The sequence below is a fragment of the Miniopterus schreibersii genome, assembly GCF_964146895.1.
Source record: "Miniopterus schreibersii genome assembly, chromosome: 1".
Classification (NCBI taxonomy): domain Eukaryota; kingdom Metazoa; phylum Chordata; class Mammalia; order Chiroptera; family Miniopteridae; genus Miniopterus; species Miniopterus schreibersii.
In genome coordinates, this window is record NC_138101.1 from 90,926,142 (window position 1) to 90,998,230 (window position 72,089).

Below are 72,089 nucleotides of genomic sequence, written 5' to 3' on the forward strand. Positions count from 1 at the left end.
TTTTCACCTGTGTGATTGTCAGTGCTAATGTGTCCTTTCCTGTCCAGCTGCTTAACGAGGGCTGCGAGGCATCATAGTCTCACATGACAGTGTATAAAGGCTGGAAGGACTGCTTTTCCCTATGCTTTTCTCCTTTCCTTTGAAATTTCTTGTTAAAAGTATAGTTGGCACACAATATATGACTTTCGGGTGTACAGCACGTTTCTTTGATATTTACATACCTCAGGATGTGATCGCCATGCTAAGTCTAGTCACCCTCTATGTCCCTGCAAAGTTTCTACGGTACTGTCACATCCCCTGTGCTGCACAGGACATCCAGGGGGCTCCCATATGCTATAGCTGCAAGGTTCACTTCCTATTCAAGTTCTTCTATGTCAAGCGTCTCCTCAACCCAGTAGCGTCTGGCAACCATGATTTTTTCCCCTGTAGCTATGGGATGTGTTTCTGTTTTGTTTGCTTTAGGTTCCACATGTAAGAGAGACATACTATATTTGTTTTTGTCTGTCTTATTTCACTTAGCTTAACAGCCTCTTGGTCCATCCACGTTCTCGTAAATGGCAAGACTTCCTTCTTTTCATGTCTGAGTGATATTTCATTATATACCATATAATTTTCTTTCTTTATCGATCAGAGGACACCTACATGGCTCCATATCTTGGCTATTGTAAGTAATGCTGCAGTGAACATAGGGGTGCAGATATCTTTTCAAATCTGTGTTCCTGCTTTTGTTGAAGAAATGCCCAGAAGTGGAATGGCGGTTTTATTTCTAATTTTCTGAGACATCTCCATGCTGTTTTCCATAGTGACTATACCAATTTACAATCCCAAGAGCAGGGCACGAGGCTTTCTCTTTTCTCCATATCATGGCCAACACTGTTTTTACTTATTTATTTATTTATTTATTTAGTTAGTTAGTTAGTTAGTTAGTTATATATGTATGTATGTATGTATTTATTTATTTATTAACACCTTGAGGAAAGTAATTCTGAGATGAGTGAGGTCATCGTGCATTATGGCTTTCATTTGCATTTCCCTGATTACTGATGCTGAGCTATATGTTTCTTTTAAATAAAGGAAGATAACTGAGAGGCTTGCAGTTGACTTCCACTAACAATTTTTAGGCTTGGGCTACATCACATGCTAACTCCTAAAGCACTTAGTGGTAAGCAAGGTACTGTGATTAGCTTAGTATAATCATTTCTCTTTTTGGAGCCGGGCAGATAGCACCTTATTTGTGTATCATGACAGTAAATATCCACATACAGCTGGGGTGTCCAGCAGGAAGGAAGACTAAGGTAGGGAGTCAGTGATATTTACTGCAGGGATTCATTGGAGAGAACTGTGCAAATATGTCATAAGAATACGTTTGTTGGGGACACTCTGGTTTTGATATGAAGGGAGGATCAGGAAACTTTTTCTCTAAAGGAGCTGATTTTAGGTCATGTGGTCTGTCATATCTCCTAATGTTTGCCATTGCAGTGTGAGAGCAGTCACAGACAATATATCCTTGAGAAGGCAGGACTGTGTTCCAGTGAGAGTTTATGTACAAAACCAGATAACAGGTTGTATTAGACCCCTTGGGCCCTAGTTTGTAGAGCACTCCTGTAGAGGACAGATTGAAGGAAACCACATAAAGGGAGTCAAAGGCAAAGGAATCTTTGCTTCCTTGGAATAACATCAGGCCATGGTGAAGGTTTCACCTATCAATGGCAAAATCAAGTCAGAAAGGTCAATTTATTCCATTTAAGTTGATTGTGTTTTTCTAACCTAATGTCTTTCTTGTTTGTTCTGCTTAAAAATTTTTATTTCTGAAGGAATGACAATGGTGTAATTTTTGTTCCTGTGAAAGCCAAGTATTTGACTTTAGCAGTTGACAGGAGCAAAATGAAGCAAAGAATAAAAAGAGGTCCAGTTCACAGGTTTTCATGACTATTAAGTGTAAAAAGTTAGTAGAGGGAGAGAAATCCAAGATGGTTCATTCATAAGTCTACAGTGTGGACTGAAGGTGGAGAATAGGACTTTATTAGATGAACAGGGAAGAGCAACAGCTCAACAGGAAAGACCAGTTTTTCCGCATACATGTTGAGTTTGTTGGGATATCCATGAGTAACACAGCCTACTTTTTGGATACAGTTTCTTTGACTTTTTACCTTGTCCTTTCAACAACTGCCTTTCACAGGAGATCCATGCTTTTAGTGTCATAAGATATTAAGAAAAAGTTTAGAAACAAAGAAATAGAACTCTGTAATCACTAGTACTCTATTGTACTATCTTTAGAGAATTATTGTTTTTCCTTCGCTACCAAACTTGCTTGTTTCATTCCAAACTATTGTAAAAAGGAATTAAAGTGTGCTTAGAGAAAATGGCCAGTGTGATGTTTCATTTCATTTATAGGCACTTGCACACAGTAGAGCAGGCTCTCTATCATTAGGATTCTGCATTTTCTATTTTGAGTAAATTGCCTTGTTTTATTGTTTCACATTGTTTTCTGACATCATCATTTCATTTATCTTGTTTTCCTCTATGGAAATAGATCTACTGCAACCTACAGAAGAAGCAGTAAGAAGACCCAGCTCCAAGAGAGGTATGCTCGAAATCACCCTCTGCCTCTAATCATGTGGAGCACACCATCCGGCAGCATAAAAAATGCCACATAATGCCATTCTGTAAGGGGTTCCTGAACACACACCTAGGTAGGCTAACTCACTAGGAAAATTCAGAGGACTCAACATGTAGTTTTACTCCAACCTATGATTCACTAGCGTAGAAGGATCATAGGACAATCAGGAAGTAGAAAATGTGTGTGTGACAAAGTGTGGAGGTCTCCAGGCACAACCTTGGAAGAGCTCTCTCCCTGTGGAGTTCCCAAGATGTGCTCATGTATTCCCCTGTCAAATTCTGACAAGACATGTGAAATGCCATCTACCAGTCCCAGAGCCTCTTTAGACTCAACGCCAAGGGCTTTATGGCACCCTAGTCGCATTGGCATCTTCCCCATAGTGCATGCCACAATTCTAGATGGCCAGATGGAAAGCAAGTGTTCAGAATGAATCCCATTGTTTGTACAAACTTCAGGATCACGCTGGACTGGCTCCTATAGTTTTTCCTAATTTCTTCCTTAATAGACTAGTATCCATTATTATTTAAACAGTTAACTGTAGGTGATTTAATATCTGGAACAATGTTGTTGGAGAAGAATTTCACTTATTTAGTCACTACTTGTAGTCTTCCCTCTGATATGTTTATATAAAATATTAAAAGGATTTTAAGTTAAGAGGTTGTATGTTTCCTCTATAATCACGTTATGACAAACAACTTGTTAAGAAAGGATGTTTTGTTTAGTTTTTATCGGAAATGGTTTACACTAAGTACACGAATAGCTGTTATTGCATATTGATTTGTTGCAGTACAAAGTTACCAAAACTAGGAACTGAACAATACTTTCCTGGAATCAGAAACCAATGGTTAAGGATGAAAAAGACACCACTTAGCCAGTGGGCCAGGATCCCAATGAGATTGGTTTTGTTCTTCTTAAAGAACCTTAATTTACAAAGGAAACTAATATTTCCTGTTATTTTCCCCACTGTGAAAGCCATGGTTAAGAGCCCTTGCTAGACTAGGCCGTTCGTTGACTGTAGCAAAGTAAGGAAGAGAAAGGAAAGAGGTCTGGTTCATATGATTTCATGGTAATTAAATGTAAATGTTATCATGGAGAAAGAAATCTAAGATGGTTCATTCAGAGGTCTCCAGTGTGCACAATGGCGAGTGAACTGGAGGTGGAGAATAGGACGTTGTTAGATGAACAGGGAAGAGCAACAGTTAACAGGAAATACCAGTGTTTCCACATACATATTGAGGTTATTGGGATCTCCATGACTAACTCAGCCTACATTTTGGATACAGTTTCTTTGACTTTTTACCTTGTCCTTTCAACAACTGCCTTTCATAGGAGAGCCATGTTTTTAGTGTCATAAGATATTAAGAAAAAGTTTAGAAACAAAGAAATAGAACTCTATAATCACTAGTACACTATTGTACTATCTTTAGGGAATTATTGTTTTTCTTTCGCTACCATACTTGCTTATTTCATTCCGAACTATTGTAAAAAGGAATTAAAGAGTGCTTAGAGAAAATGGCCAGTGTGACGTTTCATTTCATTTATAGGCACTTGCACACAGTAGAGCAGGCTCTCTATCATTAGGATTCTTCATTTTCTATTTTGAGTAAATTGCCTTGTTTTATTGTTTCACATTGTTTTCTGACATCATCATTTCATTTATCTTGTTTTCCTCTATGGAAATAGATCTACTGCAACCTACAGAGGAAGCAGTAAGAAGACCCAGCTCCAAGAGAGGTATGCTCGAAATCACCCTCTGCCTCTAATCATGTGGAGCACACCATCCGGCAGCATAAAAATGCCACATAATGCCATTCTGTTAGGGGTTGCTGAACACACACCTAGGTGGGCTTACTCGCTAGGAAAATTCAGAGGACTCAACATGTAGTTTTACTCCAACCTATGATTCACTAGCGTAGAAGGATCATAGGACAATCAGGAAGTAGAAAATGTGTGTGTGACAAAGTGTGGAGGTCTCCAGGCACAACCTTGGAAGAGCTCTCTTCCTGTGGAGTTCCCAAGATGTGCTCAAGTATTCCACAGTCAAATTCTGACAAGACGTGTGAAATGCCATGTACCAGTCTTAGAGCCCTTTTAGACTCAGTGCCAAGGGCTTTATGGCACCCAAGTCACATCAGCATCTTCCCCATAGTTCATGCCAAAATTCTAGATGGCCAGATGGAAAGCAAGTATTCAGAATGAACCCCGTTGGTTGTACAAACTCCAGGATCATGCTGGACCGGCTCCTATCCTGTTTCTTAATTTCTTCCTTAGTAGACTAGTATGCATTATTATTTAAACAGTTAACTGTAGGTGATTTAAAATCTGGAACAATGTTGTTGGAGAAAAAGTTCACTAAATTAGTCTCGACTTGTAATGTTCCCTATGATATGTTTATGTAAAAAATTAAGAGGATTTTTAGTTAAGAGGTTGTATGTTTCCTCTATAATCATATTATGACAAACTTAACTTGTTAAGAAAGGATCTTTTGTTTAGTTTGTATAGCAAATAGTTTACAATAAGTACATGAATACCTGTTATTCCATATTGATTTGTGGCACTAAAAAGTCACCAAAACTAGGAACTGAACAATACTTTCCTGGAATCAGAAACCAATGGTTAAGGATGAAAAAGACACCACTTAACCAGTGGGCAAGGATCCCAATGAGATTGGTTTTGTTCTTCTTAAAGAATCTTAATTTACAAAGGAAACTAATATTTCCTGTTATTTTCCCCACTGTGAAAGCCATCATTAAGAGCCCTTGCTAGACCAAGGACGTTGACTGTAGGAAAATAAAGAAGAGAAAGGAAAGAGGTCTGGTTCATATGATTTCATGATAATTAAATGTAAATGTTATCATGGAGAGAGAAATCTAAGATGGTTCATTCAGAGGTCTCCAGTGTGCACAATGGCTTGTGAACTGGAGGTGGAGAATAGGACTTTATTAGATGAACAGGAAAGAGCAACAGCTCAACAGGAAAGACCACTTTTTCCAGGTATGTGTTGAGGTTGTTGGGATATCCATGGGTAATTCAGCCTACATTTTGGATACAGTTTCTTTGACTTTTTACCTTGTCCTTTCAACAACTGCCTTTCATAGGAGAGCCATGTTTTTAGTGTCATAAGATATTAAGAAAAAGTTTAGAAACAAAGAAATAGAACTTTGTAATCACTAGAACACTATTGTACTATCTTTAGGGAATTATTGTTTTGCTTTCGCTACCCTAATTGCTTGATTCATTCAGAACTATTGTAAAATGGAATTAAAGTGTGCTTAGAGAAAAAGGTCAGTGTGATGTTTCGTTTCATTTATAGGCACTTGCACACAGTAGAGCAGGCTCTCTATCATTAGGATTCTGCATTTTCTATTTTGAGTAAATTGCCGGTTTTTGTTTCTCATTGTTTTCTCACATCATCATTTCATTTATCTTTTTTTCCTTTATTCAAATAGATCTACTGCAATCAACAGCAAAGGCAGTAAGAAGACCCAGTTCCAAGAGAGGTATGTTTGAAATCACCCTCTCCCTCTAATATTGTGGAACATATCATCCGGCAGCATGAAAACGCCTCGTAATGCCATTCTGTTAGGGGTTCCTGAACCCACAGTTAGGTGGGCTTACTCACGAGAAAAATTCATAGTACTCAACATGTAGTTTTACTTTTATCTACGAATTAGTAGTGTGGAAAGATCATAGGACAGTCAGGAAGGAGAAAATGGGTGTGTGACAAAGTGTGGAGGACACCAGGCACAAGGTTGGAAGAGCTCTCTCTCTGTGGAGTTCCCAGGATGTGCTCAGTGTTAAATTCTGAGAACACTTGTGAAATGTCAGTTAGCAATTTCAGAATCTTGTTAAACTGAGTGCCAAATGTTTTATGTCACCCCAGTCACATAAGCATCTTCCCCATAATGTATGCCAAAATTCTAGATTGCCACTTGGAAAGCACGTGTTCAGAATGAATCCCATTGGTTGTACAAAGTGTTTAGTCACAGTGAACCCCTCATAACCTGTTAAGAAATTGTGTAAACCCTCCCCAGATTCATCTTATCTGGCACCAACCCAGTGTTAGCCGTTTGAGTACTACTTTCTACGGAGAGCTGTTTTAGGCTTGCTGTGTAATATTTTTCCACACAGCAGTTACAGCGATGACTGAATTTTTGGGATTGACTTAAATTTAATTTTAAAAGCAGGTAATATGATTATATAACATTGTAGTGGTTTCAGTTGCATCATGCATAATTAATAGCAATGCCAGTCGCTCTTGTTACTCTTGGTGAGTATTCAACAGGTATTTGTATATAAATGACTTGGGCAATATTAGGCATTTATAATCTTTTTATTCGCATAATGTTTCAAGATCATTTTTGGATAAAATCAGCATGATGATTTCTGATTTAAAATTTGAATAAAAATTGTCTTTTTATTATAAGGATGATTTAGTTTTGATTTATATTGCACTTATTCCCTCTTCATAATTATAAAGAAGATAGTCAATCATATTTATCAGTGTTTTTCTTACCTTACCTAGTATACAATTCAAGTCATTTGCTTGTTCATATTTTTGCATCTGCTTCATTCAATTGAGGGGATAATATCCATATTCTGATACTTGGATCTTTCTCTTATCTATTTATTTATTTTAATTTATCTTTATTGTTGAAAGTATTACAGGTGTCCCATTTCCCCCCCCCCCCCAATTGATCCTGTCCACATCGCTCCCACCTCCTCCCCAGGACTTTACCCCGTTATTGACTGTGTCCATGGGTTATGCATATATACATATAACTTCTTTGGTTAATCTCTTCCCACACTCCATCCCCCTTCCCTCTTTCCTCTGAAATATGATCATCTGTTGCATGCGTCAGTGCCTCTGGATCTATTTAGTTTGTCAGATTCTTTTGTTCATTAGCTTTTTCTTAAAGAAGACCCTTCAACATTTCCTGTAGTTCTGGTTTGGTGGTGATGAACTTCTTTAGTTTTTTCTTATCTGTGAAGCTCTTTATCTGACCTTAATTCTAAATGATAGCTTTGCTAGAGAGATCAATCTTGGTTGTAGTTCCTTGTTTTTCATCACTTTGAATTTTCTTGCCACTCCCTTCTGGCCTGCAAAGTTTCTGTTGAGAAATCAACTGACAGTCGTATGGTCGCGCCTTTGTAGGTAACTAACTCTCTTGCTGCTTTTCTCTTGCTATTTTTCTCTTGCTGCTTTTAAGGTTCTCTCTTTGTCTTTAACCTTTGGCAGTTTAATTATGATGTGTCTTGCTGTGGGCCTCTTTGGCTTCCTCTTGTTTGAGACCCTCTGTTCTTACTGGACTTGTAAGTCTATCTCTTTCCCCAGGTACTGGAAGTTTTCTATAATTATATTTTTAAATAGGTTTTCAATTTCTTGGTCTCTTTCTTCCCCTTCTGACACCTAAATAATACAAATGTTGGGCCTCTTGAAGTTGTCCCAGAGGCTCCTTACACTATCTTCATATTTCTGGATTCTTTTTTCTTTTTTTTCATCTGGTTGGGTGCTTTTTGTTTCCTCATGTTCTAAATTGCTGATTTGATTCTCAGTGTCCTCTACTCTACTGTTGATTCCCTGTAAATTATTCTTCATTTCAGTTCATGTAACCTTCATTTCAAATTGTTATGTCATTGATGGTCTCACTTGTTTTCGTAATACTCTTACTAATATGCATGAGCATCCTTAAAAACAAGATTCTGAACTCTGTATCTGTTAACTTGCTTGGTTCTCTTTCATTTAGTTCCTTTTCTGGAGATTTCTTTTGTTCTTTCCTTTGTGACATGTTTCTTTGCCTCCACATTTTGGCTGTTTCCAAGTGTTTGTTACTATGTATTAGGTAGAGCTGCTGTGTCTCCTGGATTTTGTAGAGTGGCTTTGTGTAGTAGGTGTCCTGTAGGGTCCAGTGGCTCAGCCTTTCCAGTCACCTGAGCTGGGCCTTCTAGGTGCTCCCCTGTGTGGGCTGTGTGCTCTGATTTGTTGTAGTTGAGCCTTGGTTGCTGTTGGCATCACTGGGAGGAATTGACCCCCAGGCCAATTGGCTAGGAGGACCAGCTGCAACTACAGCCAAAGAGCTAGTGTGCTGGAGACACCCCTATGGAGCAGGATTTACTTAAGTGGAGCTTTGGTGTGCACCAATTGTGCCCCTTGAGTGTGTCACTTGTGGATGTAGTAGGGTTGTAATCCAGTGTGGTCAAGTCTGACCACCAGGTGCACTGTCTCTGGGGCCTCCTGGGAGGTGCAAAGTCAGCCTCTGCCAGTGCCATGCCCAGGGTCACCCAGCATGAGCTACACAGCAAACCGTAGTTGGCCGCTACTTGTGCTGGGCTTGGAGGTGTCCAGGAGAGGCCAAGCTATGCAGGCTGCCACTAGTGCCAGGCCTGTGGCCACTTACTGCTTGTTTGAGAGATTTTAGGAAAGTCCTAAACAAATGATTTGAGAGGCCACTTGCATAGAAAAGCCACTGGAAATTGCTGGGATGAGCTGGCAAGTTGGGAGGGGCGGGTCTCCTGGAATCACCAGGGCAAGGCCAAAGGTCGGAGTCAGTTGGTGGAGATTCAAATATGGCGCCTGCCTGCTGGCTCTGTGGAGGGAGGGCTTAACAAAGGAGCAATGGCCTCTGCTAGCTCTTCTCCCTGGGAGAAAGCTGCCCCTCTACTTCTCGCCCTGATTTCAGACAAGTTAGTTCCTCCCCAAATGTCCCAGATCCTTTCAAGTTGCTGCCCAGAGCTGGGGCTCAGAGGGACCGTGTCTGAGTGAGCTCATGTGCAGGCCCTTTAAGAAGAGGTGCCTGGGACTCCCACAGCCTCAGCATCCCTCGGCCACAGTCCCCACTGGTTTCACAGCCCGAAGTTGCGGGGACTTCTCTTCCCATTCCTGGAGCCCTGGGCTGGGGGCCTGATATGAGGCTGAGACCCGTCGCTCCTCTGGGAAACCTCCACCGCCAAGATGTCCCTCCTGGGTTTATCCTGCGGCACCAGGTAATCACCTCTGGGTGATTTGGCCCCAATCTGCTCACCTCTCCGCCCTTCCTGCTGGTCTCGGTGCTCCTTCAGTTCCGTCCTTGTAGGGCTCCTGTTCAGCCAGATTTCAGGAGGTTCTGAGTGATGGTGGTTCTGTATTTTCGTTGTAATTTTGATGTGGTTGAGGGAGGCGGCAGATACAGATGTTACCTATGCTGCCATCTTCTTTTCTCACTGGATCTTTATCTTAATTTTTAACCTGCCTGTGTCTTGAAAATAGCGTTAATAAGTTGCTCTATGTTAATAGCAGGTTTAGCAGATATTTTTAAAGAAATAATTAGTAAGCATTATTTTTTAAAACACTTTTAGATTCACAGCAAAATTGAGTGGGAAGTACAAGAGTTCCCATAAACCCCACCTCCCCATACACACAGCCTCCCTCAGTTTTGACATCCTGCACCAGAGAGGTGCATTTATTACAACGGATGTACCTGCACTGACTCATCATTATCAACCAAAGTCCATAGTTTACATTAAGGTTCACTCGTGGTGTTGTACATTCAGTGGGTTTTGACAAATGTATGATGATATGTGTGGACCATTAGGCATCATAGAGAATTGTTCCACTGCCTTAAAAGTCCTCTGTGCTCTGCTTCTTCATCCCTCTCTGCTCCATAAGCTCTGGAACCCACTGCTCTCTTTACTGTCTCCATAGTTTTGCCTTTTCCTGACTGTTGAATAGTTGGAGCCATATAGTGGGTATCTTTTTGAATGCTTAAAAAATTAAAACCCTAAGGTACTTGAATGTAGTTACCCAAGATGTTCTTTGTCCTTTGTGGTTTGTTCTTGTTCATCAGCATAGGATCTGATGACATATGCCACACAAGCCAAAAAAGCATGATTTCTATACGCATTTGCCACTAATGGGGAGGGTTGAGAAAAATGACCTCATGCACTGCTGCAGAGCACTAACTGTTTGAACCACACTGCTCTATGTGGTGGGTCCAGATAGACTCTAGCAATGGAAGGAGACAGTCTCAAGGGGTTATACTTTATACTACTGGAATCGAAGTCTTTCTTACTTATCTCGCAGTTGGGTATAGGAAGAGAAAGGGCCTGTTCCCTTTGTTTTGCTGTGCTGCCAAGTGCAGTGCCTAGTGACCAAATTTCCTTGTGATAGAGCGTTTCATCCGAAACCAGCTCATCTTCACTGAAGAGCTGGAGAAGTGGTAATTGTGTTACAGCAAAATAAGTACACCCTCTTCTAACTGCTCTTCTTGGCAGGAGTCCAGAAAACTCATGCTATTTAAGTTTGATATTGTTCGTTTATGATACTGCTTCTCCTAACCATACCGTTTTCTGTCAGCCTGATGGGGTTTGGGTAGGGTTATGTTCATTGTAAATAGCAGTTCATATGTAGGTATCACATTTTGATGGAGCCCACTCTTTTCTTTTCTCTTGCATTTGATATATTTAAAAAGGGAAAGTAAAAGTTCTTAATGTATTAATGGCCTAGCCATTATATCATTAATATTCACTCTAGTATAGTCTTCAGGTGTGTTCCCAAAGGAATCCTTCCTAACAAAGCATTAGTCTGGTACTTTTAAAGTCCTGTATTTTTCTATTGTTGCTTTAAAGTGTATTTTACTATTTCTTTAATAGGGGATGAGAGCTCTGAAGAAGACTCTTTAAGGAGGTAGGATTTTAAAAAATTTTGTTAACTAAGAAATGCATTTCTAGAGTGTTCTACTGTGGGGTAGGCCCAATATTATGTAATTAACATGTGCTACATCACAATAGCTTTGCAAAGTAGCTATGCTATTATAGCTTACTTTTTATTAATTAGGCAACTGTGATTCAGAGAGGTTGATTAATTGACCCATGACTTGACTGTCAACCTACTTGGCTCCCAAATCTATTCTGTGGTCCTTCAACATACACTGATAAGTCCCTGTATAGCACTGGCATCGAGATAGGGATACAAATCATATCAACTCAGAAAGTCAAATCTAATTGTGTTTTAACTCTGATTTAGAGTTTTTCTAAGAGGCCCAGTTAGTCCAAGCATTTGTCTTACTATACTTGACAATTGCAGTGGTAACTAGTACCTCATTTTCCCATTAAAGGCTTTAGGGCACTTCACAGTTAGCTATGGCCACAGAACCAAAGGTTTTCTCCAAGCAAGGCCTAATCAGGCAAGTGTTTCTAGGTATAATGATATCTCTTCTTCTTGAAATGAATTCCTTATCTGTAAGTAACAAATATCTATGTGTAGACCATGTTATGTTAATTAAATTCAACATCTATTTAGAGGATATTTCTAATTGACTACTCTATTTACTGACTTCCCAGTCTGGTTTTCCCCTCAGGCTAGCACCTTTGACTAGTTGTATTTTCTTTTTTTCCTAGAGTCTTTTTTTCCTCTTCCATGACTTCTCTTGATTTTTTACTTCTGCTGTTTTTTTCCACTTCTGCCAGTGGTGGTGTTCTCCATTTTTTATAGACAGAATCAAAGGCACATAGAATTTCAGGAGTTTAAGGAATTTTAGCAATTAATTCATGAGAACACCTTCTAGCACTTCCACCTGTGTTTCATAACCTGGTCAAGTGGTTGTTCACATGGAGAATTTAAAATTCAAAGAGATTAAAGTGACTATTTGGAACATAGTAAGTGGTGGAAATGAAATGTAAATTCAAGTTTCTAAGTGTTATAATCTTCCTTCTTTATCATCCTGTAGGTTAGTGTTTTAATAATAGAAATATGGGGAATGGGTCTAGTGAACACAGTGGATAGAGGTTAAGAGTGGAATTAGCAGGGGAATCCGGTTTCAAGATGAACAACACTGGGTTGGTATAGGAATTAGAGTTTTAGAAAAGAGATGAGAACATGGGGGTTTATGACAAGTTAATGATTAATTATAAGAAGGAAGCCACAGGATGTTGGGAGTTGTCTAGAAAGGCACATTAAAAGAAGGGGCTCAGGAAAATCCTGATGAGGTTGCTGCTGTTTTGTTTGTTTAATTGGAGGAACTAGGACAATTACAGAAAGATATTAAAATACTTTGAGCCACTGGAAAGATTCTTTTGATCACAAACAGGACTGTGGTATTATCTACCTGAACTCTGACTTACAGAGTGGGACTTAGGTCCCATTGAGTCTTAGGGGACTGGAGATTGCTGAACGACATAGATCTATGGCCCAAGGCAGGTGTCTCCTCACCTCTACCTCTTCTCCCAATGAGCTGATGTGCTTCCCATGTACATGGAGGGTTGGGCAGGGGCAGGACTAGCTGTCAAATCAGTAATGAGGTTGGATAGTTGATAACACGCCTATGTTATGAGTGAATCACTGAGACTCCATTTAGTTTGTTTTCCAGGAGCAGGGAAATAGAGAGCTCCCAGTCTTGGTAATTGGAGCCCAGCCTTGTATCAGGAGTCTGTGCCTTCATAGGTTGAAGATTTAAAGGTTGAAGACTGTCATTGAGTCTGCAGAAGGGTGATCTGGGAGTGGGAAGGCTAAGAACACATAAATTTGTTCATTGACATTTGGACATTTAACTTTTAACCATTTCAGGGAACTTCCTGTACAGTTTTAGGGTAAAAGGAAGGAATGGGTTCTCCTTAATAAGTGGTTTCCATGCTCAAGAATCAAGAGTGCCATTTTTTACTGATGTAGATTAGTCTTTGAACCAGGGACGGATGATGGGGAAGGGACAGTGTATCTTTCTACCTTGGTTTAAGTCATCAGATTTGTTCCAGTTCAGGTAACAAATTTATGTTAGCCATTAAGTGGTAAAAACAAATTAATCTCAAGCAGAGTGTGTCTTCATTAAATAGTTCATAGGTTGGGAGAGGTGGCAGCAGAAATAGATAACTAAAAGCTTTTTTAAAACCAGGGCCTGATGTTAATTATATCAAGAATCTTCATTTGATACATAGATAGCTGATTTTTCGCTTAAAATTTTTGTTGCTTTTTTTTAAAGAAATGAACTCACTCTTTTTGTTTGTTTGTATATTTTACTGTAAAGACTTTCCAGCAAACCTGGCATTAATGATTCATGGCCTATATCCCACCATGAAGATTTCAAGGTAATGTGCTCTCTTGTGAAATGAATTTTCCTGCCCTCAATTTAATTTTGCGTGGCACTTACTCTTAAAATTTTATAGTGGACTACCTTTAGGTTTGTAACAGAAAATTAGGCTTTTTATTTTTAAATCCTCAACCAAGGGTATATATATATTTTTAATTGATTTTAGAGCGAGAGGAAGGGTTAGAAAGAAAAATCAAGAGACTCTCACCCTACTGTACCTCAACTGGGATTGAACTGGCAACCTGGGTATGTGCCCTGACTGCGAATTGAACCCATGACCCTTCGGTGCATGGGATGATGGTCCAATTAACCGAGCCACACCAGCCAAAGAAGAAGATTTTTCTGTTTTATTGCGTGATTCCTTTTACATGCAATTTCTACAATAAGTGATGCTATGGAGACAGAAATCAGACAAGTGGTTGCCAGAGACAGCAATAGGGGGGATGGGGAGCTATTGTTTCATGGGAATGGGGTTTCCTTGTGGACTGATGAAAAGTTTTGAAACTAGACAGAGGTGATCATTGTACAACATTGTAAATGTACCAAGTGCTACTACATTTTTCACCTTAAAATTGTTAATTTTATATTTGGTGAACTTGACTCACTAAAGATAGAATACTGTCATAACAACAATCAATCAGTCGATCAAATTAAGGCCACGTCACACATTTTAAAACAATCTGATGGGCTCATTTAAAACATGTCTTCCGGTGAAAGTTTACATTGTTAATTTGAGGTTTCTTGTTTCTAGAGGTAAACCTGTATTGGTATGAATTTCTCTTAGGACTGCTTTCACTGTGTCCCATAGATTTTGGGTGGTCTGTTATCATTTCATTTGTCTCAAGGTATCTTTTGATTTCTTCCTTGATCTCATCGTTAACCCATTCATTGTTTAGTAACATGTTATTTAGCATTTATGTGTTTCGGTGGTGTTTTGTTTTTGTTTTGTTTGCCATTGATTTCTAGTTTCATACCATCGTGGTTGTAGAAGATGTGTGAAATGATTTCAATCTTTTTAAATGTATTGAGGCTTGTTTTATGCTCTAACATGTGGTCTATTCTGGAAAATGTTTTATGTGCACTTGAAAAAAATGTATACCCTGCAGTTTTGATTGTTATTATTATTATTATTATTATTTGGAAGATCTCACTGTTGATGTCAATGGGGTATTAAACTCCCCTACTATGATTCTATCAATATTTGCTTTATATATTTAGGTGCTCCTATGGTGGGTGCATATATGTTTACAAGGGTTATTTCTTATTTTTGGATTGATCCCATTATCATTATGTAATGACCTTCTTTGTCTCTTGTTGTAGCCTTAGTTTTAAATGCTATTTTGTCTAAGTATTGCTATCCCAGCTTTTTTTGTTTGCATTTGAAAATTTTTTAAATTAATGTTTTAATTTATTGACTTGAGGGAGAGAAAGAGAGAGGAAGGGAGAGAGAAAGAGAAACATTGATTTGTTGTTCCACTCATTTATGCATTCATTGGTTGCTTCTTGTATGTGTCCTGATGAGAGACTGAACCCACACACTTGGCGTATCAGGACGGCCAACTGAGCTTCTTGGACAGGGCCCTTTTTGTTTGCATTTTCAGGACATATCTCTTTCCATCCCTTTATTTTCAGTCTGTGTGTATCTTTCGCTGAGGTGGGTGTATTGTAGACAGCAAAGGTAGGGATCTTTTTTCTTTTTAAAAAATATATCTTTATTGATTTCAGAGAGGAAGGGAGAGGGAGAGAGACAGATAGAAACATCAGTGATTAGAGAGTCATTGAATGGCTGCCTCCTGCACACCCCCGACTGGGGATTGAGCCCACAACCTGGGCATGTGCCCTGACCAGGAATTGAACCATGATCTCCTGGATCCTAGGTCGATGCTCAACCACTGAGCCAAGCCCAGCGGCACCAGATCTTGTTTTCTTATCCATTCATCTACTCCATGTCTTTTGATTGGAGCATTGAAGCCATTTACATTTAAAGTGATAATTGATAGGTACACCCTTATTCCTATTTTATTCTTTATAATTATGTCCCCTTCATTTTTCATATTCTTTGTATAAAAGTCCCTTTAATATTTCCTCTAATATTGGTTTGTTGGTGATGAGCTCCTTTAGCTTACCTGGGAAGCTCTTTTTCTCTCCTTCAATTTTAAATGATAGCCTTGCTGGGTAGAGTAGTCTTAGTTGTATGTCCTTGTTTTTCATTACTTTGAATATTTTGTGCCAATACCTAACAACCTGAAATGTTTCTATTGAGAAAGGATCAGACAGTCTTATGTGGGCTCCCTTGTAGGTAGCTATCTGTTTTCCTCTTGCTACTTTTAAGATTCTCTCTTTGTCTTTAAACTTAGCCATTTTAATTTTGAAGTGTCTTAGTGTGAGCCTTTTTGTGTTCATCTGGCTTGGGACTCTGTTTGCATCCTTCACTTGTGTGTCTTTCTTCCTCACCAGGTCAGAAAAGTTTTCAGTCATTATTTATTCATATAGGGTCTCAATTGTTTGCTCTCTCTTTTCTCCTTCTGACAGCCCTACAATGTGGATATTGCTATGCTTTGTGTTGTCCCAGAAGTCTGTTAAACTAGCCTCATTAAAAAAATTGTTTTTAATTATTTATTTATTATTATTTTTTTAAAATTTATTTTGCTGCTCTAATTGGGCGTTTCCTGCTACCTTGTTTTCTAAATTAATGATTCTATTTCCTTTTTCATCTAATTTTCTGTTGATTCCTTCTAGTGTATTCTTCATTTCTGACTGCTTCTTTTATATGATGTCTTTGTCCTTTTTTATACTTGCTCTCTCTCTCTCTTTTTAAACATGTCTCTATTTCAGAAAGAGGAAGAGAGAGAGAAAGAGAGAGAAACATCAATGATGAGAGAATCATTGATCTGCTGCCTCCTGCATGATCCCCACTGAGGATCGAGCTTGCAAGCTGGGAATGTGCCTGACTGGGAACTTAACCACAATCTCCTGAACCATAGGTCGATGCTCAACCTCTGAACCACACTGGCCAGGCTATACTTGCTATTTCTTTATTGAAGTTCTCACTATGTTCCTTGAGTATCTTTGTAACCATGTTCTTGAACTCTGTATCTGGTGCATATCTTGCCTCCGTTTCATTTAGTTCTTTTTTGGTGGATTTTTCTTGTTCTTTCATTTGGGGCATGTTTCTTGGTTTCTCCATTTTGGCTGCCTCTCCAAATTTGTTTCTGTGTAGTGGGTAAATCTGCTATGGCCCCCAGTCTTGGTATAATAACCTTATGTATTAGGTGTCTTGTGAGGCTCAGTGGCACAATCTTTCTGATCACCTGAGCTAGGTGCTCCAGGAAAGTCACTTGTGTGTGTTATGTGAGCCCTCCTTTGGTAGAGCCTTGATTGTTAATGGCCGATTCATGGATGGGGTTGATCCTCAGGCTGGTTGACCACGGTATGTACTGTGTTGCAGTGTGAAAGCTGATGCCATGTTGAGTAATTCACGCCAGCATGGTCTGGTGCCTGCAGAAATCTTTGGGTGTCGTTCTCATGGAGCTAATTGGATCATGCTCTGAAGACCCCCACCACGTGTATTGGTACTTGGCCCTCTTGGGAGGGACTCTGGTGCAAGTCAGGTTCTGCCAGTGATTTCCCTTGGGCTACCTGTGTGGAGTTACAAAGCAATCAGCATTTGTGACTGCCTCGGCTGTGCCTGGGTGTGCCTAGGAGGGGCCAAGCTGCACACCAAGGCCTCCTTCCACCAGTACCAAGCCCGTGGGCCAGGTGGGCAAAAAGCCCAAGTCACCCTGAGATCCACCTCTGCCTACCAGCTTTCTGTTGGGGTCAGTCACTGAAAGAGCTCCTGTTGGTATGTGAGTTGCATGAGGTAAGTGAGTCATCAGGTAAGTGAGAGTGGTGTTCACCAGACTGATACAGATTCAAAGTCAGCTTCATTACTGGGTGTGAGGCTATTCAGCAAAAGTTCCAGGATACACCAATGCCAGCTACCACCCACGGGGTATCCGTGGACCTTTGTGATTGGGTTGGGTGGGGCCTCAGGGAATCATTAGAGTAAAAGCCAGCAGAATTCATCAGGCCCCAGAAGGCCAAGATTTGGCTGTGTGAATGGAGGGCTCTTCATTGGAATGGTGGCCTTAGTTAGACCTGCAAGGGATTTTAAAAAATGGCCCCCACCCCAAAGCCACACAACTTAGTCTCTGACACCCCTTCAGTCCATCAGACCACCTCAAGAGGCCTCCATGAAGTCTACACAGTAGGCGCAGTCAGCTGACTCCTTTGAAGTGTGTTGCTCCGTAGGGTAGAGAACAGGGAGTCAGGACAGTGGGGCTAGTAGATTCCCCAGGTTCATGCTGTAATGAAGGGAGTGCTTAACCCAGGAATGATGGCATCTGTGGGCATTGTGGGAGAGAGGCTCAGTCAGCACAGGAAAGGGACGGAGAGGTCATACCTTCAGCTCTCTTCCCAGAGACATTCAAAGCAGTTTCTCCTTGCATGATTCCATTCCACTCTGAGACACCCTTTCTTCATAGTCCCAGAGTGAGTGTTTGGAATAAGACTTGTGTGCTGGCCCTTTAAGAGGGCTCCTGTCTTTCCAGCAGACTCCCATTTTTTCCTGGAGAACAGAATCCTTGCTGCCTTTCAGAGCCAGATATTATGTGGGCTCTTCTTCCCACCTCTGGTGCCCAAGGCTGGGGACCCGGGTGTGCGTTGAGACCCCATGCTCCTCAGGGGGGAACTTTGCAGCTGAGATACCCCTCAGCATTCTCAACCACCACAAGTGGGTGCGGGGCCTGCCCTTTTTGAATCTCTGCCCTTGCTACCAGTCTAGCTGAGGGTTCTTCTGTAGTTCTTGGTTACCAGAGTAATGTTCAGCTAGTCTTCAGTTGCTTATTCAGGTTGCTAGTTATGTACCTTAGTAGTAATTCCAGTTTGGTACAGAAAGGAGGTGAGTGTAACTCTCAGCTCCTTTGGCTCCATCTTAGATCAGCTCTAATAAAATTCTGAAATGCGGTGTAGGGGCTCACTATTGAGGATATGGTTAGGTGAAATGTGGTGCAGGGGCTCACTGGTGAGGTTATGGGGGGGTGAAATATTTTAAGTGAGGAAGCCTTTAAGCATTAAAATTCGCTACTAAGTTATGTTTGATAGATTTAACATCTAATGAATTGTGACAAAATTAAGTTTGAGGGTTCATGTTTTTCTTTTAATTTAGACCAAGGCCAGTAATTGTTTTACCTCACAGTTATAATCTAGTGATTTGGGAGTAGCTAACTATAGATTAAGAATTCTAAAAGTTAAATTTTAATTATATTCTAATTTTCCTTTGTCCATACTTGATTACTTAAGGGTGAAGTTATTTCAAAAATGTGTGCTCCTACAGCAAAGACAGCAGAAAACCAAAGCAAGCAAATTCACCTTCCAACTTTGCATCTGGAAAAAATGTCTCAAGACTCAGAAATAAATAGGGCATGTGACAGAGAGTATACATTTGCATATTCAGGACATCCTTCTGTGCAAAAGGATGAGGAAATGTGTGTTAAACATGGGAAATTCAAACAGAGGAAGAATTTACAACTTACCAGTGATGAGTTAAAGCAGAAGCGTCATGAATTTTGTGAAAAAGACACTAGTGAGTGTCCTGAGGAAGGGCCCCTCCATAACTCTAAAAAAGGAGGAAGTGTAAAACAAATGCCTTCTAATCTGACAAATAAAGTACTTGATTGTGGGGGAAAAGATGCATTTGGAATGCCTCTCTCTGAAGTATTCCAGACATTTCCTGGGGGAGAACCCACCCTCAAAAATGTGTTTCCATCTCATTCACGCCTTGGGCCCCCAGAGGACTCTTCCTGGTCATCTTCTTCTGAGCTTTGTTTAAGCAAAAAGGAGTTACACTCTGAAAATGATCACAAACCTGACACTGAACATGTTTTAAACAAAAATGAAGAGCGTTTTTGTAGTGATACAGAAAATATCAAAGTAAGGAACCCAGTAGTTACATCCAAAGTGAAAGAAGACCAAGAGTTTGATATGCAGATGACAAAAAATATGAACCCAAATACCACTAATAGGAAATTAGGCGTCAGACATACACCTCAGTCTAGTGGTCTAAAAAGTCATCTTGATTTGCAGATTGCCAGCCACAGTGAAAAAAAACACATGATTCAAATAAAAAAGCACAATACTTATGCTGCTACAAATACTTATAAGGAAACAAAGCCAAATCAAGACTTCTTGCAGAAGCCATTATATGCAGATCATTGCAGTGCTAGTAACTATAAAAGCATGGAATCTGAAATAGAATGGAGTTCCTCTGACCCCTATAGTGTCGGAACACCTACAGGATGTGTAAATGAAGCATTACAGCAAGATGTACAAAGGCTTAACATGGACACATCGAAAGCAGAGCTCCTGGCTTTAAGAAACAGAGGTAGAAGTTCACCTGATAACTTATTGGTAAGTATTTTATTCCTAGTAAAGTAGTTTAGTGTACTTCCCCCCATTTTACATTTATTACTACTTTAAACATCATGAACAAGAAATAAAAGTTATTGTAACAATAAAAAATTTCAGCCTTTTCTAAGAAGAGCTCTATAAATTTTATCCTATTCACCATTTGTACTTTGATAGATGAGGCTTCTTTAGTGTTTTTGTATTCACACTAGAGAAGAACTGTGGGCAGTGCCAGAGCACAAACTGTGGAGTCTGCACACCTGGGGAAGAACCTGAACTTGCTTATCTTTTTCACCTCTCCATTCTAGATTGTGATAACTTAATGAGTTCACTGATGGATGCAGAAGTGCTTAGGACAAAGCCTAGGTTATCAGTTATTAGTAGAGGGAGTTTTTATAGCTGACTTTGAAAGTACTAGAAAAGTAGAATATCTATGGGATATTTTGGGGGGAAAAAAGAATTTTAGGAAATTTAGTCTATCTTAATATGTGCAGGATGAACACTCTTACTGTGGAGTAGCCATATGTTTAGACTGTAAACTCAAATTTTAAGTGTAGAGTTATTAATCTTTTATATAATACATTCTCATTCTGTGGTGACTCAGACAAAGCCCTTTCCAATTCTGAGAGTCTTAAAAATTCTCTTGTGATTTCTTTTTCACTTTAAAAAATTCATCATCTTATTAAATTTTTGAACTTTGGAGTATTTATGCTTGTCTCAAGTTTGAGGTTGGATCCAACTCTATTTTTTTTCCAGAGGGATAGTCACTTATTTCAGGCTTATTTTATATAAACATATAGGTTATTCTTTAATTTCAGAGGCTATCATGATATGTCATTTCAATGAGTGTTAGCTACAAGTCTCCTTTGTTTTACTTAGGTTTCTGATAGGTATGAAAGAGAAGAAAGCCTGTTGCCTGAAAGTCACAAGTTGCAGGATGAAATTGCTGCTCTAAGAATGGAAATAGATGCAGTAAAAAATCAGAACCGGGAAATGGAAAAGAAATGTTTGAAGGACATTGCAATTGCCAAAGAAAAGAATGACCATCTTCAGAAGACAATAAAACTGAATGAGGAAACATTAACAAAAACAATATTTCAATATAATGGACAGCTTGAGGCTCTGACAGCTCAGAATGCAATGCTCAACTCTGAACTGGAGAATGAAAAACAAAACAGAGAAAGACTGGAAGCAGAAGTTGAATCATACCGACCTAGACTGGCTACTGCTCTACAGGATCGTGAACAATGTCAGACATCAAAGAAAGACCTACAACTTGCTTTCCAGAGAATAAGAGATGAATGGTTTTGTTTCCAGGACAAAATGAATTTTGACATGTCTGACCTTAAGAAAAGCAATGAGATTCTTTCTCAACAACTTTCTAAAGCTGAAAGTAAGTTCAGTAGCCTAGAAATTGAGCTTCATCACACAAGAGATGCTCTCAGAGAAAGGACCTTGATTTTAGAAGGCGCAGAAAGAGACCTAAGAAAAATAAAGGGCCAAAAGACGGAAATTGAACACATGTATCAAAGCGAACAATGTAAAGTGAATAAATACATTGCAGAGCAGGAATCCTTAAGGGAGAAGTTATGTCAACTACAAAGTGAAAATATGTTGCTTCGACAGCAGCTGGATGATGCTCACAGCAAAATTGACAGTGAAGAAAAGACAGTTGTTAATATCCTAGATCAGCTTCAGGAGATGAGAAAAATATTTCATGCTGAACAGGACCGAAAGAAGGAGTTAACCAATGAATGGCATCATTTAAAAGAAAGAATATTTAAGTTTGAAAATGATAAAGCAGAAAAAGATGTAAGTATCCAGACAGATAAATAGTTTTCCAATTTCCTAAAAAAAAATTCAGAGTAATATTTGATGATGGTTAAATGTGAATCTAGTTGAATATTAAAAATATATAGATTATAAATGTGTTTGCTCCATCAGCTTAAAAGACATTGTATCCAGCAACTGAGCATTAGGTCTGAGAGGTGCTTTGTTTTGAGTAAAGACTTTCTGTTGCCTATGAAATTTTAAGAGGTTAAGCCATAGATTGTTAATAGATATAGACTGATATTAAAATTTAGTCTTATACTGATACAATAATAATTTTAATCTTTCTGTCACCACATCTTAATTCCTTTAGGAAGCAGATAAATGGAAATGTTCATACCTAAAATGAGTATTTTGAAATTAAGATTCAATTAAGTGGATTATCTTGACACTATTTCAGATTTTCCAGATGAACTGAAGTGAAGATGCTGTATATCTCATAGTACCTTTTCTTCAGTGGCTTCTTGTACATTTTAGTTGGTATAATGTTATTTTGAATTTGAATTAAATTTGGAAATATTTCAGTCTCAAGTAATATATTCATGAGACCCCTCAGCTCTTTTAAAGGCATCTACTTTTCATTAAATCGTAATTTGGGACAAATGTGATGAGTTTTAGCAAATTTATACTTTCCACTACTATTTATAATTTTCTTTGAATATTTTTACAAGTGATTGGATCGTGTTTCTCATGGCAAGGCCTAATTACTATCGTTTGGAGATGTTTGTCCAATACAGAGAGAATTGTAACTCTCTGTGATTTCTTAATTTGACATTGGATCTCCATTTCAGACTAGTGACAGGTGGCAGGATTTATGTGTAGCAGGGAGAGAGGGCAAGGCCGGGTTACCCTCGAAGGCCATTGGAATGACTTCACTTTCTATTATGATAGGAATCTATTGGAAGAATTTGAGCAAGGGATTGAATGTATGAGGAGCTCTGAAGTTCATTGAAGCCTCTGGTTAAAAAAATAAAATAAAAAGAGAAAAATGTTCCACAATGTTGAACTTACTACCACTTGATCCACCTACATACCCATTTCTCTTTGGGACGTCAGTAGATTGTAAAGCTTTGAGATTCATGAAGAGGGTCAGGGCTTGAGAGAGGGGCTGAATCAGCTGTCTAAGTAACCTAATACTGATTAGGCAGGAGGATTGCATTTCTGTGTCTTTAACCTGATTAAGCAAACAGGAATCTGTCCATTATGAGGAAAAGAAGGCGAATTGATGTATGTGGTGATATTTCCCAGTTACATATTATGTTAATAATATGTGACTCTAAGTACATCCAGCGTGGGCAGAAGTAGGTTTACAGTTGTTCCTATGGAGAGTAATGCAGTAATTAGTAAATAACAATACAAAAGTAAACTGTGTTTCATGTACTCACAGCTGTAACCTTTAGCCCTATCCTGTATGTGAAGTTATAATTATTAACATAATTTAATTAAAATGTGATTTCTAAAACCAGTAACGGAAATATCTTACTAGGCAATTGTGAGACAACTTCAACAAGACCTGGCTGATACCAAAAATAAACTATCCACGTTAGAGGCTTTGCAGAAGGTTGAATCACCCTCTCGTATGAATTTAGAAGACGAGAAAAAGAAGTTAAAGCAAGAATTAGATGAAAGCAGAAGTCAAGTATGTACGAAATTTAACATGTCATCAGTTCATCTACAGCTGGTTAAACAATATAAAGTGTTTTAGGGTACTACTTTTCATGGTTAGCTTTCTTTTCTATTTTTATTGTAATTAATTTATTATAATTTTATTATCTTTATAGTGCACTTATTTCTTAAACCCTGGCTTTTATCCTGCCATTTGTATTTTATGGTTTTTCTTATAATATTTAGCCTTAGGAAAGTTGAGAATTATGCAGTGTTCTTCATAAAAGTCAAGAGGCTTTTTTTTTTCTTTTTTTTAACTAAAAAATATTTTTAGTGATATCTCCATTATCATGATGAGGCAGCCAGATAAAATCAAAGGATAATGCTTAATGGAATGTTCCAGAAAATTGTTTTAGTTCTTACCTTCATTTTGGTGAATAGATATAGAATCTGTATTTATTTTACAGATTTTGAAATAACTTGTACGGGACGGTCATTATACAAACTGGTTGAAGTAGGCATATCCTTCACTTCCTCTCAGAATATTATGAAAGCATGGAAATCGTCAGACAATTAAGAAAATTAAATCTAGATCAACCATTGGATTTTTTTTGACAAAAGCTGTATTGATATAATTTACATATCATATAATTTGCCCATTTAAATGGTACAAATCAATACTTTTAAACATATTCAGAGAGTTGTGCATCTATCATCTCAATCAATTATAGAATATTTTTATCACTCCAAAAACAAACTCCACATCTCTTAGCTGTCTACCAGCTTCTCATCTCACCCTGCACCAGGCTACCACCAGGCTACTTTTTCTCTGTTGACTTGTCTATTCTGGATATTTCATGTATATGCAAGCACACAAGTTGCAGTCCTTTGTGATGGGCTTCTTTCACTTAATGTAATGTTTTAAAGGTTCACCCACATTATAGCACATATCAATATTTTATTTCTTTTTATTGCTGAACAATACTTCATTGTGTAGCTCAACCATTTATCCATTCATCAGTTGATGGCACTTTGTGTTGTTTTCACTTTTTGGCTGTTAATAATTCTACTGTGAAGATTAGTGTACAAGTCATTGTGTGAACATGTTTTTATTTCCTTGCCATTGGACTTTATCCTCTGAGATAACTGGGCTGATGTCAGCATCTTTCTGCTGTTACTCATGCTGTCCATTCTGACTTTTCAGTTTCTGTTCCTCTTGCTTATTCCTACATCTATCTGGACCTGGCTCCCAATCTCTCCTTGTCCATGAAGTGATCTCTGACTGTTCGAACTCTCACTGACCTCATCCTTTTAAGCACTTGTCATCTCTTCTGTACAAGAGAATTTAGGCCTTAATTTTACATTGTTTTAATTTTTCTCATAAGAGATAATCTTGTCTTTCTAAGTATAAATTTGTCCGTGACATATATTATATGATATAAGTATATGATATTATATGATATAGTCATATAAGTTGGAAATATTTGAGCTTAACTATTGTTAGAATAAAATTAAATACTTTATATCACTGATGGACTTGGGATTGAAACCCAGATATTTGATCAACACAGTGTTGAGGTGAAGAGTCTGAATTGGCAAGAAGATAGCTCTAGCTTTCTCAGGCCTTCAAAGAATATAGTTGAGTATGTATGTGAAAGGCACGTCAGAAGTCTTCCCTAGGTCCGGTCTCTATGGAATAGGAAATTATTATTATTTTTTAAAGGCAAATAATTGATAATCTGATGCTCATGAAAAACACTTGCATTATGAGAAAAAGCAAGACAGAGAATGCTGGTTAACGAAAGTGCCCCCAAGATCAGAACAGAACACTAGCACACTCAAAGTAACACCAATAAGAATCAACATAAAATGTACAAGATTAGCTATCTACATAGGTGACCTATCACATCATGGTTTATGAGTGTGTGGTTGAGGGTATTGTCTATGAGGAGCTAGAAGGGAGGAAGAGAAGTACAGATGAACTCAGCAAAGGGGTCAGGGCTGGAAATGTTGAGGGAATCTGGTCTGAAGTGTTGAGATTTAAGGAACTCTGAATTTTAGGAAAGGAATAGACTGATCTCTATCTATAAGTCTGTCTCTGTTTTGCTTGGTAGTTCAGTTCATTAAATTCCAGCTATGAGTGAAATCATATGGTACTTGTCTACTGATGGTGTTGGTGGTATTGGAGGGGGGTGTAGGGATGGAGCGGAAAAGAAAAAAGCTAGAGAAAACTCATGGACAGGGACAACAGGGTGGCAATTGCAGGGCTGTGAGGGGATTGGGGGAGGTGGAAGGGGGCATAGATGGGATACGTGGTGATGGAAAGAAAAAAAAGAAGTGAGGTAGAAAAAACAAAAAGTAATAAAAAAGAAAAGTGTGAAGCTGGGTGATGAACCTCTGGAGGGTAAATATAATATTCTATCTTCTTTTGTTTGTGTTAGAAATTTTCTATAAAAAAAGGTTAAATAAAAACAGATTGTCTTAGGTGAGCACTGTCTATCCGCTGCTTGACTGAGCTCCCCCAGTTCCTCCTTCAGAGCCCTCCTCTTGTGCATGTGTCTGCGATTCGAGCCTATCAGCTTTGAGCCTGTCAGCTTTCTGTCTCTTAGGAATTCCTCATAATTTCTGTTGTATTGATTATATACTGATTTTCATGTGCTAAGTATACAGTCTCTAGCCCATATCTTTAGTTTAATGTGTTGCTATAAACAAAGACCATTGAATTATAAAACCAGGTATTGAGTTTCTTAAACTTGTTACATCTCCCCTCAACTTCAGTGTAGCTCTAGCTCATGGCATTCAACAGGGTGAAGACAAATAAACATGCTACCACTTTGTTCCAAACAAACAAAAAATAAATAAAGAGTAAAACTAAACTAAAAAGGAATAGAAAGAGTCGAGGACTGTCCATCATGTAGAAATGAATTGGGGTTGGAGGCCCAGAGGGTGGGGTGTGGTCCTTGTTCCCAGTAGCTGTGGGAAGTAAAGCAGCACAGGGCCTAAAGGAGCCTCAGGAAGTGCTTGGGGCAGTTACAGGGCTGGAGTGGATTCTCCTATAAAAGGAGAGGCGTGGTGAGAGCAGGAGCCTGGGGGTGAGCCTGTGTTAAAGATGCTAGCGTTGAGTGGAAGTGGGGAGCAGGATGATGGGAAAAGCTACAAGGATCAAGTAAAAGCTATGATTTTATTCAATATAGAGAAGACAAACTTTGTTTAAAGAGAAAAGTGTTTAACAGAGAAGGAGAGATTGAAACTTACGGCAGAAGCTTACAGAGAACGAGAGCATCTCATCCTAAAATCAGATTTGCATGGGAAGTTTTCAAAGATTATCCTTGTAAGATTCGATTTAATAAAACCTGGAATATGTTGAATTATTAATGGAATGTTTCTAGGACAGTTTTAGAAACTAAAATGTCAATATAGCCATTCTCTTAAAGTTTTGGTTTTTTTTAAAGACTTGGTATTTTATATGTCAAAACCTCTGTTTTAGCAAATTTTCGCAATTTAAATTCCAGACAAAAAATGGTGAAACTTTAAAGTCAATTTAAGCTGCTGTAAGAGGTTATTAGTTTTCAAATCTGTCCTTATGAGCACCAGGTTTATAAACTAGATTTTATAAACCTGTCTACTACGTTTTATAAACCTGTTTACACATATTATTCATGAACTCATGAGAAATCATATTTTTAAGAAAGAAGAGTGAATGTTTAGATTTTTAAAAATAATTCACTTTAAAAGTGTTTTTCACAGATTCAGCATGAAAAGAAACAGATAAGGGAATGGGCTGAGTTAAAATTCTTCCTGCAGTCTTGCCTGCATGAAGGATTAAAGAAGATGGGTGAACTGGAGAAAGAGTTCACTAGGTAAGGTTTTAATATTTCAGACCATTTCCACCTTCAGTTAAGATTTAACTGCCACTTACTTTATTAAAACCAAAATTGAAATTCATTTCCTATGTGTAACTTTCATAATTAAACAAATTTTCCTATTTAAAAATTTACTTCAGAAACTCACAGCACAATCTGAAACTGCTTTGAGGGCCGAAATACTACTTTTTTTTTTCTTTAAATACATGTTTATTGATTTCAGAGAGAGGAAGGGAGGGGGAGAGAGAGAGACAGAAACGTCTATGATGAGAGAGTCATTGGTCCGCTGCCTCCTGCACGCCCCTGACTGGGGATCGAGCCCGCAGTCTGGGCATGTGCCCTGACTGGGAATCGAACCCTGATCTCCTGGATCCTAGGTCGATGCTCAACCGCTGAGCCACGCCTGGCCAGGCTCTACTTACTCTTTAGTGGTTCCTAAAACAATAATGAGGATGCATTTTGCATATCCTGTCAACTGCACTTTTCATGTCTACCTTGAATTTTTACTTCTGCAAGATGTCTTTGCTCTCTGGTGACCTTTCCTAATTTCAGTCGTGAGTGTGCTTCCCTTCAGCATTCAAATAGTTTAATATCTAAAAGCCTCCCTGTGTCATTGTTTAACAACATCAAAAATTCTCTTGATTTGGCTTATGTTTCTTTCTCCTTTTTTAGTTATAAAATATATCACACATACAAAACTGTCTGTATGACTTAAAGAAGTTGTATAATCGTGTTTTTACCACTAGTGAAAAATAATGGGATTTTCCCCAATGTCTGGGAATCCCCACATGGCTTCCTGTCTGTTTATTTGCCGAGCACTTAAGTTTGTTCTCTGATCCTCACCAGTGTTTTCCCCTCATTTCACTGTCTTTCTCTACATTGCTTTGTATCCCTTTCATTTTGTTAACGTTGTGCGAGCAAAGATATCTTCTTAAACTGCCTCGAAGAGACTGCTACACATGCTCTCTCTGACTTCCCTTCTTCTAAAGCCCTGCCCCTTTCTAATTCTGCCTTCAAGTCAGACTTCAAAGATGTTTCTCTCCTGCTTCTCTTTCTATTTCGAATGAGCTCCTTGATGTTTTTGTTGGGACCTTTCTTCTTGTAGACTGTCGTCAGGAGGTACCAAAAGGTATTTTTGTGTCTCTTCAAAACATTCACTTGTAATTATGCTTTTCTTCTTCACTTTGGATACTGATCTCTGGTTTATAGTTGATATTTAATAATAGGTTCATGTTTTATATTGACATACTAACATGAATATTAATAATAACTTAATTATAAGAACTCTGCATAGTTTCAATATTAACTCTGTATCACATATGCCATAAATTTTTTTCACCTTATATTTATAATTTAGATAGTATGCTTTCAAACAGTATTAGATTGGTACAAATGAGAGGATCATAATTTATAGATTTATTTATTTTTTATGATAGAACATAGTATCTGTTCAAATAATTATCAAATATTTACTCTTAAAGAATTGAACTTACTCATTTTGTACATTTCTGCAGATTTAAGGAACTCTTAAACATTACACAAAGGAAGTTAAATGAACATGAAAATGAGGATCTTAGTTTTCCTGAAGATTTAAAACCAAGTCTAATTGAAATGGAAATTCAGACTAATATGTTAAAAGAGAAGGTAATTGTAAATTAGTTTTCGGACCCCAAAATCACCCACTTTGGGGAAATACATATCATTCAATTCTTTGAGCAGTGAAATACAGATTTTTCTATTAATTGTATAGACTTGGTATCAGTGAACAAGACAGCCTTTTTTCTTTGTCACTTTTCTATAAAAAGGGCATACTGTTAATTCTTCTGTGCCTTGAACCCTGGCAAGAAGCATACCATTACTGGACCCCAGGCACCAGCACGAAATTAAAATCTTTTTTGGCAATGACTTTATTGAGATATAATGAACATACCATGCAGTTCACTCATTTAAAGTGTACAATTCAGTGGTTTTTCCTATATTCCAAGAGTTATACAGTCATCATCACAATCCATTTTAGAACATTTGCATCACCGTAAAAAGTAACCCTGTGCCCTTTAGCAACCACCCTGTGCCCGTTTCCACTTCCGCACCCTTCCTAGCCCTAGGAACCACTACTGTCCGCTCAGTCTCTCCAGTTTTGTCTATTCTGCACATTTCATATCAGTGGAATCACACAATATGTGGTCCTCTGTGACTGCCCTTTATATTTAGCATGATGTTTTCAAGGAACATCTATTTTGTGACATGTATCACCAGTACTGCGTTTCTGTTTATTGCTGAATAACATTTCATTGCATGGAGCAACTACATTTTTTTATCTGTTCATCATTTGATGGCCCTTTAGGGTTGTTTCCACTTTTTGGTTTTGTTAATAATGCTGCTATGAGCATTCATATCCAAGTTTTCATTCTTTTGGGAATATATTTATAAATGGGACTGCTGGATCATATATTTAACTTTTGAGAAACTGCCAGACTTTTTTCCAAAGTGCTTACACCATTTTGCATTTTCATTCACAATGTATGAGGGTTCCTGTTTCTCTGCATTCTTGCCAACATTTGCCATTGGCTGTCTTTTGACTGTCGCCATCCTGGTGGGTGTGAAGTGGCATCTTATTGTGGTTTTGATTTGCGATTTTCTAATGACTAGTGATGTCCACCGTCTTTTCACATGCTGACTATCCATCTGTGTATCTTCTTGGAAAACCTGCCTCTTCAATCCCTTCACCCATTTTCAATTGGATTGTGTTTTTATTATTGAATTGTAAGAGTTCTGTATATATCCTAGATACAAACCCCTTATTAGATAAAGGATTTTCAAATATTTCTTCCATTCAGTAGCTCCCCTTTTCACTTTCTTGATGGTGCCTTTTAAAGCACAGAAGTTTTTGATTTTGACCAAGTCCAGTTAGTCTAATTTTGTCTTTTGGTTTCATATCTAAAAAAAATACCCAAATCCTGTCATGAAGACATACACCTATGTTTTCTTCTAAGAGTTTTATAGTTTTAGCTTTTACATTTTGAGTTAATTTTTATGTATGGTAGGAGGTACAGATCTAATTTTACTCTTTTGCATGTGGAAATCCAGTTGTCCCAGCACAATTTGTTAAAAAAGACTATTCATGTCTGATTTAACTGTTTGGCTCCCTCGTCAAAAAGCACTTGGCCATAATGTGCGGGTTAATTTTTGGATTCTCCCTTCTAATTCATTGATTGATAAGTCTGTCCTTCTGCTAGCCCAAATCAAATTTTATGAGTGCTCTTTCCCAGTCATCTTGCATATTACCAGGTGTTTTATGTAATAATAAAAAGTCAGTGTAGTGGAATGTTTTTAACTCTCCTTTCGTGGAGATATTTTGCTTCCTGATAAAGCCCGTGGCCAGCTTGTGTTTGCTGACTCTGACAGGAGGGGAAAGTAGGCTCACAAAGATAACACCCATTCCTTTTACTCTCCAACCTTTAGTCTCTAACCCAGCGCCTCCCGCTTCGCTTCATTTCCATTAAACCCTGTAACAGATCTGCTGCCTTGGCATCTACTTCATGTGATTAACTCATAATTCATAGACTCACCGGCAGGTTTCACTGCCCAGGGAGGAGAAGGGTCACACCTGGCTTGTCCCCTCTCCTCTTTGGAAATGTCTCAATTTGAAATCTCAAAAATGTAAAGCCTATTTGTTTTCATGGAGAAACATTGTGGTGTGACATGAAGATGAGTCGGTCTTACCTTCCCTTTCAAACAAGCTTGAGGTAAGGTAGAAGGAAATTGTATGTAAATGGTGCTGAAGGACACTGCATTGGTTTTACTACTGAGATTTAAAGCGATTTCATAATGTTCTCTATTTCCTCACTGAGGAGAGGAAGACTTGTCCTAACCATGCACTGCTTCTCCAGGGCCCTTGGCTCTTCTCCCTGAGCCCTTTTCATAAGAGGTGACCTGTGCTTACAGCTCTTTTCTCAGCCCGCCTCCTCCCTGTAGAAGGTCTAAGGCCCACAAGCCTCTTTTTATTGTGCACTGTCTTGTTCTCCTTTAGTCCAAGTGAGCAAGCAGAGGTTTTGCTACTACAGTTCTCTTAGAAGCTTTGAGTTTCCTGTGAATTTTATTTGCATTCATACCATTAGAAAAGCCGCCCTCGCACACTGTTTTAAGGTAAGCTCTTCACCTTGGGCTTCCTGGAGGTGTTGTAGGACAGTGCCTTGAAAACTCTCACATTCTGGAAATCCTTAAAGGCATCTGAGGCACCACATAAGTCTTTCTGAGGTCTTAAGGGTTTTATAAGTCTTGGCTTCATCCTTAGACCATGCTTTCCTGGAACACCCTGGATTTGATGTTACCCAGAAGCCATGTGTGTATTTTAGCATTATTTGACCATTGGACATGTGGGAGAAGCTCTAAATGGGAAATGGATATTGGAACCCGGTAAGTTCTGGTTCTCTGCCATTTAATAGTCTTCCTTTAGCTCATCTTTCTAGTGCATTTCACTTTCAGGGCTTCCTAGGGAGAATCCCGTCATCCTTGTTTCAGTGTCATTTTGCTCACTTGCCCAGAAGCGCTTGCTGTCAGCCGCCTCAGGGCTATGAGGCCTCCACTCACTATTTCTTGGAGGCCCTTTTGGTTTTCATTGTCACACCTCTATACATTATCTCTGGATCCACCTACCTCCTGTTCAAAGGCACTCCCCCACATGTGTGTGTGAGCACTCCATTTTTAATATCAGTATCTGTGCCAGTTATTTATTGGTGCTTAATAAGCCACCCCTAAAGCCTGTGTCTTAAAACAGCATTTACTTTGTTGGCAAATCTGCAGTGAGGCCGGCTCATTTCTTTTCCACTTGCCATCAGCTGGGGTGACTTGAAGCTGGGAACTAGACTCATGTAAAGGCTATTCATTCACCTGTTTGTCAGTGGCAGGCTTTTGGCTGGGACATTAGCTGGGGCAGACTCAGCTGCCACCAAGACGAGGACTGACTACGCGGCCTGGGCTGCTTCATCCTTCACAACAGGGTGGCCGGGTCTCAGGGTGAACTTCCCGAGAGAGTGAGATGGGAGCTGTGTCACCAGACACAGAAGTCACACAGCAGGTCCACCACATTCTATTCACTAGAAACCAGTGACTAAGGCCAGCACTGCTTCATGGAGAAGTGCAAAGGAGTTGTAGACATGTTTCAGTAACTGCCTCACTCGCCTTGTCTTAGCAAACAATCATCATCTCTAAGGAGGTTCTTCCTCCCACGCCCTTATCACTGACATTCCAGCAGGTTTGTTGTTGATGGTGCTGTTCTTTTTGTTTAGTATGGTCCCTTATTTTGTGGGAAGTAACAAAGAAGTTCAATATTTCACTATTGATTTAAGCCCTACTTTTTTAGGGCTCATCTCGCTTAAACTTTTACAGTGAGAGATGTGATTTCTCCGCAACCCATGGGATCATTTTTTCTTGGAATGCAATTCAAATGAGCATCAACCATTTGTAGTTCAATACAAGACTTATGGCGTTAGAATCCATAGTTAGAAGATTCATTAATTAGAGTCTCATTTTGAAAGTCTTATTTTGGGATGCATTTGTTGACTCAGTCCTAAATACCTCAAAATGATATCCCTGCACTTCTTCAAAAATTATGAAGAGTTAAGATGGGGGAAGAGGTAAGAGGCTTTCTCCTAAGAGGTGCCATAGAGTCATTTTGTGGAGGAAAGACATGAAACAGTCAGAGAAAAAAAGAGTATAAAATCAACTGCAGACTCTGTGTGGCAAATATGATGACAGCAAATATATGTTTGTGACTCCTGGTTGTTTTAACTTTGGTCTTGATTCTGAGTAATCCAAGGTTCCACATTCTAAGACTGTACTACAGTACGGATAACATTTTACTGCAACTGAATTCATTTCAAAATGTCACAATTAACTGGTGTTGAATTAAGACTATTCTCAGTCCACAGCTTCATAACCAAACTATATTATTTCATTCACGCAGACTGATGATTTCATAGCAATAGAGGAACCTGCATCTTCAGCATGTGCACATCTGGATGAAGAAAATACACGTCAACAGACATTATCATCAGTGAAAGCAATTCAAAAGAAATGTGAAAAACTAGAGGATAAAAAACAGAAGTGGAAACAAAAAGCAAAAATGCTCAGAAAAAAAATGGAACTGAAGATGTCAGAAACAGAACAGCATGAACAGACGATTGGGGAGAAAACAGTAGAGCATTTAAATGAAAAATTAAAACAAGCCCATCTGTTGTTACAGGTTAATTTCTTGATCTTTAATGTGCTTTATTTCATTTCACTGCAAATTTTACTTTGGACATAGACATTGTATGTGTTTTCTCCACTTCCCTTAATAGCAATTTGTTCTGTAGATTTCAGGAAGGAAGGTGGCATATTTCTCATTTCAGTATTTTAATTTCCATCATTATTATCACTAAATTGACCATTCAGAACGATTCTTACTAGAGGATCATTTTATTTTTAAGACCAATTGATGTAAAACAAGACTATAAGGAAGAAAAGTAAAAATGTTGATTTAAAAATTATACTATTATAAGTTCTATTGTTCGATTTTTAAAAATGTAAATTGATTCTATTATTTTTTGAGTTATCAGAATGCATGAGTACTAATAAAAGAAAGATTTTAGGCTAGGTGACATGAGGAAGTCAGAGAAAGACAAATGCCATATGACGCTACTAATAAGTGGAATCTAATGAACAAAATAAACTGACGAACAAAATAGAACCAGAGGCGTGGATACATGGACCAGACTGACAGATGTCAGAGGGGAGGGGGTTCGGAGGGCCTGGAGAAAGGAAGGTTAAGGGATTAGCTAAAGAACATCTATGCATAGACCATGGACACAGACAACACTGTGGTGATGGCCAAGGCGGGAGGGGGGTGGGGGCTGGTTAGAGGCGGCAAAGGGGCAGAAAACGGGGGACATCTACAATAGTGTTAACAATATAAAATTTAAATAATAAAGAAAGATTTAACTTTCTTTTTATAATTTAGATTTAATTTAGTTAACCTAATATTTCAAACCAGCTTACTTTCATGTTAAAAGCTGCTCTGTGAATTATTGACTCAAAATTAAAGGAAACAAATATAATTATTCAAATTATGCTTTTTTAAAAATGTATCTTTCTTATTTGCTTCAGATGCAATCATTACCTCAAGAAAATCTACAGCAGTTAAGAGAGAATACTAAAGCTTCATTAATAAGGGAGCTAGAACTCATAATGAAAGATCTGGAATCTGAACTTTCCAAATTCGAAAAATATGACCAACTTCACCAGAGAGAAAACCAATGTACAAAGTCACTGTCACGTCAACTACTCGAGTAAGTCAAAACACAAAATCAGAGAAAATAAATTTACCTCATAATTAGTTTCTAAAGCATAATTTTTATCAAGCCAGGTTCATGAGATTAGTAGGGATGGAAGCTAACTAAGTAGTATAAGTTTGGAAAATTATGTTAGTAAATGAACTTGTCTATCAAATGTTTGTCCAGGACAGTTTGCATATCTTCCCCATTTTATTTTTTCCCCCTTAATATTTTCCTAAGTTAACCTACATGATGTACTAGTCTTTAAGCTGTTTTTGAAGCTTTATAATTTAGACAGCGATATTTTTATAAAGTTGCATGTTGTAATTACCCTAAATAGAAATATTAATGAGTTTAACTACTTTTGGAAAATAACTTTAACTGAAAGGGTTAAGTGCTGGGCACATTCTGGCGCTGGGTAAATTTACTTTCTTCACTGTGACCTTTGTTATTATCACTAGAGGGCACCTGGAGACAAACTATCCTTTATAGTTTTTCTGCTCAAAGGCCTGCAGGGTAAATGGGGAAAGATGAGCAGGGGTGAAGGGCGGTATGATTGACACAGTTGCTAAAAAGAATGTGGTGGAGCCCCGAGGGGGGGCGGGGAGACAGAAAGGGCGGCTCCCAGCTCCGGTGCCTTGGGAACAGTGTTACAAGCTGATGGCCTCTGGAGCTGTTTTCGTTCATTTTGATCCCCAGCGAGGCTGTCTTGTTCCCATAGAGGTTGTTGCTCTAAATTATGCGTCCATGGGAAATGTTTAAAATCTCCAAGGTAATGAGTGTATTGTACAGGGGTGGTGAAAGCAAATGCTTGAACAGTGTCTTTGAGGGATTATTTAAGAAAACCTCTCAAGTGGTTCACTAGATATGCCCAAGGGCATCCTCCAGAATCTTGTAGGTACAGTCCTTCCAGGAGGCAGCAAGTGTCACCTGAGAAGCGCCCACATCACAGCCATTTCTCTCCCCTCCCTGCTTTGGATTACTTGTTAGTGAGGAACCCCCTCCCCTCTCCCTAGAAACATAGTGCTTCTCTAGAACAATTTAGAACCTATACTTGAATATAGAAGGCCTGCTCCAACACATTTTCATTGTTAAAAAGGGAAATTCTGTTTACTATTGTGGCTACTTAAAAAAATGCAGGTCACTTAGGGAAAAATAAAATACTAAGCATTTGTTGTTTACAATCTTCACAGGACTAAGGAGAGGATGGCAGAGGTCAAAAATGAACTTCTCAGACAGAAGCAACAGGAGAGATCTTTACACAGCACTCCTGGCACGATGCCAGTCCAGGAGACACTTTTTGTTCAGAATGCTAATAATAGTTTTGTACCCTCTAGAAATTCTACTACAAGATACAACTTGGGGACTCCTGCCTCAAGAACCCTTTTTATGAATTAAATACGCTTGTAATACTAAAAGGATTAATTTCTGTTTTTAAGTGAACATTTTTTGTCATCATCTTATGTGAGAGAATGTTCTTAATTGCTACTTTACTTACAGCATTTTTATAAAATGTCTTGCAGAGCAGTTGTACATTTTCTAAATAGTTAAATTAAGGAGATATATGAATTTTTAATTAATTTTTAAATTTATCTTCATCATTGAAAGTATTACAGATGTCCTTTCTGCCCCCCCCCCCCCCCCCGCTGATCCCCTCCACCCAGCATCGGCCCCCTCTGGCCCACCCACCCCAGGCCTTCTCTACACTGTTGAGTGTGTCCATGGATTATGCATATATGCATATAAGTTCTTCAATTAATCTCTCCCTTCTCCCCACTACCCGACCCCCAACCTCCCTCTGATATTCATCAGTCTGTTCTATACTTCTATGTCTCTGGATCTATTTTGTTTATCAGTTTATTTTGTTCATTAGATTCCACATATGAGTGAGATCATGTGATACTTGTCTTCCTAGAAGTGGGATCACTGGGTCAAAAGGCAGTTCCATATTTAATTTTTTGAGGAAATTCCGTACTTTTTCTGTAGTGGCTGCTCCAGTCTACATTCTAGCAACAGTGTACTAAGATTCCCTATTCTCCACATCTTCACCGACACTTGTCATTTGATGATTTGTTGATGACAGCCATTCTGATCAGTGTGAGGCACTTTTAACTTATATATATATTTACTGACTTCAGGGAGAGGAAGAGTAGAAGGAGAGAGAGAGATAGAAACATCAATGATGAGAGAGTCACTGATCAGCTGCCTCCTGCATGCCCCCCACTGGCAATCAAGCCCACAACCTGGGCATGTGCCCTGACTGGGAATCGAACTGCGATCTCCTGGGTCATAGGTTGATGCGCAACCTCTGAGCTCCGCTGGCTCGATGTGAGGCATTTTTATACACCAATAGTGAACTCTTAGAAAGGGAAATTTAAAAAGCAATTCCATTTACCATTGCAACAAAAATTTAAGATACTTCAGAGTAAACAACCTAGGAGGCAAAAGACCTGTACTCAGAAAAGTATAGGACGATAAAAAAAAAATAGAGGCCTGGCTGGACATGGCTCAGCACTTGAGCATTGACCTATGATCCAGGAGATCTCAGTTCGATTCCCAGTCAGGGCACACGCCTGGGTTGTGGGCTCAATCCCCAGTAGGGGGTGTGAGGGAGGCAGTTGATCAATGATAACTGTCTCATCATTGATGTTTCTATTTCTCCCTCTTCCTCTCCCTTCCTCTCTCTGAAATCAATAAAGATATATTTAAAATGAGAGAAAGAGATAAAGAAAAATATAAACAACTGGAAGAATATACTGTGTTCATGGGTTGGCAGAATTAACATCATTAAAATGTCCATACTACCCAAAGCAATCCATAAATTCAGTGCAATCCCTGTTAAAATACCAGTGGCATATTTCACAGATCTAGAACAAACTCTCCAAAAATTTATATGGAACCCAAAAGGACCCTAAATAGCCACGGCAAACTTGAGAAAGAGGAACAAAGTTGGAGGGATCACAATACTAGATACCAAGTTATACTACAAAGCCACTGTAATCAAAACAGCCTGGTTCTGGCACAAAAACGGGCATATAGATCAGTGGACCAGAACAGAGAATCCAGAAATGGACCCAAGCCTTTATGCTCAATTAATATTTGACAAAGGAGGCAAGAGCATACAATGGACAGTCTCTTTAATAAATGGTGCTGGGAAAATTGGACAGGGACAGGCAAAGAAAGAAGCTAGACCACCAACTCACACCATACACAAGAATAAACTCAAAATGGATAAAAGACTTAAGTTGTGAAACCATGAAAATCCTTAAAGAAAACGTAGGCAGCAAAATCTCAGACATCTCTCTCAGCAGTATGTTTGCCGATATATTTGAATTTTTAAAATGAGGGTCACTTATGTCTGTATATCTTGCCAGCACTTGAATGACTGGTGACTAAGATGGCAATGGTAGGGAGTCTTGAAATAGCAACTAGGCTTCATTGTGTATCATGGTTATTAATATATCCATTCTTCATCTCCTTTATGGAGTTCTTTAAGCTCCAGAATTTGTTTGGTTCTTTCCATAGTTCTCTTCTGTTTGGTAAAGTACTCCTTCTGTTCATTCATTTTATTTCTGAGCTCATTGAACTGCCTTTTGAGTTTTCTTTTGTCTTGTTGAGTTTCTTCATGACTGCTATTTTGATTTCTCTCTCATTTGTATCACAACCAGCCGTTATTTTGAGTTTCTTTCTGGAGAACTGTCATTTTCTTTCTTTGTTAGCGTTACCTTGGTGGTACATGCTGCTTAATGGGTTGTTTCTCTGCTGGTGCATTTGAAGTAGTGAACACTTTTCTTATTTAGGGACATTTGGTTTCCACAATTCAGCAGGTTGATAACTTGGGGTCTTTCTTTAGTTTTCCAGTAGGTGGTGGTGTAGCACAGGATTTGTTTTCTCTCACTGTGCTACTTAAGCTTGGGGAGGGGGTGCAGTGATTCAAGGTGTGGGAGGCTTAGCCTTGGACATGGGAGTGGTGGCAGCAGGCTGACCAGGGTGGTGGGTGCTGGTGCTGGATCCGGGTTGCCTGGGTCTCAGGGCACCACCAGCGTGGCAGGCAGGGGGATGTGGCCAGTTGAGGGGAGCTAGTTTGTGAGCCCACTGAGCTGCGGCCTCATTCCCCGTGGCCACTGGCAGCACAGTGCTGCGGCCAGGAGGCTGGAGACTTGACTCTGCTGCTGCTACTGGTCTGCTGCAACTGGGCAGGGACCTGGATTTTGGGGTGGGGCTAGGAATGCTGCTGGACTGTTGCCCTCTGCTGGTCTGCAGTGTGGGGGCTGCACCCTAACCCATCCGCAACTACTGGGTTTGCTGGGGCTGTGGGTTCAGCCTGCTGCAGCTATGGGCCTGTCCCTGTTCTCCCTCCACCCTGCCTCTCCTGCGCGTTCCAGTAAGCCCACCTTTGAGGGCCTGGTGTGTGGACCATTTAGTGTGTCGAGCAGGGGAGCCTTTGTTGGGTTCTGGACAATGCACATTAAGTAGAAGTCGGGGAAGAAGAAAACCTTTCTGTGAGGGTTGTGGAGTCACCTTTCTTGGAGCTGTGGCGGGAAGGTGGCAAGTGACACCCGCTTCCCCTCTGAGATGAGAGCAGGGGCTGCGGGCAGACAGCCGCCCTCCCGCTGGGTTCCCCAGCATCGCCTGAGGCTGCTCAGCGGGAGGTGCGGGGACCCACTGCTGGCCCTTGGGCGACACAGCTTCTCCAGGAAGAGCCCCAAGCAGGCAAGTGACCTCAGTTCCTTCTCTCGGACTCGCCCACCAGGCAAACCCCTGCTCTAGGGGCGGGTGGAGAGAGCCCAGGTCCTCCTGTGAGAGGAAGGCAGGGAGGCGGGCCCTGCCCTTTCTGATGGTTAAATCACCCTGGGAATTAGCGCGTGTCTGTCGTTCACACCGACTGAGGATGAGAAAGTGGGACAGCAGCGTGCTAGGTGCTACAGAGACCTGCTGCGGGTTTTAAATTCTGCTATAGGGGACCCACAACATATAGGGGACTCACGTCTTGATGGGTTTGGTAAACCAGGTTTTTGGGGGGAAGGAATCGTTCTTTTAAGGAAGAATTTCCTCCATTTCAGCTTGTTCGGTTTAACTGAAGACTTTCTCCTTCGTTTCTTGTCCTGCGCTTTATAAACCGAGTGTCCCGGACGCTCCTAAGAGGAGACGTGATGCTAATTTCCATCCCTTGATTTTTATTCATGACATTTTAACGTACAGTTTAGTTAGAAAGCTGGTATTTTGCGTCCCCTGCCGAAACATTGTTGAGCCACACGGCAAAGTTCCCGCATTGGTTTCCTCTGAGTTCTGCTTAAAGCCCGTGTGTCTCTCCTGAGTGTGAGGAAGCAGCTGCCACGGAGCCCGAGGCTCAGGAGGGAGACGCAGAGCCCGCTTCTGCCTGCAGCTGGTTGGCTTCGTGACCTTGGGCGATCGACCTATAATCTCTCTGAGCCTTTGTTGACTCTGATGTGAAATTGGGGACTTGGACTAAATCAGTGATTTTCACACCTTCAACAATTTTCTTTCAAGGACTAGAACTTTAAAAAATTTTTTTCTTCATGAAACTGTATTATATAAAACAGAGACTTAGAGCTGTCTAGCTAAAGGAGGGATGGAGACTCAGGCTCTGCAGTCCTAACTTGTCCCCGGTGGAAACTCAGATTCCTATTAGATATAGTTTGAGAACTACCAGTAGTGAGAAAAATCCTTCCAGTTATAAATCCTTTGAATTTAAAGTTGCCGATGCATTGTTTTTCTGTGCATAAGTTCCTCGCCTTTCTATATTTTTGGTAAATGGGAAAATATAAATAAAATTGCAGATGTGTTCTCCTTATGAATGTTGGACTTCAAGCTCCTTCCACCATCTGAACAGAATCCTCACTTAGAAATAAGCATAAATGTCACAGAAGTAAATATTTAGGAAAAGTGCTTTTTGGGAAAAAGATAGTTACATTAGTGGTTTCTTAATTCAAGTTGTGTAAAAATGTGCTTTACATTGCACATATTGTTTATTAATGGTAACATAAAATTGATTCAGTAAAGGCCTCTCTCTGTGAGGTGCTGAGTTAGTACCACAAGGCCTGTCGAGCAACGTTGCTGCCACCCTCTCCGTGTAATAAGGCCTGTCTCTCATGCTCTTGTAAAGTGTGACGGAGAACAGCCTCTGAAAATACTGGGGAACATCTCAGGCAACAAATTTGTCTTCACGCCTAAAATTTGGAAAGGCATTGGGTATCACATTATCATGATCGCCACAGTGTTTATGTTTAGCAGAGTATTTTAAACCCTGTTTCAGGCATTTAGGGAGAAGATACCTTTTACATGAAAGGTTTAAGTTAAGAATACTCTAGATTGGGATATGTAATACCATTTGCAATATCCCCACACATTTTATAGTGAAGAAGACTATAATTATAATTAGTTGAATGTTTCCAAATTTATCCCTAATTTCTAGAAAGAAATGTTTCAGTCATAGAACAGACAGCAAAGTAGCTTTATTTATTTATTTATTTTTGCTGGTAGAATTTTCACATGACCTATGACAGTACCACTTTTGTCATTTTAGGTTGAAAAATTAATGGCATAGAACATAGTTTGAGATTTTAATTTTCTAAAAGTATAAGAATAGAAAAGTCACTTTAAGGAAAACTTCATTAAAATGGAAAACAAGCCCCAAAACTTTTAAAAAGGGCAGTTTTTCTAAGACTTGCAAAGTAATGCACTCAGTGGGAAATATGACTTGACTCGTTTGAACTTCTTTGAACCAATGGGATGAAACATCACTTTTCTGAAGTTATGTTTATTCAGTAGACCAAGATTAATTATGCTTTTTATCAGGTTAATCTCAATAGCATTACATATACATGCTTTCTGTTATCTAAAATTAAAATAATAGAAATTGAGTTTATTTTATTTATGTGATTATTTTTCTGTTTACGCAACCCCCAAGTTAGGTCTAGTCTCTAAAAGCATTATTTAAAGGACGCATTTCATAAGCTCTTTCTCATTCCTATAATAATGTCTCTTATTAAACTGAAATCGTATAAATATATTTGACTTCCTGCAGATGCAGCAGGAGCTTGAAAAATCTAAGTAGAAAACTAAAAGAAGGTATGTTGCCAAAATTTGCTAATTAAATTGAAACATCATTGATTTCTGAAACACACTGTAAGTGGGGAAGGGCATTTTCCATGTCCGGGTGACAGGCACTGACTGCACCACGTTTTCTTGTCCAAAGCGAGTGAACAGTGAAAGCGCAGCGTGAGGAAGATCCGCTTATTCTGCATCTGCTCATCGCGTCCCGTAGCTTTTAGAAACCTCAACAGTCCGTGTATCTCTCTCTTTTTTCAATCCTCCCCCGAGGAGATGTTTTTACTGATTTTAGAGAGAGAGGGAGGGAGGGAGAGAGCTAGATAGAGAGAGAAGCATTGATGTGAAAGATAAACATCGATTGATTACCTCCCGTTCCTGCCCCCACCTGAGAGCAAACCGGACACCTAGGTATGTGCCCTGATGGGAATCGAACCTGCAACCTTTAGTTGCAAGGGACAGTCCTACAGCTGAGCCACCCAGCCGGGCCGTGCATCTCCCCTTTCTGGCCACCCCCTTCCTTTCCTCTGTGATGCTGATGGAATGTCAGCTGAAACTGTTGCCAGAAATCTGGGCGTCACCCACTTCTCAGGTTTTCACCAGGGACCAGGACTTAGTGAAGCAGCTACAGTTCACATAGCTATCACCCGGGGGCGACATTTAGATCTCCAGTCACTGACTTTGTCAGTCATTTACCTCTACCCTCAGGAAAATCTCCAGATTCCTTTGCATGGAGTAAAAACACCAAGTCCATTGTTTTGGCCAAATAACTCAGACTTGTCTCTAGGTGCTACTTCCCCTCCTCCGCCCCTTTGCTCCAGCGTCTGGCAAACGAGGCGATTCGGCTCCACAGGAGCCCCCCTCACCCCTAGTCTTGGCATCTGCTGCCCTTCTCTTTCTGGCATAAGTTTCCCGTGTCCTTCGGGTATCAACTTACACATCCCCGCTCCCCAAAAGCCAGCCATACTGACACACAACTGGAACGTCCCTTCTGTGTGCTCCGGTGGGGCCCTGTTTTATATTCGCCACGGTACATGCGGCGCTGAGTGGAAGCTGCCTGCTCATCCGTCTGTTCAGTTTACAGCGGGTGACTGTCCAGGGCTGGCCTGAGCAGCTTCCCCTCTAACTCCAGCGCCTGCCGTGCTCCTTACTGTGTGGCTGTTGAATGAATGAATGAACCTCAAGGCAGCCAGATGCCTGCTACTTAGCCATGATAGCAATTCTGTTTTGTTTATTTTTGTTTTGGTTTGGTTTTATATATAACACTTTATTAAACTTATTGGGGTGACAATGGTTAATATGAACACATAGGATTCAGGGGTGGGTTTCTGTTACAAGATCTGTATATTCCTCTGTGTGCCCCCACTCAGAGTCATATCTTCTCCCATCACCGTATATTAAGACCCCCCTTCGCCCCCCACCCCCTTCCCTCTGGCAACCAGCACACTGCTGTTCGTGTCCACAGTAGCACTTCATCCCGTGTGCATCCTCGGGCAGACTACAGGCCACAGTAACCTTGTGCTGTGCACTGTCATCATATACAGATGTTTTCATTCTTCTTAACACTTATACTTAGTGGTATTGTAGATAAAGAATATAATTTTCCTTTTCTTTCCAGGTGCTGCTGCATTTGAATCTGAATCCTTTAGAGCTTATCCTGTCGGATCCTTTACTCAGTGAACTTCACAACAAGATCTACTTGTGAAAACATCACGAGAATATGCACAGATTTTGAAGAAAAATTATATGACCTGAAACAAATATTAAAAATTTATTTAGTGGACTGTTTACATAACATTTCAATAATTGTTTTCCATTAAATGCATAACATGTGAGATCTTTATTAAAGAAAAATATTTCTGGATCATGTGTGTGCTGAAAATTTATAGTATTTTAAACAATGTTTCTTGGCATCTAAGTTTCAAGCATGTTTTCTAACTGAAAGCCAGCAGTATGGAGGTTTACATACTGGAACTGCCCAAATACCAGCGGTTTAAACCACACCCAAACCACCAAAATGTCATTCACACTTTAGTGGTGTTAATTGATAGCTTTTTTATCTATTCCAATTTTATCACTATATTTGATCCTAAAGATTTAGACAGACCACTTTTATATCTGCCGCTGTGGCTGCCATCAATGTTGGGATGTATTACAATTGTTAGTTATATTGCCATTAGACTCATCGCATGTCATTTTAGACCCTGATTCATAGGTCTTCCCTTGTGGGGAAATAAAGTTTGCCTAAGGCTTCTTCCCTTTTCTACTGATTTATTTTTTAGAAATAGTGTTAAAGTTAGAGAAAGCTCCAAGTTTTAGTACAAAGAACTCTTTTCCCCTGAACCCTTTGAGAGTAAATTGCTGACATTATGCCAACACCCCGATTCCTTTAGTGTTTATTTCCTACCAGTCAGTACCTTCCACTTGCTACCAGACCACCCTCACAATCAGGAATTAACACGAATACATTCTATTATTTCATCCTCATATTCTTTTCCATTTTTGCCACTTGTCTGTAGTGTCTGTTATAGCAAAAGGATCCTGTTCAGATCCCTGGGTTGCATTTAGCTGTAGTGTGTGTTCGTCTCCTTCAGTGTGGAGCAGGCCCTTAGTCTTTCCTTGACTTTCGTGACCTTGAGTCTTTTGAAGAGTAAGCTCCGTAACGTAGACTGTCCTTCGGGTGGATTTTCCTGATGTTTCCTTATGATGAGATTTCGGTTATGCATTTTTAGCCCAAGCATCACAGAAGTCGTCCTCTACTCCTCTGTGTCCTGTGGTGGGCCCTACACTGTTGCTTCTCCATTCTTGGTGATGTTAATGTGGGTCAGGGAGGGTGGTACCTGCTTGGTTTCTCCTCTGTAATGTTCCCTCCTCACTTTACAAGCAATTAGTGTTTTATAGGGAAGTACTTTGGGACTATGCAACTATCTCTTCCCTACACTTCTGATTGACTCATTTATCAATATAGGCTCATGGCTTATTTTATTCAATGGGTTACAATTTGTTAAAATAATTTTTCTCAATTTATTTTTCTTTTAGAAAACTCTGTATTGGCAGTTTCAGACTTACAAAACAGCTGCAAGAATAGTAGGAAGAATTCCTGGGCACCATCCCCCAAATGCTAACATTTTACTACATTTGCTTTACCCTTCCTCCCTCCTCTCTTCCTAGATAAATATAAATGTAGGTATGACACATACACACACACATATATATAAAATCTGAAAGTTACAAACATGCCTCTTTACTCCTCAGTACTTTAGTGTGCATTTCCTATGAAAATGGAATTATCTTACCTAACTGAGGTATAATTATCAAAATGGGGGAATTAAAATTGGTTCAGTATTAATATTTAATCTTGGATATCATTTAGATTTTCCTATTGTCTCGGTAATATCCTTTATAGTCAAAGAACATCCATGACGCTGTGTTGTGCCCATTGTCCCGTTTCTTTAGTCTCCTTCATCTGGGACAGTCTTCAGGCTTCCTTGCTTTTCATGACTTTCAGTTTGAAGAGTGCAGGCAGTTATTCTGTGGACTCCCGTCTGGGGCCGCGTGGAGCTCCCTCACGCAGCTCAGGTTATGCCGTCCGGGCGGGCGCGTCCCGCAGCGATGCGGATCTTCCAGCACAGCCGACCTGGGGCACACGCTCGGCTCCAGGCCTGGCGCTGTTGACCTGGAGCGTGCGGTTAAGAAGCGTCTGCCAGGCTTGCCCACAGTGAAGTTCCTATTTATGTTTTGTATGTCACAGATCCCTTGTGCGGGGTCCTCTGAGCGGTGCCAATACCTGGCCCCTCCTCTGAATTTCTCGCAGCTGGTACAGCACCCGCGATGATTCCTGCTGGAATCAGCTGGCACCATGTTGTCTGCCAGGTGCTGGGGCCCTCATTCCGCCATCCCTTCTGCACCGAGACAGTTAAAGACAAGTGGGCACGAGGGAGAAGGGAAAGCTGACTGTTTTGGTGCTTAATTCCCCCCGATTGGGCCCGTGGTGGCCTTTCGGGGTGCCCTCCTGTCTTTCTGACCTGTCCCCATTTTCCCGTGAGCTCTTCCTTGCTCTCTGGGCAACAGGATGTTCCAGGCTCACCCTGTGGTTTCCTGCCCAGCCCTAGAATCAGCCTTTTCCATAAAAGCCCCGATTCCTCTTAGGGGCGAGGACGTTTAGAAACCAAGGCCCCGGCGCTGGCTGTGGGGGTGCGCGTTGCTCCCGGGCTGTCATTGCTCACGGGTCCCTCAGAGCAGCAGGGACCGTGTGTGTTCAGATGGACACGTGCATCCGCGCACATTCGTCTGCAGTTCTCTGGAAATATATTGAAAAGCAGGAGTTCTCCCCAATCTAATCCCGCAGGGTTCATGCTAGTTGTTTCCTTCCCATTCTTAGTCCCTTTTCTGGCAGTAAGCGGGCCCCATCCGCAGTATCTGGTTATCGGGTCAGGCTTCCTGTTGGTAACCAGCTCTGTCGCCCTGCCCCTACGCACGTGTCCCCTCCCTCCCACCTGGATTGTGACCCCCACATTGGGTTGTCTCCACTGCTGTCCCTTCCAGGCATGTGCCCTCTTCACCCCATCCTTCCTCACCCCGTGCCGGGCCACCTCTTCTGCAGATGACTTACCCTGTCAGCTCTGAAGGCCAGGCTGGGCTGTCCTGCCTGCGGGGTGCCCCCTGACCTTGCTGTCTGACCCCTCCTGCCATGTCGCCCGCCTTTCGGGGTGCTCTGGCTCCAGCTCCAACACTGTGCAGGGGACCCTCCCAGACACACCTTCCTCGTTCCATCCGGGCTCCAGCACCTCGCTCTGGGCCACCGCACCTCCCTGCCTGTGTCCCCATGCCTTTGAACCAAAATGTTTGGAAGAGAAGGAAGCAGGAGAGGGCTCCAAAAACCTTTTATAAACAACTTGTCAAGCACTACAAATATACCGCAAGGATTCTGATTGGAATTGCATTGTATCTGTAAATAAATTGTGGAGAAAAGACATGTATAATATTGAGTTTTCCAAACTATTTAATAGTTTGTCTGATTAACTCTCAATGTTTAAAAATATTTTCCATAGAGATCTTGCATATATTTTTTAGATATATTCTCAATTATTTAATACTTTTGATCCTAGTATAAATGTCATTTAAAAAATCAGTTTTCTTTTTCTTGCCAGCTTTTAGAAATAAAATTGTTATGTTGCATTTTGAGCTTGGATTCAGTATTTTGCAAAACTCTCATTTTTTCTTACTTGAATATTTTATCTGCAGATTCTTTTGGATTTTCTACATGAACAGACATGTAATCTATAAATTGTGATAGTTTTGTTTCTTCTTTTCCAATGCCTAGAATATTATTTTTCTTATGCAAGCAGGGTTTCAAAAAAGGGTGGGAGAAGAGTTGGTATCCACTTCTTGTCAAAATTGCAAAGGAAAAACAGAATATCTCTCTATGATTATGTAGATAGTGGGTTTTTAAAAGTACGGGTCCTTTATTAGTGTGTTAGTTTTCTCTGGCTCTGTAACAAATTGTTATCGGTGGAAGTGTGGTCTTGGGGCACCGCTGGAAGAAGCATTTCTGGAGGCCCCCATGGGAGAATGAGGTTTGGTAAGAAGCTTTATTTCCACGGAATTACATCCCTGGGTTTCCAAAGCCCCATCTCCCTTAGTCCAGTCAGAGAAGTGGAGCTGGGATTTCGGTGGAGCTAAAAGTAAAGCCAGTGTCCAGAGTTTCCTTTCCATGTCCGAGCTGGGTCCAGGTCAACATCAGGCTAGTTACAGCCCATTAGTCCACTGTGTGTGTGGTCCACGCACGTATTTATTATTAGCAGTTGTACTGAAGTACACTGGCCTAACATTTGTTCCATCTAAAAAATAAATATATCATTTGGGCCATAAAAAATATCAATCATTTTTCCTTGCTGTTATAAGATTAATGATAAACTGTTTTGTGTACAGCATTTCTATATGTGTGCTGTGTCAATTTTTAGTGAAAAGATACTTTTACTAAAAGAATAGTGTTAGCCCTGGCCGGTGAGTGTCAGTGGTTAGAGCATTGGCCTGTGCACGAAAGGGTTTGATTCTTGGTCAAGGCACAGATCTGGATGCAGGTTCCATCCCTGGCCCCAGTCAGGGCGAGCGTGGGAGGCAAGCAATCGATGTGTCTCTCTCTCACATCAGTGTTTCTCTCTCCATCTCCCTCCTTCCCTCCCTTCCACTCTGTCTAAACATAAATGGGAAAAATACCCTCAGGTGAGAATTAACAAAAAATAAAAAGTTCTATACTCAATGAAAGAGTTATCATCCACAAACTCCCCAGAGGCATTAGATAAGTATTAAAAGGAAAAATTTGTGAAGTACTGATACATGCTGGAACATGGATGAATGGGCTACAGAATATCAGGACAGGTTTGAAAGGGGAAGTCAGGTTAGATGAGTGTTAAACCTAAAAAAAATGAGTGACTCTAGGGAGACCGTTCATTGTATGCTGTAACCTGGGAAAACAGGTTCAAGAAATTATGGTTAAGATTGGAGGGAAGACACAGAAAAGATGAACTATAAGGGAGGGAGGGAAAGGAAAGAGTATATTGACTGGGTTATTGATTTTCTTATAGATGGTCTGATGGGATGATCTCTTCTGGGGGGGTATCTAATCCGGGAAATTTAGTTGTGGATAAAATCTGTTTCAATAGCAGGTGCTTTTGGTAGGGGCAGAGCTTGCTGTTCCCACACATCTCACTGTGGAAAGCTGCATAAAATAAGATCCAAAGGAATATATTAGAAAAACGTCTCGAGCAAAGATCAATGGGAAAGAAGAAGAAAGTCCTCAGGCCGGCAGAGGGCGCGGCGCTGCTGGAGGGAAGGGCAGAGGCCCCTGAGCGGGCTCCTGGGACGTCCCGCTGGAGCTGCCGGCGGAGGAAACGGGGCAGCGCGGGCGCCAGGCCTGGGCCGGGGGGACACCCCTGCGGCGGGGATGACACGGGAGGCCGCCGGGGCCACTTCGCAGGGCAATTTCCTCCCAGAACTGGCTGCAGTTCTCCAGCTGGGACAGCCGTGGGGACCCGCGGGCAGGACAGCCTTCCCTGGGGAGGAGGCTCCCTGCCTGAGGAAGTCACAGCAAACGGAGCGACGCTGTGGCCCGGGGCCAGCACAGGCTCGGGGACAGAGTGGAGACCGCGTCCCGAGGTGGGGCCCAGCGCCCTGCAGCCTGAAGGCGCCAGGACGCGGGCCCGCAGCGCGAGGTCAAAGCTGAGACTGGAAAGGCTGCGGGGAGACTCTCAGTGAGGCCCGACCCCGGGCCTGCGGCCACCGCGCACTTTAAAGACAAAGGCAGGAATTTCTTAAATGACAACCGGGTGTGCGAGTGAATTACAGTCCCTGTTACATCTTGGCTGCACAGAGTAAATCCCACGGGGTCAGACTTAACCGCTATGGGAGGTTTCTCCCAATTGCTTTTAAAAAACTGGGATATAACGTAACATTCACTGTTTGAAAGCGTACAAGTCAGTGATTTTTAGTCCATCAACTATGTTGTCAAACCATCACCACTCCCTAATTCCAGAGTATTTCCATCACACCAAAAAGAAACCCTGTTCATATAAGCCCTGAGTCCCAACTCTCCCCTCCCCGGTCTACTGGTCACGACAAATCCGCTTTTATTTTTCCCTATGGATTTGCCCGTTCTTGACATTTCCTAGAAATGGGATCAGTCATTGTGTAGCCTCCTGTGGTTGGCACCTTTCACTTAGCGTGATGTAAAGTTCCCCCATTTTGTCACGTGTAGCGCTCCTCATTTCTTACTAGACTGACTGACACTATTCTGCTGGGTGGATGGACAGCACTTGTCTCCCATGACCATGGGCCCCAGCAAGCATCACGGGCTGGTCAGCATGTGGGTGAAGTTGGAACCATTATTCCTTTTTTAGATCCTTCTGAGTTTCTAGCATGGTCTTTGACAATACTAAGTTCTGGGTTTTGGACCGTGACTGTATGTGTGATAACTGGAATGGAAGTTGGGGACTGCTTTGTTTTCTAAAATGTGTAGGCGTGGGAAACAATTGCTGTGTAAACTTTTTATGCTTTGAGTCCCTGCGAGGGGGCTCCCGAGCCGCTCCGCGGTGAACACACAGGGTTTCGATGTCCTGCGCGCGCCTCCCCGGAAAGGCCGCAGCTGCCGAGGGAACGCAGACCCGGGGGCTCATCTCACTGAAGTCGGGCAGAAGGAGGCGCTGCAAAGAAGGACCCCGGCCTTTAAGGTGGGATTCGGGACTTTAATTTCTTTGGATTAGTAATGGGCAAGGACATCAGGACTTTTTTACACTTTCGCTCTTTTGCACTTCAACAGAAAGATTTTGGATTTTAATTTTTTAAGATTATGATCCTTTAATTATGTCACTAGGAAATTAATGAGAGAAGTTATTTTAACTTTGGAACATCACTACATATTTACATAATTTGGAAAATATTTTATAAAATTTAATTTGGAATATTTAATTTTTATATCTTGACATTGTTATTTGATCTCACTGCAGAAACTCAGGGAGGCTACATTGGGAAATATGGTTCTACACAATTTTGGGATAGGAAGTGTCTCTGAGTTCAGAACGGACATTGAGATCATTCAATTAATAGACCATTCTGTCCCATTTCAGAGCCTAGAGCAAAATGTAATTCTTTCTGCAGAAAGAAAGGTCCAAGAGAGACCCAGAAGGACCCACTTATTAATAGGGAAGGATATATGATAGAAATATTATATTATGTTTGGTGTACAATAGGAAAGATATTAGACAGTGGTGAATTAAATTTTATGGACTTTGAGAAGTGCTTGCTTTTCATTACAGCAGCAGCTTACACTATATGTACAAGTGGTTTTCTGTGAATGAATTTGACTTTAGGATGTAGATTATATACCTGGGATTTATGTTTATCAACAGAAGGCTCATTCCATTCGTGATCTGAAGAGTGGAAGCCCTTTATCGTTGATATGCTAAAGCTCTCTTGCAACTCAGTGGAACATAACTGAGCCACACTTCAACTTTTTGCTGTACCCAAAACTTAGATTGAGCAGAACTCTAATATTGAAGAACATGATACCCAGCTTCAAACTGTAGCCTGACATTTAGGATACCTTATAAAAATAGAGTCTATTCTAAAACTCCTTTGGTACCTCGGGGTTAAATATATTTCTAATCTTTCAGTAAATCTGTGAGTGTATTTAGATTGATGTTAAATATTACAAATCACACTTGTTTCATAAATGCGTAAAACGTGATCACATTGTAAATTCTATCCTTCTACCAGTATTTTTCCACTTAGTGGTGACCTGATAGAATCACATAATTCCATAATTTCTATTTAACTGTTTTTTTGGTTTTTAAAATTTATTCTAAGTAACACTCCAATGAATACCTTAGCATGAACTGCAGTACCTGGTTGTAATGACCTTCTCTGTGGGAGCTAAGACCTGGTAATGTTGCTGTGAAGATACCGATTTGTATTGGAATTCACCCTCAGAGAGAGATTAAAAACACCCCTGAGAAGATCCCTGCGCTCTGAGAAAGCATGAGCTGGGGGTCTACTTTTTAGGAATATGCACTTTTTAGTGGGTTGTAAAAATATATAGTAGCAGTAAGAAAGCAACAACCCAAAAATAAGAATAATTGTCTTTCCATCGTTTAAGCCAGTGGTTGGCAAACTGTGGCTCAAATCTAACCTGCTGTTTCTGTACAACCTGTGAACTAAGAACATTTTTTGTATTTTTAAGATGTTGGTAGAAGATCAAAGGAAGAATAATATTTTGTGATATGTGAAAATTATATGAAATTTGAATTGCAGTGAATAAAGGTCTATTGGAGCACAACCCCTTCCTTTTGTTTACATATTGTCTACTCTCATGTTCCAACAGACCCTGTGGCCAACAAAGCCAACAGATACATACTGTCCGGCTCTAGCTCTCTGCCGCCTTTACCGCGCACTGTTCCCGGCAGCATGTGGCCGTCCCCGGGCCATGACCGGCTGCGGCATCATCCCAGACGCAGCCCGATGGCAGCCAGGGGCTCCCACAGCCCCCGTCCAACAGTGGCGGTTGAGGGGCCGGGTCAACGTGCTCAATGTGGTAGATTTTTTTCAATGCTGTTTCCTAAAATGGGTGGAATGAGTAAACAGCTATAATGTATTTCTATTTCTTATTCCTGTCATTGGATATGAGATCATATCTTGTCCACTAACTACATCACTGGTTCAGATCCTTGAGACCCAAAGCACGGTCCACAGCCCAGGAAACGCATCACCATCTGGGAGCTTATTAGAATCGCAGAACCTCCTGTCCCACTCCACGATCCTCAGGCACATTGAAGTGTGAGCAGCACAGGTTTAGACAGAAACAAAAGATTTCCTAAAAATGGGAAGCTGTTTGAGGAAAACAGATAAGGTCTGACTGAACTTAGTCACAATAAAAAAAAAGTAGTTGACTCTTACATGCCAGGTGCTATGCTAGGAACAAGGAACCTAAAGATGAAACTTTTATTATGGAAACATTTAAACATACACAAAAATCAAAAGATTGACAGAATGAACCTGATCCACCTTTCATGGAAGGGTTTTGGCATCCCTTGATTCATTACTTGGATGCATTATCTTATTAAGGCTTGAAACATGATGAGTTTTACATTTTTATTATTGCTTTAGCTCTGATTAGCTGGAATTCTTCTATAAAGACTTTTCCCTTCTCATCCAATTATTACTCTGAAGTACAGATTGTATGAGGAAAGCAGAATTAGTGCCTGATACTTTCCCTTTCATCACCAATTTTCAGAAGAGCTACTTCCAAATGTTTATAGTTTTACTTTTTGTTAAGCATCTTTATGAACTCATGGAATTGTATAGATTTATAACACATGGGTTATATGTGATTCAATCCACTGTAGTCATGTTTAAATTGTCCCATCTTTAGGGAGTGGGAACCCCTGTGGATAATGATCTTTTTTTTCGGCCCTAGTATTCTGATAGGTCCTTTCTTTCTGGCATGACAAGATACTTAAGGGGCATTTTGTAAGTGTCCTGTATTAGACCTGGGCAAGGCAGTCTAGCTACTTTTATTGGGAAATAGTGTTTAGAGACCACCATCTAGGTGATAGTGAGTAGGAAAGCCCATTGCCACTAGGCATCATTTCTTTCAGGTCTTTTTAGTGGACAGATTAGGAAACATATTTTCATAGAAAGGGAAAAATATATCATGAATTCATACTGATGTTTTCAAATCAATGGAAGATTAGAGAATTTTTGCTTAACATCTTGAAAAATATATAAATTATAAAAATGTTTTGGGGAAAAATATTTGTATATTTGTATATTTTTACCCTGAAAACCTGAGATCCTAATAACATCAACATAATTACTTATTTGCTTTAACATACAATATATGTATATCTAATCTTTTCAAAATAACAATACAAATATTGTTTTACTAACACTAAAGTAACTGGATTCAATTTAAGATTTCTTTGTAGTTCTTTTTGTCTTTGGGATATACTTTTAGGTTCTGTGGTGTGGTTTTTTTGTTGTTATTTTTAAATTTATCTTTATTGTTGAAAGTATTACAGATGTCCCTTTCCCCCCATTGACCCCCTCTACCTAGCACCATCCCCCCTTTCCAAACCCTCACCACACTATTGTCTGTGCCCACAGGTTATATGCTTATATGCATATAAATTCTTAGGTTAATCGCTCCCCACCCCTCACCTCCACCTTCCCTCTGAGGTTTGTCAGTCTGTTCTGTGCTTCTCAGGATCTATTTTGTTCATTGGTTTGTTCTGTTCATTAGATTCATATCTGAGTGAGATCCTCTGGTACTTGTCTGTCTCTGGCTGGCTTATTTCACTTAGCATAGTACTCTCCAGGTGCCTCCATGCTGACTCCAAAGGTGAGAGATCCTTTTTTATAGCTGCATAGTATTCCATGGAGAAAATGTACTACAGTTTTTTAATGTATTCATCTACTGATGGGCACTTGGGCTGTTTCCAGATCTTACCTATTGTAAATTGTGTTGCTATGAATACAGGGTGTTTGGGTTTCTTAGATATATTCCTAGAAGTGGGCTCACTGGGTTAATTGGCAGTTCCAGATTTAATTTTCTGAGGAAACTGCACACTGTTTTCCACCGTGGCCGCACCAGTCTGCATTCCCACTGGCACTGTATTCAAGAAGGTGCTTGATGTGATTTAAATCTTCTTGGACTTGTGGAGACTTGTTTTGTATCCTAACATGTGGTCCCATCTTTGAGAATGTCCTGTGTGCCCTTGAGAAGGGTGTTTCTTCTGCGGCTTTGGGGTGGAATGTTCTGTAAATGTTGATTAAATGCATCTAACCTAGTGTGTCATTTAGAGTCCCTGTTCCCTTGCTGATTTTTTGTCCGGGAGATCCACCTAGTGAGGTGGGTGGGATGGTGAAGTCCCTCCTATGACTGCATTGCTGCCGGTGTCTCCATTAACGTCTGCAGAAGTTCTTTTTATATTGAGGTGCTCCTATCTGGGGTGCACATGTGCTTACAGGGTTATGCCCCTTGTTGGATCCGTTCCTTTAGTATGTAGGGACCTTTATTTTCTCTTGCTGTGGCCTTCCTGTTGAAGTCTATTTGTCAGATATGAGTATTGCTGCCCAGCTTTTTAAATTCCCGTTTGCAGGAAGGTGAGTATCTTTCCCTCCTTCACCCTCCCTGCTGCGCGGAGACAGGGCTGGAGGGGACGCAGCGCCCCCGCCCCGAGCCCCGCCTGGCCCGGCCCCGCACCCGCTGGAGGAACGGAAGTCCCCCTTCCCCACAGTCAGCCTCCAGCCCAGGAGGCCCCCCCAAACAGAATTTCCGGGCGGGTGGCAAATCCCCGAGGGTTTTCTTTCCCGGCCGCGTGGGGGGGGGGGGGCATTTCTCTTGAAGTTGCGGGATTTCTCCTCTCCGGGTGAGGGCGGCTCTTCCTCCGGGCGGGGCGGGCGGGGTGGGCTCGGCCCCGGGCCAGCCGCCTGAAGCACAGCGCCCCATCCTCCACCCTGCAGCCCCACTTTAGGATGAGCCAGAGCAGCAGACCCTCCCGCAGAAGCGCTGCCCTCCCCCCTCCCTGCGCAGAGGAGCGGCCCCGCCGAGGACGCCGACTGGAGAGTCAATGAGCCGGGCTCAGCTCCCGCGCTGCCCCGCCAGCTCCCCGCCCGCCCGCGACCCAACTGCTCCCCTTCCCAGACAGAGAGGAGTTTGTTTTTCTGCCTTTATAGCCTCCCGCAAACACTGCTGGGGCTGCGGGTTTGTTTAGGGCAGGAGCCCCGGAGCCTCCGGCGGTGGCCAAATAAATCTCCAAACGCTCAATGCGGTGCCATGGGACTTAGTCTCGGTCACCTGGGCACAACCCCGCCCACCCGCCTCCCTCCCCCCCCAGGGCTCGCACCTGCCCTCAGCCCCGCGCTCAGAGGCCGCCCACTTCCCTGCGGGCCACTCGCAGGCGGGACCTAGGGCGGGAGGAGCTCCCTGGGGGCGACCTTCCCCCACCTTGGGGACAGCTCCCTGCGAGGGGGACGGTGAGCAGGTGAGTGCGTGAGGGCGGCTTCACCGCCTGCAGGGGAGTCATGTTTGCGGGGAGAGCGGCCCGTGGGTTGAAAGGGTGACCTGCCGGGGCCCAGGAGCTGAGGAAGGAGGGACGGAGCCCCTGGCTGCTGAATCAGTGTTGGGGGCCCGCGGGGCGCAGATATTCCTGCGCTCAACCCATCCACTGGGGTCCCCGCCGGCTCCTGGAGCAGGACACTCACTGCACCGTGTAGCCTGATCCCAAATTTATATTAGTTATTGGTTCCCAGCTTCCCCTGCCTGAACCTATCATCTGATTTTAGTTCCTTTGTATTTATAGGTAATCTTAAGAGATTGGTTTTAATGGAATATTTAAATGCAAATATGTTTTGTAAAACTGCATAGAATTTATCCTAAAATTTTTTCCTAATTTGTTGTTGAACCGGTCAGTAATTACAAAACGTGTGATGAATTCTGTAATGTAATGAAGAGCTGGAAGTTTTTAAAAAAATAGTAGCAGTTTGGAATACCGTACTCCTTTCTGCACGTTCCCCAGTTTGCGGTCACTCCTGTCTTGTCATAATTTCTTCTTCTTAAAATGTCCCCCATTGGCATCTGTCAGCTGGGACTTGCCCCACCCCTCTGTGCCCATAATTTTAAGCTGAAATGAGTACGGTCCTTTCATCTGTCCCACAGTGTTCAGCGTATCCAGCATTAGGTCAAGGCAGTTCCGAATCTTTAAGGGAGAATCTAAGTTGTGGGGAGCCGCTGTGGCCCCAGGCACGGAGGAGCTGCCTGGGTGAGCTGCAGACCTGCTCTCCTGCTCCCTGACCCAGACCTTGAGGCACCAAGGCGATACTAATTTAGCCTGCGGCCAGAAATTCCAGAAAGGCTTATCAGGAAGTTGGTCTGGGCCTGAAGGATCAAAGGGCAGTCAAGGCACATACCTAGCCAAGGACTCAATCTTCCCCAAAAGTTCCCATTAGAAGCCGAGATAAAGACAGTTACCAAGGTCTGAGCTCCTGCAGGAGGCAGGGTGTTTACTCTAAAGAGCGTTCACAGGGCCTTGAAGGAACTACTCTGTATGGGGCCAGGGGAAGGAATGCGGGGCGGGGCGCTATTCAGCAAAATCAACAGTGTCTGTGTAAATTGAGCTGGGAAAATAAACTCGGGGCTGCGGCAGTCACGAGCTGCAGTCCTCCCGATCCCATCTTTTTGTGTCTGTCTCTTCTCCATCCTCACCCCTTCCTCAGGACCCTTCGACTCTGCAGACGGGCTCCCGCAAGTGGCGCCCGAACAGGACCTGAGAGTAAGGAACCGGTGAAGGACGTCGCGGAGGGACGGGTCCCAGAACAAAAGTAAGAGGTTGGTGCGCGACAATTTACAGTCGGGAGTAATAAATCATGGGACAGGGAAATAGTATAGAACTGTTCGTTCAGGTGTTGAAAAGCATGCTTAAAGCCAGGGGAACTAAGGTCACTAGTGCACAGATATTGAAGCTTCTGAGCTTTGTGGAGGAGAGCCGCCCCTGGTTCCCGAAAGGGCACAGTTAACAGGGAAACGTGGCGGCGGGCTGGAAAACAGCTGCAGACGCACTGTTCGCCCCATGGGCCCTCGGAGGTGCCGGTAGAAACACTTTCCCTCTGGGCCCTGATTGGGGACTGTCTAGATCATGACCCAGAGGGCGAGCGGTGGGAGACGGCCACAGAGGACGGCGGTCCCGGGGCTGCGGCTCCGGAGGACAGAGAGAAGCCTCTGCCGGAGAATCCTTGTCCCCGGCCTTAGAGGCCTTAGCGCGGGCTAATGGGGGCAGTGAGGACGGCGATGAGCTCCGTCCGAGGGACAAGGCAGACTCAGAGGACGCCGCGGCTCGATGCCGCGAGGAGGACGAATGGCTCCTGGTAATGGAGGAAAAGCCCAAGGAGGAAGGGTCTGGAGGATGGCTGGGACATCTAGAGCAGCTAATGCAAGGGCTACAAGAATGGATGCAAAAACTGCATAGCTGTCTACAAGAGGGGCAGACCGTGCCTTTGCGGCCCGCGTGCCGCAGGCCAGTCCTGCCCCGGCCGCAGTGACAGCTCTTTGTCCTGAGCCGCGAGACCCACCTCTGGTGGCGCTCTTGGGGGAGGGGGGCCTTCGGCCTTTGCAGGTTGCTCTCCCTCGGCCAGTAGGCTGCCAGGGGGCCAAGGTCTCTCCCCCCTCCAGTTGACCATGAGCCAAGCAGCCGCTGCGCCTGAGGACTTACAGGGCTTTCCCCAGGGCTTTCCCATTTTTGAACAAACGCAAAATGGTCAGGTGGTGCGAGCCCACCAGCCCATCTCGTTTCAGCAGCTGAAGGAACTGAAAGAGGCTTGTGCTCAATATGGCCCCAGCGCCTCATGCACCGAGGCTCTGATTGAAGCGATGGTGGCAGACGCTCTGCCTCCCAACGATTGGAAAAGCATCTGTAAGACTTGCCTTAGCGGAGAGGATTATTCATTGTGGAAGTCAGAGTTTTACGAGCAGTGCCAGACCATTGCAGAGATGAACAGGGCTCAAGGGATTCCCATTACATATGAGATGCTGGTGGGGGAAGGCCGGTACCGGGACACTCAAAATCAGTTACACTACAACCAAGGGGCATCTGCCCAGATTAACGATGCAGCCACTGAGGCCTGGAAAAAGCTCCCCGCTACAGGCAGAAAGACTGAGGATCTCTCTAAGGTGCGGCAAGGTCCAGATGAGCTGTTCCAAGATTTTGTCACAAGGTTGCTCCAGACAGCAGGAAAAATGGGGACGGTGAGCCTGCAATGATTGTGGTCAAGCAGTGGCCTATGAGAATGCTAACTCGGCTTGCCAGGCCGCGCTAAGACCCTGGAGAAAGAAAGGGAACCTTTCTGATTACATCAGGCTTTGCTCAGATATAGGGCCTTCTTATATCCAAGGGGCCACCCTGGCTGCTGCCCTGCAAGGAAAACCCTTGAAAGAAATCCTGTTCCAACAGCAGCGGGAGGGCAGAAAGAAAAGTCCCCCGCAGCTGTTTTAGCTGAGGACAGCTGGGCCATTTAATGCGTGACTGCCCTAAGGCACGCTGCGAACTCCCAGAAGGGGTGGGGAAAGGAAGTAAATGGGAGCCAGGACTATGCCCTCGGTGTAAGAGGGGGAGTCACTGCGTTAATGAATGTAGGTCCAAGAAAGATGCCCAAGGATGCCCCCCTGCCGGGAAATGGGAGGAGGGGCCAGCCCCAGGCCCCGCAACAATGTTTTGGGGCACTCCAGAATTTCCTCCCCGAAGGGCTCTTCCGGGACACCAATCCATTCAACTGCTCTACCGAGCCACCCCAGGCAGCTCCAGATTGGACCTCTGTTCCACCGCCTACACAGTATTGACACTGAAATGGGGATGCAGGCCCTGCCCACTGGGGTGTATGGGCCCCTGCCACCCCAGGGACGGTGGGACTCTTGCTGGGTCCCAGCACTAGCACCATGAAAGGGCTGTTAGTAGCCCCTGGAGTCACTGACGAGGATTATACAGGAGAGATTAAGGTCATGGCTCACTCCCCCTCCACCATTTCAGGAGTACAGTCAGGGCAGCCGCTAGCCCAGCTGATATTACTCCTCCGAGTAATACAGGGGCGAATCAAGTCCCGGAGGCAGAGAGGAAGCCGAGGCTTTGGATCCTCAGATGTTTACTGGCTTCAAGAAATTGGACTACAATGGCCTGAGTTGATATTAAGTATGCAAGGCCGAAAAATCATAGGGCTCCTAGACACAGGGGCTGATGTTTCTGTGATTTCTAGGGAACAGTGGCCTCCTGAATGGCCTACTCAGGAAGCTACCACTCAGCTGCAAGGCATAGGACAGGCCCGCAGCCCAGAGCAAAGCACGGACCTGTTGACTTGGACGGATGATGAAGGGCACCAGGAACGTTCCAACCTTGTGTGCTCCCTACCATTCCCACTAACCTATGGGGACGAGATGTGCTGGCTCAAATGGGGGTCTATCTTTTTAGCCCTGATGCCATAGTTACTCAGCAGATGCTTGATCAGGGGCTACTGCCCTCTCAGGGGCTGGGAAAACGTAACCAAGGGATCAAACATGTGATAGCAGTTTCTAAGAGGCCTGACAGAGCAGGGTTAGGGTATTTTTAGCGGGGGTCGTTGGTTGTCCTGCAATCCACGCAGATCCCATCACTTGGAAGTCTGAGGAGCCTGTGTGGGTTGATCAATGGCCCCTAACAGAAGAAAAAATAAAGGCTGCAAAGCAGCTGGTGCAGGAACAGCTGGAGAGGGGGCACATTGCCCCCTCAACCTCCCCTTGGACTCACCCATTTTTGTTATTAGGAAGAAATCAGGGAAATGGAGGTTGTTACAAGATTTAAGGCTAGTCAATGAGACCATGGAGCTTATGGGGGCTCTACAGCCTGGATTGCCCTCACCCATGGCCATTCCAAAGAATACCTACAAGATCATTTTAGATCTCAAAGACTGTTTTTATACTATCCCTTTAGATCCAGCGGACTGCAAAAGATTTGCATTCAGTGTGCCCTCAGTCAACTTCAAAGAGCCCATGAAAAGATACCATTGGCTTCTGCTCCCCCAGGGCATGGCTAACAGTCCTACCCTGTGCCAGAAATGTGTTGCTAGTGCGTTAGCCCAGACCAGAGAGAAATATCCTGAGGTCTATATGGTACATCACATGGATGACATTCTTATTGCCCATACCCAGGAAGGGGTCTTGCATGCGGCTTATGCTGAGTTGCAACAGGAGTTGACTGCTAAGGGCCTTGTAATCACCCCCAAGAAAGTGCAAAGGCAGGCACCGTATGAATATTTGGGCTACCATCTAGAGCCTCATTACTTTAGTCCCCAAAAGCTGGAGTTACGGAAGGACAACCTTAAAACACTCAAGGACTTCCAGAAACTTCTTGGGGACATCAACTGGATCAGGCCGCATTTAAAAATTACTACAGGAGAGCTTAAGCCCTTATTTGACATCCTCAAGGGGAATGCCGACCCTACATCTGAGGGGCACTTGACCCCTGAGGGGAGGGCTGCATTGGCCAAGGTCGAGGAAGCTCTTGGTCAACGTAAGACCCCTTATTTCAACTATCATGCCACCTGGGAGGCTTCCATCTTGCCCACCCGGCACACCCCTATGCGGTCGTTTATCAGAAGGCTCCTTTGTTGCGGCTGCACCTGCCTGTGTCTCCAGCCCGGGTTCTCATGCCCTACCATGACACCGTAGCTACCTTAATGCAAATGATCAGGTTGGAATCCAGGAAGGTAACAGGCAAGGAACCCCAACCATCTTTGTCCCTTTTACAAAGCAGCAAGTAGATTGGTTATTGCAGAATAGTGATGCCTGGGGGGCGGCGTTAGCTGGCTATTCTGGACAAGTTGACAATCATGTGCCATCTGATAAGCTACTTCAATTTGCGGCACTACATGAATTTGTGTTCCCGAAACGGGTAGTTACTGACCCTATCCCGCACGTGCTGACTGTTTATACTGATGGGTCCTCCAATGGGACCACCGCTTATTATGTCAACGGAACCACAGTCAGTTGGGCAACGGGCTCCACATCAGCGCCAGTAGTGGAATTGAAAGCCGTAGAGGCCGTGCTGCAGGAATGCCAAACTCAAGCCCTCAATATATATACAGACAGTCAGTACATTTATAGAGCCACGCTGCAGATTGAGACTGTTCCCTTTATAGGGACCCAAAATAGTGAGGTACAAACCTTATTCAGAACTATACAGCAGGTTATTCGTGGTCGCCAACAGCCTTGTTTCTTTGGCCACCTTTGGGCCCATACTAACTTACCTGGGCCCTTATCTTTGGGCAGTGAGCTAGCTGATGCTGCCACGTGTCAAGTCATGGTTACCCAGGAACAGCTTGCTCAGCAATCCCATAAACTACACCATCAAAGCAGCAACAGTCTCAGGCAGCAATTTAAGATCACCAGGGAAGCGGCCCGACAGACTGTAACACAATGTCAGCAGTGCCCTACCGCCTTACTTGTTCCCCACCATGGGGTTAACCCGCGTGGGCTGATGGCAAATCACCTCTGGCAAATGCACGTCACCCATATCCCATACTTTGGAAGGCTTAAATACGTCCACGTAACAGTAGACACTTATTCAGGATTTATGGTTGCAACAGCTCAGGCCGCAGAAGCTGCTAAACACGTTCTTGCCACTGCCTCCGATGCTTTGCCACCATGGGCCTTCCAGAGTCTATCAACACTGACAATGGTACAGGACACACCAGCAAAAAGTTCCAGACATTCTGCCAGCAATTACAGATCAAGCATATCACAGGCACACCTTACAGTCCCCAGGGACAGGGAATAGTAGAACGAGCCCACGGGACGCTCAAGGTGCAGTTGCAAAAAATAAAAAGGGGGGAGCTGTACCCCCTGAGTCCAGTGAACTACCTTAACCACACTTTATTTATCCTTAATTTTTTAACTCTGGACCGCCAGGGCCTCTGGCAGCACAGCGCTTTTGGCAGGCCAAGTCTCGGTCTACCTACGCCCTGGTGTGGTGGAAACATCCGCTCCCGGGGCAGTGGCAGGGTCCCCATCCAGTACTCATTTGGGGGCGACGGCGTGTTTGTGTTTTCCCACAGGATGCCGAGGCGGCGCGGTGGCTCCCGGAGAGGCTGGTGCGGTTCGCGGGGAACCAGGCGACTGACCGACGGGATGCAGCGAGATGCAGACTTAGATTTGTTGGTATTGCACCAACCTCCGTTTGTAATGCTTCTGGTTAAGATGCAAAGACGCTGGTATGCTAATGAAGGACGTGAAGTGTTGCAAGAGTTAAATGAACTGTTGGAGAGACCTAAAAGGTTCTTGGGACTGTTGACACCCGGTATTGCTGCTTTAGTTTCTATTATTGCTACTGCTGTTATTGCTGTTATTGCTCTTATTCAAGAAATACATACAGCGAGTTTCATTAGTGGGTTAGCAAAAAATGTATCTAATGCTTTGGGAGCTCAAGAAAGAATTGATAAGAAATTAGAGGATAAGTTGAATGCCTTGGAAGAAGCTGTGTTACTTATAGGAGATCAAATTCAAAGTGTGAAGGTTAGAATGTCACTGCTATGTCATGCTCAGTTTCGATGGATTTGTGTTACTAAGAAATAATATAATCACTCTGAATGGGGATGGGATAGGGTTAAAAACCATCTTATGAGGACATGGTTCCTGGGCAAGGAGGGACGCCTCCTGCCACGACCATCTTGGCCATGTTAGCGCTCTTGATGAGCCAAGCTCCTGAGGCACGGGCCAGAGTATATTATATTGGGCTTATGTGCCTGATCCCCCGATGCTCCATGCTGCGGAATGGGGCCCTCGGCCCGTTCCTGTTTATACCAACTACACATGGGGACTTGGGGGGCTCAGCATCGGCCACATAGCTGCCTTCCGTCAGTCCAATTTCAGCTTTGCAGGGACTACTAGAGAGCTGCCCATTTTTCTCTCTGCCATCACTGAGGCCACAGGGTGTGTCACCATTGACACAACCACCCACCAGACATGGACGCCTCAGTGGTACCTTGATGTGACTATTAATAACTCCACCTACAGAATAAGAGCAGGAAATTACACCCGGTAGAGAGTAACCCTCATGGGACTACAAAACAATGGGGCTCCAAAACAGGACAGTGGGGGAGCCCGATGTCCCTCTGTGTGAGCCAGACACTAAGAACCATACCGGGGGCCTGTATGGGCTGCCTGCAGGAAGGACAAGGCCACGGTGTGGAGCATACCCGGGGTCAGTGAGACCTTGCAGGACTGGAGCCCCTATAGGGCCAACCTTACTGAGCCTGGATCCACTCATCAGTGGACTGTTGAGGGCCTTTGGACAGTCCCCGGGGGAAGGCCACAAACACAGCTGTGGAGGTTGGCTGCAGCCGTGGGACCTAATATTTCCATCACAAATGACGAACGAGGCCACATCCGGGTTGGCGGCCTCTCAGCTGAGCGGTATCAATGGGCTCAGGCCTGCGTGCCACACCCTTGGGGGCTTGTCGTCGGGACTGTAAACATTACCAAAAGTGACTGGGGCTATAATGGGACCTGCAACAGCTGTACTCCTGCCAACTGCGTAACGGGGGTGGCCTCGGGGACTCAGGTCTTAGTGGTGCAGCAGCCCGCCTTGATGATGTCGCCTGTCACCGTGTCAGGCCGTGGTGTCATGATGCGGGGCTCCAGCTGTGGGGAGAGGTAGAGCATGTTCAGCGCCACGGAGGCGCCGGTTCATTGGTCTCCTGACAGCGGGCGTCGCCGCCCTCGCCTCCCTCGTGGCCACGGCTGCCACCGCTGCCGCGGCCCTCACGAGAGAGGCGCAGACGGCCCGTGCGGTCAGTCAGCTGTCTAAAAACGTGAGCACGCCCTGAGGAACTCAGGAGGCCATTGATATCAAGGTAAATGACAGAATTAACGCCTTATTTGATGTAGTTAATTATCTAGGGGATGAGGTGCAGGCATTAAAAATGAGAACTTCCTTTACCTGCCATGCTAGATATAAATGGATCTGTGTCACCCAGAAGGTATATAACAAAACTGAGCACCCCTGGGAAAAAATCCAACGCCATCTTCTAGGGGTTTGGCATGACAGCAATGTGTCCTTAGATACCCAGAGTTTACACAAGGAGATCGTAGATATTCGTAATGCTCCGCAGCTAGATGAAGACTCAGGGAGAACAGCAGAGAACATCATTAACAAAATCCTTAGCATAGTGCCAGCCATGGGAAGCGCTACACGTTTAGCTATAGGACTGGCTTGCTTGGCTTTCTTAATGCTTACAATAATGTTATGTTTACCCCTCTTCCTAAAATTGGGTATAAAAGGAATTAAAGAGATTTGCTGTGATCTCCACATGCTGCGCCTGCAGGCAATAGAAACCGGTGTCTCAAAGTAATAAATAGGGGGGAGATGTGGGGAGGCACTGTGGCCCCAGGCCCGAAGGAGCTGCCTGGGTGAGCTGCAGATGTGCTCCCCTGCTCCCTGGGAGATGTGGGTGAGCTGCTGTGGCCCCAGGCACAGAGGAGCTGCCTGGGTGAGCTGCAGATGTGCTCTCCTGTTCCCTGACCCAGACCTTGAGGCACCAAGGAGATACTAATTTAGCTTGCGGGCATAAATTTTAGGAAGGCTTATTAGGAAGGTGGCCCAGGCCTGAAAGGTTAAGGGACAGTCAAGCCACATACCAAGCCAAGGACTCAATTCTCCCCAAAAAGTTCCCATTAGAAGCCGAGACAAAGATAGTTACCAAAGTCTGAGCTCCTGCAGGAGGCAAGATGTTTACTCCAAAAGAACATTCATACGGCCTTAAAGGAATTACTTTGTATCAGGCAAGGGGAAGGAATGCGGGGAGGGGTGCTATTCAGCAAAATCAACAGCGCCGGTATAAATTGAGCTGGGAAAATAAACTCGGGGCTGCAGCCGTCATGAGCTGCAGCCCTCCCGATCCCATCTTTTTTGTGTCTGTCTTTTCTCCATCCTCACCCCTTCCTCAGGACCGTTCGACTCTGCCGGCGGGCTCCGGCATGGAACACTTTGTATAATCATCTACAGAAGATGATCAGATGTAAAATTTTGTAAATATATTTAATTATAAGAGAGCCTGGCACATATTAACAAAGGGAAACTTCAAAACACAAAATGTAATTAATTGTTGCTGAATATGATGAGTCAACTTAGAACATCAAAAATTTATCTAAACTGCACTTCTAAAGTCGATAAAAAACTAAACTACTCTTAGTTGCTTTCTAGAGTCAAGTATATGTAGAGTTGGTGGTTCAATCTCAGAGGGAACTCGTGTGCGCAAAGGGAAAGTATGAACCACCCTCTGGATCATGACCGAATGTTAAAACCCTAGTGTATGAAATGAGTGCAGTGGAAAAACCCATCCAATATTTTAATATACCTTGTGGAAAGTTTCCAACTAAAATTACCTAATGGTATGCTAATAAAATAATTAAAAAATAATCAGAATAAAAATAAAACAGTCACTTTCCTTTTTATCCACAACAAAGTAATGAACTGGATTACCCCCTCTTTCCTTTATGCAAAAACAAACTCTAAAGGTGTTTCAAAAAGAAATACATGAAATAATTGTTCTCTGACATTGGGCAAAATGCAGTATAAATCTGTGATGCTTTAAAAAAACGACAAGGTGAGTCCTGTGAATTTTCCCAAATGATTACCTGGAAACCCTTTTCTCACTGCAGGGCAAGAATGGTTTCTGAGTGTAGAGTGGGGGTCAGTGAGATTTCCACCTTCTCATGTTTCTATAGAGTAAAGAACATCTCTCTGCACAAGACTCAACAGTGGAGTATTTCTGGCCTGTGGAGAAGCATTAAGGCATTGTTCTAAATTATGGGGCTGAGTGTTTTTGATCTGAATGAAAATTATCCATGAGTTAATTATATGTCTTAATTCATTAGTTTGATTAAACAATTGATGGAATGGTGAATTCAGCTAATCTGTCAACATGTTGTATAGCAAAGTAACTGTAATTAGAATAAACCATTGTAAACCAGGCTTTAAACTCAACAATCTATGACCTTGGATCAGTCTATTAACTTTTCTAGATCTCAGTTTTCTCATCTGTAAAATGAAATAGCTAAACAAGAGCAGTAGTTGGTAATAATTGAAAGTTAGAACAACAATTACTGAGCATCATTGGCATGTCTCAATAATTCTCCACAACATCTCTCTGAAATAAGAATTCTTAGTGCCTCATTTCACAGCGAGAGTAAGTAGCCCGTCGAAGGTAAAATAGCTAGAGGATGACAGAGCGTGACTGTGCCCCAGGTGTACTTGTGTCCCAGCTCTGTGGACTCCACCAGGTTGTAATGCTCAGAATGAATCAACCAAAAGCCATGTATCTGGACATGCGCTTCGTAACAGAAGGAATACACAGCAGTAGATGGTTAATGTCAATAATAAAAAAAGGAAGGTTGATGTAATTGTTCTAAATATTTACAAAACCAAATTCTAAAAACATAAAGACTCAGTCTGATCTCTTGGGCCAAGATAGTTTGGCAGTCTAATAAACTTTAGTTATGATAATGCCTCTTTGAACATGAGGAACAAGTTCTAGTTTTAGTGGAACTGTTTTAGGTAACTGGACTAAACTCATATTGAAAATTAACCATGTTTTAATTTTTTCCATTTAAAATTGTAGCACAATGCACATCTTTGTTCAAAACCCTTTTATATATTTGTTTTATCTAATTCTTGTTACAATTTGTACATATAATCCACTGAAAGTGTATGATTCATTTTTTTAAATATATCCTTATTGATTTCAGGGAGAAGAAGGGAGAGGGAGCAAAAGATAGAAACACCAATGATGAGAGTCATTGATCGGCTGCCTCCTGCTCACCCCAACTGGGGATCGAGCCCCCAGCCCCGGGCATGTGCCCTGACCGGGAATCGAACTTCAATCTCCTGGATCCTAGGTCAATGCTCAGCCGCTGAGCCACGCCCGGCCGGGCTGAAAGTATATGATTCTGTGAATTCTGAGCAATAATATACTTGTGAAATCATTACCACAATTAAGAAAAAGACCAAATCCAACATGGCAGAAAGATTCCTTATGCACCTTTGTAGCCCATCCCTTCACCTGCCCCTGGCTGCAGATAAGCGATGATCTGCCCCTTATCACTCTATGTTTTAATTTTCTGGAATTTTATATAAGTGGAATCATGTAATATACACCTTTTAATGTCTATTTCAGTTCACAGAGGAACATTATTTTTAGATTCATCCACGGTGCGCATGTGTCAGCTGTTCACTTTCTTTTCATTGCAGAGCTGTATCCCATCGTGTAGGTGGACCACCACGTTTAACCTAGTTATTTGCTGAGCATCTTATCATGTGCTTATTGACCACCCGTGATTTTTTTTTGGGTAAAGTGTCCGTTAAAATATTTTGCCTATTTCTAAAGAAATCTTTTCTTACACTAAATGGCAAAGAATTTATCTGACATTTTTTCCAGAAATTTTATAGTTGTAGCTTTTACATTTAGATCTATGATGCATTTAGAATAAGTTTCTGTGTATTATGAGAAGTAAGAGTTGATGTTCATTCTTACTTTACCATGGGGATGTGCATACGGAATAAATTTCAGTATAAATTTAGTGATACCAATTCATCTTTTTTTCTACTGCCCAACATGTCAGCCGGCTTCATCCAATATCTTACTACTCTTACACCATGGTGGTGGCAAATGTAGCTCCAAATAAAGAAGTTCCCACTTTTTCATGGTCTCTTATGTCCTTTATCCTGGGTAATACTACAGTGGCTGGTCCTCAGTTACAAGGAAACATTCTCCCAAAGCTCATTTCGCCTTGTATTTGGATTCCTTTTCCTTCACTTTTGTTCTATGTGTTTCTTTACTTTTCTTTTCTTTTTTTTAACTTTTATTTCTTCGCCAAGGAGAGTTGTGCTGCCTGGATGGCCAGCTGTGCCCCTGGTGCCCACTCACGTGCAGGCTGCGAGCCGGAGCAGAGGCCTGATGCCGCAGGTGCTCTGGGCTCACAGTTAGTCATTTGGCTCCTAAGGGACAAACAATGGGGCAGGAGTGACAGGAAACTACCTTTAAAACAACAGCTCGATCCATCTGCTCCTTGGTCAGCTCCATGCAGCCCCGGGTGAGCTGTGCTGCCCGGTGCCCTCGCTCCCCACCAGCTCCCCGGGAGGTGGATGCCCAGGGCCCGACCCCCGAAGGAGCTTCCCCCGGTTTTTGTGCGCTTTTGTGTATTTGTGCTTAACAATGAGCTCACCCCACCCACGGGAACCTCTGCGCCCTGCTGGGGGAGGTGCATGTCCTTCCGAGGCTTTGCGGAGTTCTAGGGCTCAGGGGCTTCTGCTCCCACAGATGCTCCAGAAGCAGGACCAGGGGGTCTGGAAGGAGCTTTTCAAAGGCTTCTCCGGTCGCCCTGCGTTTCTGTTTTCGGGGTCCCCGGTTCCCTCGATTCCATTTCAAGACCTCTGCGCCCCTGGCCCCTGAGCCCGCACTCCGCCCGGCCTGGCGCTCGGTCAGCAGGGCTGCGGGGGAAGGGCACAGTCAAGTTTACCCCCCAGTGGCCCCCTCCCTCCCCCGCGCCGCCCCCTCGGGGCGCTGACCCTGAACCCCGCCCCCGGAGGCGCGAGTGGCCCCGGCGCCGCCGCCCGGCCCTGCGGGGCAGAGAAGCGGGCGCTCGGGGCGAACCCCGGAGGCGCGGAGCGTGCGGCCAGCGTGGCTGTTCTGTGCGTTTCATATGCAGCGTTATAAAGAGTCTCTGTAAATATTCTTTGTAAGAGGATCTACTTTCACCTGTGACATATAGTTTTTTGTACATATTTTACTGTTGTTTTTCTAGTCCCAGTCATAATGGAATAATATCATTTATTTGAATTAATGTTTTGGTTTGATAAAAACACATATATTTTTTTCTATTTCAAACATTAGAAAAAGTTCCAGAATAGGTATCTTGTAATGTCTTTTGAGTGAATTCATAGATTTTAAAAGTCATCATTTAGAAACAATTGTGTAACAGGCCGTATTCTCCAGTCAGATGGGGCCCAATTCATGGACCATCTGACGGAGCTGGCTGAGGACCTGCGCACATCGCGCAGCCGATGAGGGAATTGTTACAGGGCCTGGGGATGTGCTGCCTCTGCTTGTTCACTAGGAATTCACTAGAAAAGGGTTTTGAAGCAGGATCTGTACCTGTAAAATGGTTGACATTGAGGATAGACAACGACCTTTTGTTCTTATATAAAAATTCATTTTGTTTAAATATGAATCTTGATCTCGCTTACACGTGGAATCTAAAGAACTTAATAAACTGATGAAGAGAATAGATTCAATGACATGGAAGCATAGAGGAGACTGACGAATGTCAGAGGGATGCAGGAGGGCGGGTGGGGGGAGGGGAGAGGGACGGGGAGGGGAAGGGAGGGGTGGGACGGGTCATTGGGGAGAAAAAGGGACATCTGTAAATTTTAAACAAAAATAAAATTAAAGTAAACTTATGGTTAAAAAACAAAAACCAAAAAACTATTAATCATCTTACTTTCTGTGAAATGCAATAATAAATTAATTCATTTTGTGTAAATGAGCAAACTATATTGATTATGGTGCTATGATAGTCATGAGAACAATGCACTTATTACGTGATATGTTTTATTAATAATTAAACATGGACTGCCAGCTTATCCAAAACAGAACATAGAAGCGTAGCATTAAGGAATTCCCAAATACGTTTGCAATGTGATTGTTGGAGGAGCATATCTAGACTACTCAATGGATATTTCTGAGACTATTAAAAATTATTTTCTTTTCTAATGTTTACTAAAAAAGGAATTGACAAAACCCTGACTGGAAATCTGGAAATGTGTAAAAGAATCTGATGATTTTTTCACATCATGTGATTATATAATCTACTATAGTGAGGGGTTATGCAACTGAGAGACTAAGCGCTTCCCTGGAAACCAAAAAAGTAAAATGAAATTCATGTTTCAGAACTTCCCTACCCCAAACGCATGTAATGTAGTAAAAGAAAGGTGGCTTGTAATACGGGCTTTTATATAATTCCTATTCTAACAGTGCTAAATTTACCATTGTTCAAAGCATTTCAGTGGTTAAAAGTGCTTGAAAATCTGTGACAGTGAAATATAAGTGATATTTAATGTGAAAAATTCATATTAAAACAAATAAAAATGAATACTTGAATTCTACAAGGTATTTAATTTTACCAATTTAAACCTCAGTAATTTATAAAAGAAAAAAAGAATGTTACTCAGAGCTAATAGCACTGTTTCAATTTCCCACAGCACCTCCAGACTTCTACTTATATACCAGGATTTTTAAAAATGTTCCTTCACATGTTCTTTTATCGGACTTCCAGACTCTTTTCCCTGATGTTGATATGGAGAGTTCTTTATTGTTCTTTATTGTCATTTCCATTAGTTGTACAGCTCTCAGTTTTCATTACACAAGATTTTGTATTTAATTCTTTACAAATGGATTTATGTGGCTCCTGCAGAGTGAAGGTTCCGTAATTTAAACATGACGTGACCGGCGCGGTGAGATTTGCTGTCCGTGTGTCTGTCCCGCTCCGCGGGCATGAGCCGCACCGCTCACCGCACAGAGCTGGTGGCTGTCGGTCACTGCGGGTCCCTGTGCATTACATTGAGCCGAAGGAGACAGGACACGGGGCGCGGTCGTCCCCCCTGGGGCAGATTCGCAGGGTGTCCCCTCCTGTCCCATTCTCTCCGCGTCCCTCTGAAGCCGTCTGCTGTGTGGAGGATGACAGCCTCGCTGCACAGGGACAACTTCATTTCACTTGTGAAGCAAGTGCTCTGAGCCTCTGTCACCTCCATAATATGTGAAATTAATTTATATTCTCCTTCTTCAAAAGGGGATTTGAGGTAACAGGTGTTTAAAATGTCTGCTGGAACTTCTTCCTATTAAGTGACAAAGCTGACAAGAGTGAGGCATGTGCAGTCACTGACGTGCCTCCCGAGGCCTGACACTGCTGTCACCCCTCAGGGCCGAGCAGCCTGAGGCAGTTCACTCAGCAAACCCGCCTTAGTCTACACTGACCCCGATTCACACGGCACCAGGCGCCCCGAGGCCACAGAGGCCACAGCACTGCGGGTGACTCAGGCCACGGGAAGGGTGAGTGTGTCAGGAATGACACAGAGCAGGCCTGGCTGGTGTGGCTCAGCGGGTCGGAGTGTCGCCCTGCACATCAGAGGCGGCGGGTTTGATTCCTGGTCAGGGCACAAACCTGGGTTGCGGGTTCCATCCCCAATCGGGGCAAATACTGGAGGCAACTGATTGATGTTTCCCTCTTCCTCCCTCCCTTCCTCTCTCTAGGATCAATCAAAATAAATAAAAGAACAGAGGGCTTTGAATATATAAAAAATAAAAAAGAATGATGCGAAGTTCTATAGGGACTCAGAGGAGAGGGGTGTTCCGATTAGGTTTATTACCAAAGACTTTCTGGAGTTTCATTTACAGTGGAGCTTAAAGAATTGTAGGACTGGAGAGATGGTCGGTGAGCACGTCAGTCCAGGCTGAGAAAACTGGAAAAGAGGCACAGAAGTTATGAAAGGTAATTTGTGTTTGAGGAATGGTCAGTAGTCTCCTTTGATTGGACAATGAAATAAATTGAGTGCTTCGTAAGGCTCCATCTTTTAAACACTTTATAGGAATTATTTAGGAGGAAACTGGCTTAGAGAGGTAATTTTCCGAGCTATTTACCTGGTTAGAAAATGGTAAAGCAGGACTTGGACTCCAGCAGTTTGGCTCAAGAGCCTGACTGTATAATGATTAGATCAGAGCTGCCTCCAAGGAAATGTGTGAAATAAAGTGAAAGTTAGATTTGGTGTGGACTCTAGATGGCGATGACCATGATGAATGGCGGCCTAAGACGTCTCAGCTTCATTTGAAAGTCATGGGGATCTTTAAGTTTTGAGGTCAGGAAAAGAAAGAATTTGAAGAGAGTTTAAAAAAGTATCAATAGGTAGCAGTTTACAAAATGGATTTGAAGGTTAAATTAAGAGCCAGTGGAGGGGAGTCAGTAATTGGCTGGAGTGGCCCAGGCAGGCTCTCACCTAGACACAGGGTCAGTGGGACAGAGGGGACTGAGGGGATGCTCTGATGGCAGCCGCAGGGGGGGTGATCATGTTCTTCCCGATACTACATCGTCACAGATAATTAAAACACGTCTACATTTTTTGCATTCAGGCCATGAAATTTTAATTAATGTTATTAATTAAAT

General features: G+C 42.4%; 1 protein-coding gene across 1 annotated transcript; it reads left to right on the forward strand.

Annotated features, from left to right (window-relative positions):
• Positions 1-19,203: 19,203 nt before the first annotated feature.
• Positions 19,204-57,397, forward strand: LOC308567874 (ankyrin repeat domain-containing protein 26-like; the record flags this gene model as incomplete). Its single annotated transcript, XM_081159961.1, has 9 exons — positions 19,204-20,127; positions 21,004-21,936; positions 23,441-23,593; positions 27,307-27,419; positions 28,937-29,066; positions 33,388-33,477; positions 34,569-34,750; positions 56,576-56,680; positions 57,004-57,397. 9 exons carry the CDS (start codon positions 19,204-19,206, stop codon positions 57,395-57,397), a joined length of 3,024 nt encoding a protein of 1,007 aa, XP_081016087.1.
• Between the last annotated feature and the right edge of the window lie 14,692 nt (positions 57,398-72,089).